We start from the raw sequence: 72089 nt of genomic DNA, 5'->3' as shown, positions 1-72089 counted from the left end.
GTGATCAGGGAATCCACCTCTGGTTGCCCCCAGGTAACCTAGGGTGACCAACCCCAAGTTCCTTCAAAGAATTCAACAAAGGTAGCAGACACCCCTCTCTCGGAAGAACAAGGCATGATAACCTGTTCAGTGGTTGTTAACCACATTGAGAGTTCACAGCCATCTGCTTTTTGCTCACTGTACCTTTCACAGATGGGAAATGTCCATTTGCATATGAGTCTTTGTCCCGCCCACATGAGCAGTCCAGCACGGAAATGCTATGACAATTCCTCTCTGAACAAGAGTATCAACAGCAACCCCATACACGTGTTTCAGCCTTGTTGGGCATCATCAGTGAGGTGAAGCTGAGTCTCTCTAAGCACAGTGAGCAGGGTGTCCACGTCTGGAGCGAGGCAGTTGAAGAGAGGGTGCCTGGAATGCCCCTTTTCACCCCCAGTAACATGACATCCCGAAAAGTTAAAAACACATGAAGCAACTCACTATTCGGAAGCCCCTAGGAGGGCCATCGGTATCTACATATGTGGATAGATACCGTCTCAGACAACCATTCAAAACTTAACCAGCAAATTTGTTTTTGGACACAGGTGCGTCAACACTGGCCATGGACTAAATGCCACGATAGATGATGCTGACTAATGCCAAGAAACCATTGTGCTGATGTCATTAGTGACACCAAAACACAGCCGCATTATTCACGAAGTACATTCGCAGCAATGCTTGAAGTTACACAAACATACATGTGCACACACAAAGAACATGCTTACACAGTTCTGTAGATAGAGCACAGATACATATACATACTGTCAAAAGCTTTTATTGTTTTTCTCATTAGCCAAGTTCAGAAATGCTGAACACAAGGCAAATGAAGAGATGCAGAGCAAGCTTGCAGCCGCTGATCGCAAATAACCTACAGGATCATGTAGGAAGCCTGGAAGAACCAGACATGACTAATCTATGGGAAACAGCAAAGTATAGAGATGTAGAAATCATTGGGCCTCATTACTTGTGAATTTTACCGGTGCCTGGCTTCATGGAAACACTGGGGATGATGACCCCGGTGTTTCTGGAAGTCAGGTGCTGGAAAATCATGAATCGCCATTCCCATTTGAGTCCCATCGGACTCAATGGGAATGGGGATGACAGAAGCACCGGCATCCTTAATAATGGTAACAGTGCTTCAGTGAAAGTCTTCGGCGGCTGCTTATCCAACTGTCAGGTCAGACATTGCAGGCAGGACGGCAGCCACCCAGAGATTCGGAGTGTGCTGATCCGGTAACAACGGTGTCGCTAGGCTTACCAGCACCATTGTTACTGGACTGGCACACTCCTAATGAGGCCCATAGCATAATTATAATGAGGATTATTTGAGGCCACAAGCTGCAGGATGAAAGACAAGGGAAAGCAGAACCATGCTGCACAGATCAGCAGCCCAGGGCTCACAGCCAAGGCCAGAGACAAGCAACACATTCCAGACCTAAAACGACAAGGGGTAATCTGCCGTAAAACTGAATAAATCCTCACAATTTTCAGAACAGAAGAGCTCAATTTTGTGGTCCTCAACCACGTGATGCAGCCGAGCTAGACAATGGACATTCACCCACGGTGGGAAGACGAATGGTTCTCAGCAACACAGACATGAAGTGAAACATGGAATCGTTAACGTTGCAATGATGATGCCACTCTCACTGGCAAAAGTGTTACCACTAGCAGTTACATTGGGAACAATTAGTCATTCTCATCACCTTGAGAAGGTGCACAGATCACTGAGAACTGAGCTGGGTCCCAGGCCTTGGGCATCAGCTCCAGCCAATCAGGGAGCAAAAATGCAAGGGTGAATGGCAGAGGGCAATGTCCAATGTTAATCCTGTGACACTGCAGCAATGTAATAGATAGTTTCTTGGGGAAGGGGCATCCAAGACACCTGGCAATGCGAGGACCAATAACACACTATCCATAGGTGCCATCCATAAGGGATACCACTCCAATCACCCAACCAGATGGACTATTAGATTTTTTGGGGAAGGCCCATATTGTGACATTGAAGTGTAACACACATTTTTGAATGTCCAGTCTGATCCCTGTCTGTTTGTGTAATAAACAACAGTTCTAATTTTCCCTTGGCTGAGTCCTCCATTTGTATACTGAGGGAGGTTTGTTGGGCCCTGGGAGCTGAGACGGTGAGCTCGTAGTAACCCCCATACCTCTGGCATACATTAAGGCAACACAGTGTTTGACATGTGGGCAGACAGGCCATTTTACCAGGAAGTGCAAAAGACAGTTAGCTGCGTATCCAAAACAGCAGCTGTACCCATACCCCAGGGAGGCCTGGCCTCATGCCCTCAGCCTTATGTGCAAGCACCCCCAGCAGTTGCATATGGTGCTCCATTGCGCACAGCTCTACCTGCTCCCCAACCATCATTTCTGCATCTACTGCCTCAGGTCTTGGAGGTGCATCGACATATGCGATACACCCGGTGCAACAGCAGGGCCCCCATGTGTAGAAAAATAACTCAGTAACCAATGGAACAGTGACAGATTATCAAGGGACCACTGTTGTCAGAGGGAACCCATTCATTTTCCTGGGAACAAAAACGTATCCTGAATAGGACAGCCCACATAGAGATTTATCATACTAAATGATTTTGGTCACTGCCAACCTAGAAGTGGAAGCATTGATATGCATGGAGAAAGGCAATAGACCATTGATCTTCATGGAGGATACAGGTGCAACAGAATCATGTATAAGTGAGTGAGGACTCCCTTTTTCAGGCAAGGTAATGGACCTGCACGGCTTCTATGGGGCAGCACAATCGGTTCCGTTTATAAATAAGTTACCCATCAAAGTAGCAGGCAAAGAGATACAGGCCCAATAGTTGTTTTCTACCGTGACCCCCATCAATCTATCTGGTAAAAACATCCTAAGTAAGCGCTACATGACCATGTTGTTCACTGAGAGGGATTGTGGTATGTTTGACCCACAGTCTTTGGTAAGTGAGGGTCCTGTTGATCATATATGCTTTGGGAAGTGAAGCATCCACCAAATGCCTGGACCCAAGGTTCCCGTCCGAGCCTGTCTGAGCCAGGGGAGTAGGTGCCTGCTACCCTACCTCCAAACATCTCCTCTGTGGCGCAGAACTCCACCTAACCTCTCCCGTCACTATTGACAGTAAATCCATAATTCCTGCCCATACTGCAGTTATATCTTACAAGAACCACTATGTGTACAGCGACCCAATGCGTCTAGTTGACTCTCAACGGCCAGTGTTCTTCTCAGCCCACTGAAAATCTGCATACAGGCTTGTGCGTGCCTACTGACCCACCCTCCCTGGAGATTTAGTCAGGTACACAAAACCTGTGATTGTAACCTACCTCACCTGAAATGTGCGCTCACACCCATTGTTATATGCACTGTACTTGTATGTTAAGATAATATGCCTGCTAAAGCAAACTGCTTTACCAGGAACTATAATAGGCTTCAGAGGCTCATATCGGTCTTAATTGCAAACTAAACGTTAAATATGTATGCACCCTATACTGGTTAACATCCTCATATGCTAGACCTATTTCTCATTTAATTGCAGTATCTGTATATGTACCTTCCTAGGCTTGAGACCGTATGCTTAGTATCCTCCTATATTAGACGCATACTGGAACTCACTGCATTCTAACTTTTTCTCATTTAATTTCAGTAGTTGTATATGTACTTTTCCTAGACTTGAGACTGTATGCCTAGTATCCTCCTACAGTAGGTCTGTACTGTAATGCACGGCATGCTGCTAAGAGCCTTTGTGCATTGCCTACATGTTAACACTGCCTACATGTTAACTCACTCTTTACCAGGCCCACATGTCATGATCTCTGCTTCCAAAAGATCAGGACTTGCCCGACTCCCTTGGAAGCAGACCCCTAACCCCGGTTCCGAGTGCCAGCCAGTCCCAATTGGGACCTTTTGGACCCTGTCCTGGCGCCAGCGGCACCAGGCTCATTGAGATGCCCAGTCCCAGCGCTGGAAGCGCCGGGCTCATAATGCTTGGGTGGACTTACCTGCAGCAGACCATGCTGCTTACTTACCTGCCAGTTGATCCCCTGATCCTCTTCTGTTTGGGACTACTTTTCCTGTTGGGTGGGACAAGAGCCACTCCCTAGGTTCAGAACACTGGAACTCTTCTGGAAAGCAGGAACTCTTTTCTTAATTAGGCGAGGCTGTGAAAGGAGACACCTAAGCACTACAGGAGGCTATTTAAACCACACCCGATGGATGAATCTTGCTTTGCGTTATTCTGCATTCTCTGCAGCAGAACGCTCATCGTGTCTTCTGCTTCTGATCCTGGGCCTAAGGGAACAAAGGCTTACCATCCTGGAATCCAGTCTTCAGCAGCACCTGTAAAGACAAAGAAAGAACAGGTTAGCACTACGGTCTTCAGTGGCAGCGCATCTCTTACCTGGTCCATCGGCTGTCACCAACGCCTCGCGCTGCATTCCGGCATCTGAAAGACAAAGGCTTACCTACTCTTTGCATGCTCCGGAGGTCTTCGCACTGCATTCCGGCATCTGAAAGACAAAAGCTTACCAGCTCTTTGCACGCTCCGGAGGCCTTCGGCGCTGCATCCCGCATCTGAAAGACAAAAGAAGGTGCATTTAAAGACATTGGGCAACTTTATTACTCACGTGCCATTACTCCTTCCCACGCCGAACCCAGTGGGTATTCCAGCACCCTTCAGCTTCTCTAAAGCTCCGAACTTGTACCTGCAAGATAAAAGGGACAGTTAGTGCGCATCGTGAAGCAGGCTACAAGCGCTTACTTACGTGCTTCCAGGCGCTTCTATTCCTCACGCGGGTTCGTTCCTCAACTCTCATCAGCTCGCCATCCGCCATCGCCGGAACCCTGCAAAACAAGAGATATCATTACAAAAGACTTTTAAGACATTTGAAGTGCCCAGAACTTACCGTTCGTGCAGTTAACGACGGACAGCAGTCCTCTGAGGTCAAGAGGCCTGTACCCTTATCCAGTGAAGAAACTGGTTACGGCACCCTGCCCGAGGCAGATGGAGAGCTCGGCGTTCACTTACCTAAGGTGAGGGCGTTAACCTTTGGGGTTCTACAGGAGAAAAGAAAGGGAAGAGGAGAGAGGCACCCAATAACCCCAGTTCATTAATCCCATATTTTCTATCTGCAGACATCTTACTCTTCGAGTCAGACATACAGTGCACAGAGGTCCAGCCCAAAGAGCCAACCGTGTGTTACACATCACCTTTGAAGATACGGCATTCACCCAGTCAAGACCGGCGCCTCTGCAGGAATCAGGTGAGCGTTACAGAACGCAAAGCCTACCGCAAAACTCCCACCCAGCCGCTATGGAAACCTCGGATACCGACCAGCTAGCCCAGTTACTTGGGGAACTAAGAGCAGAAGTGCATGCAGACCGTCAGGAAACGAATGCTCTAAGAAGGGAACTGATTATTTCCAAGGAGCGAACAGACGATCTCGCTAGACAATTGCTACAGTCACAAGCCGGACAAACTCCGTTACCCGCATCAGGGGCAAATCTTCCTTCAACATCCTCTACGAACCCAGTGCAGATCAACCTACCTGGGAATGTACCTCTGGCTCCGCCCGAACGATTTTCTGGTGACCTAAAGAGGTTTGCAGTATTTATTAATCAGTGCCGGTTGCACTTCTTATGCCGGCCGGCAGCCTTTCCAAATGATCAAGTTAAGGTAGCTTTCGTGCTTTCGTACCTTAGTGGCAATGCGGCATACTGGTCGATCCCTCTAGTTAATCAGGATGATCCGGTTCTCCATGATTTTCAAGCTTTTCAGCTCAGTATGGAAAAACTATTTGCAAGACATTCACAGGGGCAGGCCTTGGACAATGAGCTCCTTTCATTGCGACAGGGTAATCAAGACCTTTTGGCTTATATTGCGTCTTTCAACAGACTGATAGTGGAAACTCGATGGCCTGAGGACAAAAGGATTACGCTGTTTTATAGAGGTCTGCGTGGAGAGCTCAAAGATGTGTTAGCCCAAGTAGTGAATCCCCCGCAAGACTGTTCGGACTATATTGACTTAGTCGTTCAAATTGACCACAGACTGCAGAACAGGAAGGCCGATCGTTCCAAGTTTGATGCTCGAGTATTTTCCAAACCACCAACTCCTACCAAAGGAGTAGACTCCGGGGAACCCATGCAAATAGGGGGCCTGAAAGGACCACTAACACAAAAGGAGCGGGAAAGGAGAAAACAGCTGCAATTATGCCTCTATTGCGGAAACTCGGGGCACTTTCTTCGAGACTGTCCGGTGAAACCAGCCAAGAAGGCAGTAGGAGCGGCAGTTACCAGGGTCACAAACTCTGAGCAGAGAAACGATCTCGCCCGACAAGAATAGAGGTCCTCTTGCCGAGCGTTAAAACCAGTTCCGTGACCTCGCATTTCGTGATACCTATGGTTCTCATTAGCCCTGAACATCTGGATCGATTACATGCGATTGAAGCTTACGTCGACAGCGGTGCCATCGGCAATTATGTGGATCATGAAATGGTTTTGAGGATGAATCTGACTCTTTGTCCAAAGGCTGTAAAGGACGTCATTACTACGGTGGATGGTACGGAGATAGCCTCTGGACCAGTAACGCATACCACCCAAGAAGTGACGCTAGTAAGTCAAGATGGACACCATGAGAAGATCGTGTTCGATGTGATCAAGGCCCCTCAGTTCCAGATTATTCTAGGAATTCCTTGGTTAGAGAAGCACCATCCTCAGATCGATTGGCGAGCAAGAACGGTTCAGTTTCCAGAATGTGTCTCTACTTGTCACCCTCGACCTGGTGTTGCACTGGCAGCAATTTCCTCGTAGGCTCCCCAGTTACCTCCTGAATACCTAGAATTCCAAGATGTTTTCCGGAAGGATCAGGCTAACTCTCTACCTCCTCATAGGTCTTATGACTGCCAGATAGAGCTGATACCTGGATCTACTCCTCCTTGTAGTAGAATTTATGCCCTCACCGAGCCTGAGAATCTTCACCTCCGACAATACCTGGATCAATACCTAGCGAATGGGTTTATTCGTCCTTCCAAGTCCCCTGCTTCCTCAGCTTTGTTCTTCGTTCCAAAAAAAGAAGGGGACCTTAGAACTTGTATAGATTATCGCGCCCTGAACCAGATCACCGTTAAGAATAGATATCCGTTACCTTTGATCCCTGAACTCCTGGACCAAGTCAGAAAAGCATGCATATATACAAAGCTGGATCTTAGAGGAGCCTACCACTTGGTACGAGTAAAAGAGGGCGATGAATGGAAGACGGCCTTCCGCACCAAGTATGGGCTATTTGAATATCAGGTCATGCCCTTCGGACTTTGCAATGCCCCGGCCGCCTTTCAATATTTTATGAACGATGTCCTCAGAGAGCTCATAGATGTGTGTGTTGTTGTTTACATTGACGACATCCTCGTTTATTCTTCATCGGAAACTGAACATCGGAAACACGTGAAAATGGTCCTCGAGAGATTGCGTCAACAAAAACTTTTCGCTAAATTGGAAAAATGTGTTTTCAACGTGACTGAAGTTGAATTCTTGGGATTCATATTATCACCTAGCGGAGTGCGTATGGATTCAAAGAAGGTCGATGCAATTCTCAAATGGCCATCGCCATCCTCCGTAAAAGGTGTTCAAAGCATGTTAGGCTTCGCTAACTTTTACCGCAGGTTTATCTCCGAATTCTCTCGAATAGTCCAGCCCATCACCGCCTTGTTAAAGAAAAACAAACGTTTTGAATGGTCTACCGAGGCGGAACAAGCTTTCCAGAATTTGAAGACTAGATTTATCTCTGCACCGATCTTAAAACATCCTCGTCCAGAACTCCCCTACATCGTTGAAACTGATGCTTCGAGCCTTGCCATGGGGGCAGTTCTATCATAAAAGTACCCAGTAACCAATCAGTTGCATCCCTTGGCATTTTGGTCCCGCAAATTCTCGCCTCCTGAAATCAATTACACTATTACTGATAAGGAACTTCTAGCTATCAAGTCCGCCTTTAAGGCTTGGCGGCATTATCTTCTGGGGGCCCGACACACCGTTACTGTGATTACAGATCACCGAAACCTGCAATATTTGAAAACCGCAAAAGCGCAATCCTCTAGGCAACTCCGTTGGGCACTATTCTTTGCCGAGTTTGACTTCATAATTACCTATCGACCTGGTACAAAAAACGGTAAAGCTGATGCCCTTTCTCGGATGGGAGTGGAAGAACATTTGATCAATCCTAAACCTGTACCTATCATTCCCGAACAAAGAATTCTAGGTGTAATCGCCACATATTCCATAGAGGAAGTTAAGGATAAAGCCAGGCTACTGGTAACTCCAGCAGACATACAGAATTGGCATCTGCAGGGAAAGGACTTTACGGTGAAGGACAACCTATTATATTTCCAAGAACGGTTATACCTGCCCAGCACAGATTTACAGAAAAAGGTAATCTCTTGTTATCATGATTCTTTAATGGAAGGACATCCCGGTATGACCAAGACCTCGGAAAAGATCAAGCGCTACTTCTGGTGGCCGTCTTGGAAAAAAGATATCAGAGACTTTATAATGTCCTGTGGAGTATGCGCCCAAAACAAGAGTCAAAAGGAAAAACCAGCCGGCCTCTTACGCCCTATTGACATCCCACCTCGCCCTTGGCATACGCTTTCTATGGACTTCATCACCGATCTACCTCTAAAAGGACCACGCACATTCAACCCAAGATACCTTGGTCCCTATTCCATCACTACCATAGTAAATCCAGTAGCGGTCAAGTTGGACTTGCCCCCTCACATGAAGATATATCCGGTCTTCCACGTCTCTCTATTAAAACCCGTGCAACCTCAAACCCGACTAACTAAATCTCCAAAACCTATTCTAGTTGATGGAGAACTCGAGTTTGAAGTCAAAAGCATCCTGGATTCCAAGATCTCCAAATCTAAACTATTTTACCTGATTGACTGGAAAGGCTACGGTCCCCAAGAAAGATCCTGGGAACCTGCAGAATATGTCCACGCCCCTCGTCTAATCAAAAGATTTCATCAAACATTTCCTAACAAGCCCAAACTCCCGGAGAAGCCCGGTTTGGGAGGGGCCTTGAGGGGGGGTGCTGTCATGATCTCTGCTTCCAAAAGATCAGGACTTGCCCGACTCCCTTGGAAGCAGACCCATAACCCCGGTTCTGAGTGCCAGCCAGTCCCAATTGGGACCTTTTGGACCCTGTCCTGGCGCCAGTGGCACCAGGCTCATAAAGATGCCCAGTCCCAGCGCTGGAAGCCCGGGCTCATAATGCTTGGGTGGACCTACCTGCAGCAGACCATGCTGCTTACTTACCTGCCAGTTGAGCCCCTGATCCTCTTCTGTTTGGGACTACTTTTCCTGTTGGGTGGGGCAGGAGCCACTCCCTAGGTTCAGAACACTGGAACTCTTCTGGAAAGCAGGAACTCTTTTCTTACCTAGGCGAGGCTGTGGAAGGAGACACCTAAGCACTACAGGAGGCTATTTAAACCACACCCGATGGATGAATCTTGCTTTGCGTTATTCTGCATTCTCTGCAGCAGAACGCTCATCGTGTCTTCTGCTTCTGATCCTGGGCCTAAGGGAACAAAGGCTTACAATCCTGGAATACAGTCTTCAGCAGCACCTGTAAAGACAAAGAAAGAACAGGTTAGCACTACGGTCTTCAGTGGCAGCGCATCTCTTACCTGGTCCATCGGCTGTCACCAACGCCTCGTGCTGGATTCCGGCATCTGAAAGACAAAGGCTTACCTACTCTTCGCATGCTCCGGAGGTCTTCGCACTGCATTCCGGCATCTGAAAGACAAAAGCTTACCAGCTCTTCGCACGCTCCGGAGGCCTTCGGCGCTGCATCCCGCATCTGAAAGACAAAAGAAGGTGCGTTTAAAGACATTGGGCAACTTTATTACTCACGTGCCATTACTCCTTCCCACGCCGAACCCAGTGGGTATTCCAGCACCCTTCAGCTTCTCTAAAGCTCCGAACTTGTACCTGCAAGATAAAAGGGACAGTTAGTGCGCATCGTGAAGCAGGCAACAAGCGCTTACTCACGTGCTTCCAGGCGCTTCTATTCCTCACGCGGGTTCGTTCCTCAACTCTCATCAGCTCGCCATGCGCCATCGCCAGAACCCTGCAAAACAAGAGATATCATTACAAAAGACTTTTAAGACATTTGAAGTGCCCAGAACTTACCGTTCGTGCAGTTAACGACGGACAGCAGTCCTCTGAGGTCAAGAGGCCTGCACCCTTATCCAGTGAAGAAACTGGTTACGGCACCCTGCCCCGAGGCAGATGGAGAGCTCGGTGTTCACTTACCTAAGGTGAGGGCGTTAACCTTTGGGGTTCTACAGGAGAAGAGAAAGGGAAGAGGAGAGAGGCACCCAATAACTCCAGTTCATTAATCCCATATTTTCTATCTGCAGACATCTTACTCTTCGAGTCAGACATACAGTGCACAGAGGTCCAGCCCAAAGAGCCAACCGTGTGTAACACATCACCTTTGAAGATACGGCATTCACCCAGTCAAGACCGGCGCCTCTGCGGGAATCAGGTGAGCGTTACACCACATCATACCTGGCTGCTCACCAAGCAGGAGGATGCTCCCAGATTAGGACCTCCCTGCTTCTGACTGCATGTTCTAAACATTCTAACACTTGCAAGATGTTATAGCTCCCACATTGGGGCCCTAGATTACTAAAGACAATCTAGGCCACACTTGATAGATTTACCAGCTCCCAGACCTACGAGCGCCTAGTACACAGCACACGTCTGGCGGTATCCCCCAATCAGTCGATAACCATGACTATCCAGTCGCCCACAGAACTAAATTAGTAGTACTCCAGACATGCCTACCTCCCCAGTGCTCACAGCCAAATATCTCCAGGAACCTAGCCCTAACACTACTCAGTCCTTGATGAGATTCTTCTTTATGCTTGAAATGTCCAACAACTTCCTAGACAGTACCATCGCAACTACCTGATCAGTACCTACCCCTCTACACTGAACAGGCCAACCAGAACTGCACTCCCAATCAAACTAGGACTATAACTACTATTCCCAAACCTACTGGACCTTATTGTCCTTGCCCACTACCACTCAGCAACCCAAGCCACACCAACAAAACTTGGCAGAATAGCAACTGCATGGTCACTTTCGCCCTCACCCTACTAACAAGGAACATCTTCCTTGCCTACAGAACAGACATCCTCCACACCATGGTGACCAAACGCCATTTATACCACGTGCCAAGCATGCAACACCCAACCATAAACTAGAGAAAATCCCAGCCTAAATCTAACCCACCTACCCAACTAACACGACTTAACAAAACCCAGTTGAATGGCTCACTAAATAGTACAAGCAAAAACAACCACTTTATACAAGGTGCCCTAATCAACGCCAAATCCTTACCAGCTCATGCTCTAGAAATTGCTGACATCACTGTCACTCTGAACCTTGACTTTATTGCTATCACATAATCTTGCCTCGATGCAGCTGAGGGCCCAGCACTTGCCTTAGCCATATCTAACAACTATTCCATGTCCAGAATGGATAGACCCAATGCTAAAAGAGGCGAAGTAGCCATTATTGCAAAAATACCCTCAACATCAGACCAGTCCCAACCACCCCTATACCCTTTGGGGAAATGCTGTCAGTGAAATTGACTATCAGCAACAGCCACTCTGAACATCCACCTACTCTACAAGTCACCAAGCCAGATCCTCTCCATGGAAAATGATCTAGCCCAAATCCTCTCTAATAATACTAAACCTGCCAGTCAGACAATTATTATGGATGACTACTTAGGTTTCAATGACCCGGCTGATAAGAATACCCACTCACTAGCCAATTTGATCTCAACCTCTGGCTTTTCACACCAAAGACTGCAGACTCACAGGGCTTGCAGATCACAACTGCAACACAGACATCACCTCACACACCTACTGCCTTTGGTCGGACAACCACCTCATCACCTTCACAGTTAACACAAAACCTACTCCCACTAGCATTTGCCAATTGGTACCCACGGCCCCTTTGAGAAACAAACAAAATATCACAGCTAACAACTTACTTCTATTATTACACCCTATCCTGGCACCCTCCAACAGTGACACAAAAGACGCAACCACTATGGTTGAACTGTACAACAAAACTGTACTTGCAGCTATAGACATGGTAGCACTGATTTCCATGCGAAAAGCCAAGCCAGCAGCACACTTTAATGGATGGTTCACACCAGCCCTAAAAACCATGTGCAATATCAAAAGACAAGCAGATTCCAACTGGCTAAAACAGCCAAGCGATCTCAACAAATCTAAATATAAGACAGCTGCGATTAACTACAAGCAAGTGGTCCACAATGCCAAAAGTACTTTCTAAAGTGACAGAATCACAAATGCAAAATCTAAAACAAAATAACTTTTTGCCATCCTCAGAGAGCTGGAGACCCCAATACCACAAGCAGATGTCTGCAACAAAGATGAGGTGCTCCAACATCCAGAAGGCTCTATTCAACAAAATAACTGTACTGCAAAAGAGAATTAAAGCCAAAATAATGGCTATCCGATCATCAAAACGAGACCCCCCACCCAATACCACTGTCATCACAGCTCCAAACCATAATTTGAATTCAAGCCCGAACCAACAAAGAAGTCCTTAAAATTATCAACAGCCTTAAACCGACTAGGTGCCAAAGTGACACTTTCCCAGCCACTGTCATTAAGGAATGCTCTACTGAACTTACCACGTTTATCATGAACCTAATTAATATCTCATTCGCTAACAACACAATCCCATTGGACCTAAAAAATGCCTGGGTACTACATCTCCTCAAAAAACCTTCACTAGACCCTAATATACCTAAAAACTACTGCCCTATTACCACAGTACCCTTCCTTCTGAAAATATTAGACTGAGCAGCATACCTACAAATACAAAATTACCTAGAGCTTCACAATCTCCTTGGCTTGCGACAATCTGGATTCTGACACAGGACGGATACCACCCTAGTAGACTTTAAAAATCCAAATGGACAATATAAAAGATAAAGGGAAACTAGCCTTACTTCTTCTACTAGACCTCTCCACAACATTCGATTGTGTGGACCACAAGACCCTATGTAATCACCTAGCCTCAGCTGCCCAATTCTCTCCAACCGCCATCCAATGGATCCCATCATTCCTATCGGACAGACCTACGAGAGTTTTCTCCACCACCGCACAAGCTCCTTCTTGGCTGGTCATGTGTGGGGTCACATAATGCTCATGTGTCTCCCCAACACTTTATAATGTATTTACCAAACCCCTTTTCGACTGACTCGACCTGCGTGTCAACTACACTAACTATGCAGATGACACCCAGATCCTCAACCCTATCATGGGTGGCCACAGCACTAACTCAACTACCATCAATGCCATATACCTAACCATTCAAGCATGGATGGCACACCAGGCATGGCCTGTGACTTAATGACAATAAGACAGAGCTGCTCCTTTTAGGATCACAACTCTGCATTGCCAAACTAATCGATGCCTTCAAAGCTTTCCCTATTGATGGCAACCTTATCCAAGTAGCCAAAGAAGTAAAAACCCTGGGTTTCTACCTTGACTCGTCACTCACCCTAATCAAACAAGTAAATGCTAAAGCATCTGCAACAGTATATACTTGTAAGCTCATCAATGCCTGCAAACCATTCATGTCCATGGACAGTTGAATCACACTGGCCTGAACAATGATACTGTCCAGACTAGATCACTGTAACACCCTATTTGCTGGCACAAATACTCAAAACATCAAATAACTCCAAGTTCTTCAAACCAACACCCTCTGAGAAGCTCTCAGTATCCCAAGAACCACCCATATCTCAAAGCTTAGACACGAGGCACACTGTCTACCTATCCAGGAACGTGTCAAATTTAAAACCTTTACCCTCACTCATAAATGTCTAAGCAAAGTAGAACTTACCTACATCACCAACAAAATAGTTAGATCCCAGACCAACAGGCACACCCGCTCAGCCAAACAGAATGTACTAGCTACACCCAGATTCTACCTTCACAAAGCAGGAGGCAGTAGCTTCCCCACACTAGCTGCGAAACAGTGGAACACCTTACCCACTAATCTTAGAGCTGAAAAGTCCTTATGGAAATTCTGCAAACAACTGAAAACACACCTCTTCACACACAGCTTTGACACCAATCCATGCAACTATGTTATGGAACCTAAATAACACATCCTTAATCTGTAACACACCTGTATACCTTTAACTGTACAAAAATGAAAAGTCAATGCTCACAACCGATAACAGTACAAAAATGTATCTAAACAAAAATATAACAATGCTCATTTATGTGCAACACTATGTATGACTATGCAAGATAAGCGCCTAGATGCCTCCGGGTTGGGTGCGCTTTATAAATGTAAAAATAAATGAATAAATAAACACGCAATGGTGAGAAGAATACCGGTGGCCCCTGTTTGTTTATGTTTGAAAGCACGATACTTCTCAGATCAGTGCTGCAGGTGGCCAACGTGGTGGGTACCCTCTGAATTTTTGTTCAGACCAGCTCAGCCCCAAGAACTCATTGCAGGGACTAGTATCATGCATGACATAGAAGGAGTATTGGTGTTGAAAGAGTGGATTGTGCTAATAACAGTTGATTCTGATAGAGGAGATTTGCACACAATTCTGTGTATTGACCGCACCCAGCCCCTGAGAGACATAATGGATGAAGATCTCTTTGAGAATAAAGACAATGAAGGGGAGATAATAGTGTAAATAGGTGTCTTCTGTGAGATAATGACACATTATCAGCACATTCTATGCCCCATTATGTTGGTAGGGAATGCCCCTTATTTTACTCCAGATGACTTATCCCACGTACCTGACATATTGTGGATGAGTAACCCACATGATGTAGGGCTCTTGCAGAGCATTGCACCAATAAGTATTACACTGAAACCAGGCAAAGTGTTACCCAGAATTAAACAATATCCCTTATATAAGGCAGCTGAGGAGGGAATGTATGATGCCATTATATCCCTCTCACACCAAAACCTTATAGTTCCATTAAACTATCCATGCAAAATGGCTATTTATCCTGTGAAGAAAGTGAAAGGGGCAAGTTAGAGGATGAATCAGTATTTTACCCCTTTTTGATGTGATACAGCAGAGTTCCCTGTTGTCCCTATGCCTGCTACGTTATTGTGCAACATACCCACTCTGGCCACACACTTTACTGTGTTGGATCTGAATAATACTGTATTTTCTGTCCCTGTTCAATCATATTCTTAGTACCTCACTGCGTTTATGTTTTCTGGGAGGCCGTTCCAACATACTAGGCTTCCTCAGGTGTACTGTGAGTCCCCCAGTTTTTTCAACAGCGTCCTGCATCAAGATTTCGGGAACATTCCAGTTCCAAGTATTATCATTCAGTATGTAGATAATTGATTGACATGTTATTTATAATGTGCCTATACACAAGTGTTCCAAGGTGCAACCAGGCATGGGGAGGGGGGTTGTAGACCTACTGACCAACAATGCAGGCAGGATTTCATCACATTATTACAGTTGTTGGCTGACATGGTGTTCAAGGAGAACAGAGAGAAGTTGCAGTACTGCCAGTAGGAGGTGTTGTATTTAGGCCTATTGATTTAAGCGAATGGTAAGAGAGTGACTCAAGAATGTACAGAAGCATTGTGCATCACACCCCAGCCAGTAATTTTTAAGGCCATGCAACAATTCCTCAGCCTATGTAACTACTGTGGGCATGGATCTTGGACTATTCATTAGACACTCAACCACTGCTGCAGGCCCTTAACTAAGCCCAATGGATGAAAAATAACATTATCTGGACTGACAAAATGCTTACCAGTTTTCAGGAGTTTTAAATGTCATCTCTACTGCCCCTGTTTTAGCAAACACTAATTATACTAAAGAATTGTACCTCATTTAGACTCTGCCATGCAAGGACAGTGTCCCTGCGAGCAGGTGTTTGCCACAGCTGCTCTTGCTATTGAGAAGTCAGTCTCAATTGTCATGGGGTGCTCAGTGACTCTATACATTGAACATGCAGCATTTGCAATACTCGGGTGTTCCAAGTTCACATTAACCACACAAAGGGCCTCGGCATACAAAGTTATTCTTTCCAGCACATTCGTTCACATTGTTTGCTGAAACCAGTAAATCCTGCTACCTTTTTGACAGAGCACAATGCTGAAAATGATGATGTCCATGACTGTGTCACCTACGAAGGCCCAGAAGATGACATACATAAAGCATGTGATTATGCCTTAGATGACTATGAGGTATTCTTTGTTGACGGGTCATCAACTATTTACCAGGAGACAGGCCACCAACATACTGAAGCAGCAGTGGTCCAGTTGGTGATTCAACGAAGATTACCAGAGCATTATTCTGTCCAGGTGGTAGAATTCATTGCTCTTATTGAGGCGCTAGTTACAGCACAGGGATGTTGAGTAACAATATCTTCTGACTTGGCATATGTGATGACAACAGTGCATTCAGGGTTCTCAAGGTGGATGAGAAGAGGGTTTTTTCAGAGGAGATGGGTCTCCAGTGCAACATGCAGCCCTTTTAGACGGGTTGTTTTAAGTACAATCTGGCTTGCCAAAAGACAACTCTATGATTTAGGTTTTATCATTGAAATAAACTCATCAATCATACCCCTACCAGAAGTTGTAACACAATCAGCTTCAGCTGAGAATAAGTGTGGCACATCAAAAAATTCTGAATCAAATATAAAGGATTCAACCAAACCGAACTGTACATGTAATAGAGAGTCTCATATGCACTAACTATGCCATTCCAAATCAAAAAAATTATTGGTCACCTTAGCCAGTTGGAACACGAGAGGACATCGCCATCTCATTAACAATCTCAATTTGGGTATTGCGAATGCCGACATAATTATGATGCAGGAAACATGGCTTGTTGATCTCCCAATTTGGGATAACTACGATCTATATCTTAATCCCGCTCTTAAGAAAAAATTGGGAAGAACAACCTCAGGCCTGCTTATCGCCATTAAACAACTTCCCACTTTTTCATCTGAACACTGGTTCTCTCCCAGCTCTTTTCTACAAGCCGTGAAACTCAAAGCTGGTGGTTCCAGCTACGTTCTAATTAACATGTATTGGTACCCGGTAGGAATATCCGATCATGCCTTTATGAAAGACCTAAATCATTTATTGGATTTAATCTGTGTTGATAAACCGGTGCCACATGTTATCCTGGCTGGTGACCTTAATTTACATTGTTTAGAACCTTTCTATGACAAATCTAGATTGAATCTATGGTTGCATTTTGTTGATTCTCGAAGTCTGCAAATGTTAAATGGTACTTTTGTTGATGACATTCCCGCTCACCCCACATGGCATAGAGGTACATCCACGGCAGTAATTGATTATATATATGTCAACAAGAACCTAATTAATAATGTGACCAAATTTAAAGTTATAGACACTAGCTTTAGCGATCACAATATTCTACTTGCCAATTGGACTATATCAGACATCTTGGAGAGTCCATATTCGCAATGCGCAGCTGGCCTTCTTTCCATCAATCCAGGCTGCAATAGATTAAGATGGTCTGCAACGTCCTTACAACGCTTTAATCAATTTTATGCTATGGAACTACACGAATCCAGTGGGGTGAAAACAAAACATGTTGATTATCACAACTTGATGCAGTTGTTTCAACGCAAAGTATCACATGAGGCAAAGCCAAAATCAGTACATTTGCATGTGTTCAGCAAAGAAATTCAATCTGCACAAAAGTTATATAGATCTTGCAAAAGGCAAATTCTTAAAACAGCATCAGAACAAAAGAATGGCCTATTGCTAAAATTAAAAACTAAACATAAGAATTGCATGCGAAGCATAAAAGCCACTCTATATCAAAATGATAGTGCTTGTATGCTTAGGAATCTTGCTGGGAAAAACAATGCCCAAATATGGGCGATTATTAATCAGATTTCAACAGGACACCAAATTGCATTACAATGTAATAATGTCCCACAACAAGCTTGGGTTACACATTTTACGCAATTGTACGAGCTCCCGCAAATTTCACCTAGTGAATTAGCATCTGTGGAAACAAATAAATTAGTTTTGAAGTTTGATAAAGAGGACATCTCATACTTCATAAAGAAAGCTACCACCTCTAGGGCTCCAGGACCCGATGGCTTGTCCAACTTTGCAATGAAACAACACCCAGATATTTGGACTGACATTTTGTGGAACATGTTCAACAATATTATTCAGACTCAAACAATGCCAGAAACCTGGACCCACTCCATAATTTTACCAGTTTTCAAGAAAGGTGACAGAACTCACCCCGCCAGTTACAGGCCCATAGCACTGCTGGATGCGCCCAGTAAAATCTTCAACCGCATCGTACTTAGAGACCTTAATGCCTGGGCCACCAATCACCAAAGAAGGGATCCTTTCCTGGCAGGTTTTGTTTCTGGTTTGGGTTCTACCCCAAACATAGTCGCCTTGAACATGATAAGATCGCACTGGTTTACACAAAATCAACCCTTATATCTGGCATTCATAGACTTTCGGGTTGCATTCGACTCTATTGACCGCAATCTTTTGTATAAAAAACTACTGCGATATGAATGTCCACCCTCACTTCTTGCAATAATCAAACTTCTTCATACTAACACCACCCTAAAAGTTAGATTGACAACAGAAGGGTTGCTATCTGTGCCTATTCATACAGCTCGAGGCCTTAAACAGGGTTGCATCCTGGCCTCGTTTCTTTTCAATCAGTTCATTTTAGATCTTGGCGAGTCCTTTTCTGTCATACTAACTGATGCACCAAAACTGGGTCAACAACTCATCCCATGGATGCTATATGCAGATGATTTAGTTCTTTTATCAACAACTCCACGAGGCTTGCAACATCTAATTGATACTCTATCCACCTATTCTTTAAATAACAATCTTATTATCAATCTGGAAAAAACACAAGTAGTGACCTGTTTGACAAATGCAAAAGCAGTTTGCAAAACGTTGAATTGAAGAATGTTTCTGAATATAAGTATTTGGGCATTTCAATCTACAATAAAATCTCAGAAAAATCATATATAGATTCTTTGTCATACAAGCTTCAGACATTGAAATCACAGGCAACTATTCTAACGTCCAAATTCGGTAAATTCTCAATTCACCATGTTATCTCATTCTACCAAGCAAAAGTGGTTCCTATAATATTGTATGGTGCTGAAACTAAACTAATACATAGTTCATCAGTGTGGGACATACTTGAATCTAAATTTTGGAAAGCACTGCTAAAACTTCCTAACTGCACCCCATTGCCACTCATAAGGTATGAACTTGGTTTGATTTCACTTTATGTACAATTAATATGGAAAATGTGTTAATTCCTACGCAAATGTCTTTTAGGTCTTGAACATCGTAATATCTTGAGTCCTGTTGCATACTACCTTGTGAACTCTAACCATCTTTTTCCACGCACTTGGAGAAACTGCGTTTTGAATGCTCTATCCGATGCTTCTATACCTTTACTTGTCCTTTTGACAAATCCAAATCGAGTCAAGCTAAAATTGTATCAAAAAGATTGGATATGCACCAGGGATAAATGTTGCACTTACAAGGACTTTGACACTCAGTTATTTGGTCACAAAAGATTCCGGGTAATGTCTGATTACTTACTAAAATTTCCATCACCTTATATAAGGCAACAATATCTGCGCTTCAGGTTTAACCTATATCCGACAATGGAAATCATGGCCAGGAGGGGCTTGATCACTGATGATTTAAATCATTGTCGCTTCTGCCATGACAAAATGTGCCATGAGACATTGAAACATTTAATAGTGGTTTGCCCAGCTTTAGATGTGACAAGAAAGAAACTTTTCAGTAAGCAACTGCGAACATTTGTACCTTTGACTGTTGATGTAATCTGGCTCAGAATCTTTTCAAGCAACAAGCTGGGTCTTAGAATTGCAATTGTACAATTTTTGGATACTGTGTTGTCGGAGGACACTGAAATTTATTATAAACCTACTTAAATGAGGTTTGAATACAGAACTCCGAGAATTGTTACGAATAATGAAATATGCAATAAGCAAAAATATGCAAATATGCAAAAAGAAGCTTTTTTTTTTTTAAATGTCTCATTTGCAATTTTAATTGTACTATGTATATTGTGCATTCCAAATTGTTCTCAATTTTTCTTAAATAATTGTTACATTGCTATATTTGAAAGGTTGATTTATAAACTAACCAAATAAAGAAAAGAAAAAAAAAATACTGTGTGTTCATCCTGTCCCCTCTAAAACAATTGTCTCATCTATAGCTTGCCAAACAAATGAGGGTCGCTCTCACCAGTCCTTTCTGTGTCCTCCCCAAGCGAGTTCCAATAGTGCATTGGTGGGTACCCTCCCCTGTTTTAAAGAGATCATCTATGTTAACCCAACTTATTCTCCTGCATTGTCGGCTCCTCCACTCATTGCCCCCTCCTTACAGGAGCCCATGTTGGATGTGATGCCTGTTCAGTCCAAAGATTCAATCTTCATTCAATCTAAAGTTGTGCCTAAAGCCTTGGATGTTCCGCCGCCCCCTGGTAATCCTCGAGGTGAACTGCATTTAGGCTTGCATAAAGCTCTTAAACTACCAAAAAATTAACCTGCTCCCAAGATTGCGGGGAAGGCGGTGGCAAAACAATTTTTCAAAGCGATTTCAATGCCAAGCAAAACCAAAATGTCAGTATCTAAATCCATCAAGAAAAAGTATATGCTATTGAACCAGGCCACATTAAAAAGCAATTTCACTGGGTTTACTGCAGTGCAGGCTTTATCTTATCTGCCTTTAGATGATTTAGTGAGAGAGATCTCACTCCCGGTGCCTGCGGAATCTGCTTCTTTGACCTGTGTCCAGACCAGTAAAAAAAAGATAAAAAAAGGCCCTGTGTCCAATATGGGCCTAAAAGAGGACTCAATGAGTGAAGTGGCGAGACACAGAGCTGAAATATGAAGGGCTGTTGATGCTTGGTCACTCTTCTCCTCATATAGAAATATGTGCTAAACCTACCCCTCCAATGTCTGATCAAATCTCAGCTAACAAGTCCCTTGGTGTAAGTTTGCCTGATCACAGGGAATTAGTTATTTGTCCCACCACTGCGTCTGGCTCCTTGCTTTCCTCAGATCCTCGATCTATCGCAAGCAGCATCTCTAAATCCATTACTCCCTCTTTGATTCCCATTGAGCTTTCCAAAGCTATTGTAACTCTCATAGAAAACGCTCTGCACCCCAAGAAATCTGCTGAACCTCCTAAAGAAATGGCAGTTGAAGTGGTTAACCAAAAAACAAACTGAGGCGAAGGGGGTCAGCTTGAATGCATGAAAGAGGCCCGCTTTATGTTCTCTCATTTTAAAGTGTAGGTCCACTCCATGCACACAATATGATTTGAATCGTATAGCTGTAATGGCAATATTTTCGGACTTAAAATCTGTAGAGGACTTAGTGTCCTCTGACTTAACATTGGTAGAGTTTGTTGACAAGAGAAATCTTAATGCTGTTAGATTGCGGATGCAATCATCGAGGGTGGTTCAAAATGTGATATGGCAAGCAAAGGGTTCGTTATACGATTTAGGCTTTATACTAAGTACTGATGACAATGGAATCACTGTATCATCTAGTCTGCAGACCCAAGTGGAAATTGTAAAAAACAGATCTCAAGATGTCAGTGGCTCTAAAGGAGCTCAATCATCGGTGAAAACATGTGTTTGTGAGTGCACCTCAAAATCGAATTAACTAGAATCCCCTCCCTTGGAGCATCTAATATCACTCTTGAGCTGGAATACAAGAGGCAATAAACATCTCTTGAATAATGAACTGAATAATTTGAACCAATATGACATGGTCCTCTTTCAAGAGACTTGGTTGACACTCGCCCCTTTTTGGGTTGGTCATGAGGTCCATTTAAATCCTGCCTCGAAAGCCTCTTTGGGAAGACTTACCTCTGGTCTCTTAATAGCTGTTAAGATCCAAAATGGGATGTCTTCTAGTTTTTGGGCATCTCCGAATAAGTTCATGTTGTTGATTAAAGTGAGACATCTAAGGGTCTATTATGCTGTTCTTAATATGTATTGGAACACACCTGGAATCACTGATGAGTGCTTTTTCAGGGAATTAAACAGCTTATTAGACCTGATATCACAAGATCAGAGTGTTACATATGTCATCTTGGCCGGTGATCTAAATTTAAATTACTTTTTAAAAAAGGGTAAGCAACCCAGTGAAAGATGAATGCGCTGGAATTGTCTTGTCAAACATAGGAGTCTATATGTGTTGAATGGGGCCTTTTCATCTGACATTCCACTTGCCCCCACATGGCATAATGGCAAGTCTTCCTCGAGAATTGATTATGTTTATGTAAACATGGCGTTATGGTCCAAAATGCAAACTTTTTACATTAGCAGCGATGACGAGAGTGATCACAACATACTCTGTGTCAAATGGTTTGTTAAAGGGGTAAATTATCCTGTTCAGCATACGCATGTACAGGGTTGTTTGGTAGTGAATTCGGTTGGGAATCGGCTCTGATGGACGGAGGACGCCTTGATCCACTTTAATCAGCTATTATCACAATCAAATGTGAATGACATTAACAAAGATCTTGGGTTCGGGCTGTTATACAGTGATGCAATACAATCCTTTAGCCATCATAAAACGACTGCTGGCAATCATGTGAGTCATCTTCACACTTTTGATAAGTCAGTTTATCTAAGGAAAAAGTTATATCGTGCAGAGCTTAGAAAGCTCGCAAGGCTTCCTTCTTCCCTTCGTGCGACTCTCACTCAAAAAATCCGAACTGCTCATAAGAAATGGGTAAAGGGGCATAGGGCCCTGCTTTACCAGAGTGATGGAGCTAACATGTTGAAGATCTTAGCAGAGAAAAATATTGCCAAAATGTGGACCGTATTGAACAAAGCTCTTGATGTACACCAACTAGATTTACAGATCATCCAGGTTGATACCCAACCGTGGGTTTCATACTTTGAATCCTTGTATTAGCCCACTCTTGGCTCTAGACACTACGAACCTTCAATATCCACAATCAAGTTCCATCTGGAGGTCGATCAGAGCACAATCTTGAGGTTAATTAAATCATCGAGTAATTCGCGGGTGGTAGGTATGGATGGCATTTCAAATTACGCCATGAAGTCTCATCCGGAGATCTGGACATCCATCCTTGTCAATACATTTTTGGCTGTTAATCTGAAACAGGAACTGCCGAAAACATGGACCCAATCAATCACAGTCCCAATTTATAAAAAAGGTGACCGCAAACAACCCATAAGTTACCGGCCTATTTCATTGCTCGATGCCCCTGGAAAAATGTTTGCAAGGTTAATTAATTCTGAATGAACTCAACATATGGGCAGACACAACACATCTAAAAGATCCTCTTCAATTAGGCTTTGTAAAGGGTTTGAGCACGATACCAAATATTTTCACACTCCAGATGATAGAAGTGCACCAAGCAGCATGCGGGCAATCTATATACTTAGCCTTCATTGATTTCAAGGCTGCTTTCGATTTGATTGATAGGTCCCTATTGTTTGTGAAACTGCGTAAACATCATTGCCCTCCCTCCTTGTTATCTTTGATAATATTGCTCCACACCGATACAACCATGCGGGTAAAAACTGATTTCAATGGAACATTGTCCCCAATAATATCGACCCAAAGAGGTTTGGAGCAAGGTTGTGCCTTAGCCTCTTTTCTATTTAATTTCTTCATCTTTGACATAGGGAACTCGATTAGAAACTGCGTAGGTGATCCTCCCCGAATGGGAGGTCTGAGAATTCCGTACCTACTCTATGCAGACAATTTGATGTTGTTCTCCCAAACTCCTAACGGGCTTCAAAATATGCTTGAACATGTGGGTTGCTATGCATTGGACAACAATTTAATTATTAACACACAGAAAACACAAATTATGCTTTGTGAAAGTAATTGGGTTAGGAAAAATAGAGTCAAATGGCAATTACAACAATGTGATCTCCTAAGTGTGGAGCAATACAAGTACTTGGGCGTGACCATTCAGTGTAAAAAAAACAATGCGACAACTTACTTGTGAAATTCAAAATACAATACGATCTCTTATATCTCAATCAAAAATATTGCAAGCAAAATTTGGGAAGTTCTCGCTAAAACACACCCTTAGCTTTTATAAAATGAAAGTCACACCAATCATCCTTTATGGTGTGGAAGCTTCTCTCCCTCATGGTCAACTGTTTTGGGATCGTATTGAGTCCAAGTATTGGAAATCAATTCTACAACTGCCCCGCGGTACACCAACAGCGATATTACATTACGAACTGGGTGTATCATCATTATATTCGCAGGTGACTTGGAAGCAATGTGCCTTCCTTCGTAAAATGTTAGAGTTTTTAAGGAAAACAACAATCCTGGAAATATTAGCTCATAACCTAATGACTTCCCAGAAAACATTTGCAATGAGGTGGCGGAGTCATGTCTTGAATGAAGCAGCTGATGCTGTGGTAACGGTAGACCTTCTAATCACCAACCCTGATCGGGCGAAGGTTAATATTCTCCGACATGATTGGTCTGAAAACCTCGTGAAATGCTCCAACCATAGAGATTTTACCATACATTTGTTTGCCACCAAAAATGATGGTACCATGGTGGACTATCTTCTAAAATGCCCCTCTCAGTACTTTTGGCATAACTTCTTGAGGTTCAGACTGAATCAGTGGAACACTAGAGATATTCTGTGCAGAAGAAAGCGTGTCACCCAAAATCAAAATTTTTGTCACAACTGCTTAAATAGTAGGTAAAAATGAAACTCTACATCATCTCATAGCTGATTGCATCGCCCTGAACAATGTAAGACACACATGTTTTCAAAGTAAAGTCATTGTACAGCAGTATTTAGATAAAGACCAACTTTGGTACCTATTATTTTCAAATCCAACAACCACGGTACAAATTGCAATAGTTAAATTTTTAGATATCGTGCTACCAGCTATAGAATATCTGAATATCTAAGAAATGTTTCACTAATTTAGAGAAGACTGGATATTTTATTAACCTTAACACTTTTATGAATTAATATAGCTTGTGATGTTACTAATAAGTTGATTTTAATGAATTGATTCCATTTTTTTTATTCCTTATATATGTACCCCCTTGTATAGAGATTGATGATTTGGCATTTCTTTTCCTTTCTTTTTTTCATATGCATTCTGTTGTTTTGTACTGTGTTGTGAGGCTGTGTCTCTTTGCTAATTAGTGTATTTTGCTTTTTCTTCGTTTTGTGTCCTGTATGTATTTATTTTGTATAAAGAAAAATGTATTTAAAAAGTTGTATATTAAACTAAACAGATTAATAAAAAAAGTAACACTCAAAACTATAAACTGCAATTCAAACCAACCCTGTACAACATGAATGAAAGCATGCTTGTATTTCATTGTTTTGTTTTGTTATGAATTCATTAATTAATTCGTAATAAAAACCTTACATAATAATGAATGTGTTCATTCTCACATTATTGTGCATGGCGGTGTCCCTTTAACAATGTAATGTGCTATCTAATGGAAGGACATTTTGGATCCAAATTCAAAATGACCTTCAGTATTCTCTCCAACCTGTTCATCAGCCCAACGTTTCCTTATACATTCCCTTCCTTTCACTGGTATCTTCGTAGGATTGTTATACTTTAGAAAAAGCTATACTGAATATGCACAGAAGACAAGGGCAATATTGTACATGCACTTAGAACACTGCTTGCCAAAATACATGTTTTATTCTTGCATTGATCTTTTTCCCAAAAGCCTCTGAAATGAAAACTGGTTGCCGGTTCATGTCGCAGAGACCTTTCCCTTGACACGAGCAAGCTCCTATCTCAGCTTAAAGTCAGTGGTCGAAGTGTACAAAAAGAAGTAATGGAACCATGTTACCTGCTACGCTGCACCCACTCCCCACAAACCCCATCACCACGCCCCCTCCCACACACAATACAAACCGCAAACAGATGCACCTGCTGTTTAAGAGAACGTTCAGTGCAGTGCACTGAAAGTGCAAGTTTCAACTTCTCCCTACACTGTTTTTTTAAAAGAAAACCGTTCCGAAAGTTTTTTTTTTTTTTTTAAATGTATACCGCCAGTAAAACTTAATTTTAAAAAGTAGAGGAGCACTGCTCCCAACCGATCCCGCTCACTTCGACCACTACTTAAAGTGCTCTATAAACAGCAGGCTACTTGCTCACAATCCACATCTAGGAAACTGTTTTACAGCTCCTGCCCGAAAGCAAGGCAACTATTTGAATATTCTTAAACTTGGTGGAGGAGACATAAAGCCAATTGGTTAAGACATATAGTCCTGGATACATATGTTTCAGACCCTTTCCCACCATTTGGTAAACCACAAATATGGGGGTGCTTTCTGTTCTGTGTGAAGTTCTGTTTCCAACATTTCCTACAGCAAGGCTGCAACCCAAGCACGAAATATCCTTCAGGTCACAGATTTCGTCTCCATTTCTTGCAGTATCAGGGGCTCCTCATATTTCCTCAAGGGCAAGCAATATCTCATATGCATGTTTTCTTTGGTACATGTGTGCAACATGTTAAGCTCCTGACAGATCATGTACAACTTGGGGTCTGGTAGAGTTATGCATGGACACGTAGGATCACTTGTTAACCTTTAGTTGGAAACTGCTACAGGTGCCTGGGTAATATCTGAAGAAAATAACCTTACGGGATCAATGTGTATGGTGGTTCTGATGAGTAACTAGTTGCTGTGCAATCTCTTTGGACATTGGTGAATGTGACCTATGGCAGCAAGCATGAGATGCACAGAAGTCATTAGCTCACAAGCAACTTTAGGACAAATCGATTACTGCTTTGAACAAAGTTGCCCAGCCACTGATAAATCTCACTCGGGAGGGTCTGGACAGGGCCGTCATGAGGGGGTGGGGAGTGGAGGAGGGGTAAACTGCCCCGGGCCTCGGCCTCGCGGCCCCCTCTCCTAAGTAGCAGGCAGCACAGTAAAACCGTGTCCTTTATTCACACGGGGACTGTGCTGTCTACTCTCTGCCCTGCAATCATTTTGCTGTTTGTTGCGAAGCCGTTTGGCTCCGCAACAAACAACAAAATAATGGGCGCTAGCAGGACTCAGAAGTGAGCTCTGCTGCCTCCCATTATTCAGCTGACAACGTGGACATGCTGAATGACAAGATAGGACTCCTCTCCTGTCAGTCAGTGTGTTCACGTTGCTCAGCGTGAACATGCTGACTGATAGGAGAGGAGTTCTCTCCTGTCAAGGAACATACAGGTATGCGGATGTGTGCCTCAAATATCCAGATGGTGTAAACGGAAGTTGCTGAATCCTTAACTCAAGACAGGACGTGGTTGTTAGCTTGTGCCCTTGGGCTGTGGCTACATATTGTTTTCTTTTACTTTCCCACTCCTTAACTGACAATTCTTCTGCACCAAGGTCTCTTCTCTTTGCTGAAGTTGAAGACTGCACGTTGTATCTCTCCGACTCTACCACCCAGATTCCTTCCGTCAGAGTAATCAGGAGCATGTTCGCTAACTCAAAGTTACAGATCTACCTGGTGAATTAATCTCTGAATAACATTGACATTGGTATAATTCCCTGAATCTTATCTGATCGCCTAACAACAGCTGTTTAGCAAGGTTACTCTGACATGACCCTATGTAGTAGTCAGTGTGAACGATCCTTCTTCAGGTCTCAAGTTTCCTTAGCAGAACCAGAGTGGGCGATTTCTGTGACTGTCACCTACCACACTGGTGCATCATGAGAGTGCCTGTTACCACACATTCTAGCTCCATCACCACACCAGCACCAGAGAACATTAGCTACTGCAGCACTGCGTGGCTGTCAGAACCGTAAGTTCCAAGTTGCTGAAATACGCTATTACCACATACAATTGGAAATAACAGAGTAGAAAGCCCAAAGCTCACATGGCAATGGCTATCTTGGTTGGGCACATGCATGCCCAAACCACCGCTCGAGATTTCGCTACTGAGTGAAGCAGCATGCATTTTGAAATTACTGTTCAGACGAAGAAAAAAAGGTTGAGCATATAGAGAAATGTGTACGAGAATCTATTATATATGGTTACATTTGACATATGAACAATGCATGTCCATATAATGCCTTTGGCATCTATATATGGCTATAGCGGGCCATATGGTCCTCAGCCTGTGAATATATTTACTGAATATTTGCATATTTGATTAACTGTCATATGATGACAGTACCTGGTCAGTTATGGTTACAGCTGCCATGTGATGACTATAGCTGGTCGTATGAGCCTGCATCGAGCATAGGATGTATGAACTGGCCATGAACATCTGACGCTAGGTATCCGATGGCTGTGCCTAAGCACGCGAGGCTGCAAGGGGCAATACGAAGACCAGATCTGTTGGCATTGTCATCGCCGTTTGATCGTCTGTGCTATTTGGATAAATTTCTGCAGTGTTTCACTTCTGTTTTATTCTTGTTTTAGCCTGCCAGGAACAACATCATTTAGCATGACTTACACTTTGCGTTGTTAAAAATACAAGAACGCGTCCAGACTCATATTGGCGCTTGAATATCCATGCAGGTGAAGCCACATCTTCCTCTCTCTGTCTGTCTCTCTCTCGCTCTCTCTCCCTCCCTCTCTTTCGCACTGCCTATCTCTCAGTCGCTCCCGCTCTCTTTCTCTCTCTCTCGCTCTCTCTCACACACGCACACACATGTACAAACTCACACACACTCTTCCTCTCTCCAAGGAATAATGTAAAGCCGAACGAACTCATTAAAAAATCCAAGGGTACAGACGTTCTGTACTCCCTCAATATGCAGGAAACTGACATCAAACAGGTGGGTTTTGCAGAACCTGCCAAACATGGGGGGAATATAGGGAGGGGGGGGGTAAGTGTGATCACAGAATCCTAATGCGCCGGTAGCACTTTCCTAGAATAAAAGGAAGCAATGTAGCACTCCTACTGTGGACATACATACAGCCTAAGGGCTTCTGATCATGCCCATGTTCCATCCATTCTTACCAGATGCATGGGGTGGGCGTGTGAGTGTGCATGTGCATGCGGGCGGGTGGTATATTTTAATGTGGTAAAGTATATATAAACCCTCCATAATTAATATTTAAAATAATTTAGCATGGGAGGTTATCAATGGTGCTAACATTTGCAGAGTCGAGTATGAGTAATATCCAAGGGTTCACACATTCGGAGTAAAATCCTGAAATTGTCTATCACAAATGTGGCCAAAAAACGTGCCACACTTCTTCTCTGACTAAAGTAATGTGTAATGTTCCAAAAGTGCCTTTTGAAAAGCCATGCTGTTTTTATGGCAAACATAATTGGTTTCTCAAAAGAGACTCGCCATGTTCACATAGCACATGAATGATGCCGAGGGGACATGTATTCAGGAGAAAGCATTCCAACAATTCCTCATTTTGGAATTTGAATTCGTGTCGTTTTGTGGGGGCTTCTGGATCAACAAATACGCTGCATTTATATATCTATAATGGGGATGGGATTGACATTTGAGGAGTTTCTAGGAAATAGTCCACCACTCCACAGGCGACTCGTGCCTCACAGAGATATCTGTCTGCAAATGTAGCACATTCTGCAAGATTTATGCATTTCCTTAAGCTGTCCGTTGCGACAGCCCTAACACGTTGGCCCCTTTCACCGATCTTGAACAGACCAAACTTATTAAACCGTACTCTATAGCGAGTTCTGTACATATTGGACTGGAGACAGACAACGCATGAACCATCTCAAATGGACTGTAATATTACAACACTGGTAGAACATGTCGACTTTCCAATATGTAACTCCTACTATGATTTGGAAAAGCTGTCTATGTGTGACTCACATGTCCCCGAATGACTGACCCGGGAATCTCACCCACTGAGCACTGCTTCCCTTCCGAGCCTGCCAAAGCCTAACTCACGGACTCAACCTCATCTCCGCACCCCCTCCCCCCGCCCCCACTGCCCATCCCATATTTCTGTAATGGACTTATCCAAGCCCCTTTCCCTGTGATATTTCAAACACCATCCCCCACCCTGTGATTGCACTTCCTGCCTGGCACCCTCCCCACCACCACGCTCCCCTCGCCTGTGTGGCATCAATGGGGCAATGGGCTCTGGCATCCCCATTCCCTCTAACTCCATCCCAACCCCATGTGTTCCTTGCATCTTCCTCGGCTGTCCAAACCCCTTCCTGTTTCGTGAGGGTGTGGGGTGGGGGATCTGGGGGTGGGGGGGGGGGGTTTACAAAGCAGACCATGATTTCCATTAGTGTTTGGCACTCAGACGCTTTGGTGGGTCTTTTGTTCCGGTTACCCATATTCACTGAGGATGGCGTCCCTTCAACACAGAGTACAGGTAAACCTGGAAGCAGTGCTATTACTGTCAACATAGCAACTCACACGTGTATTTTATATTGGAGCAGACAATGGACTCTCTTATTTCTGTGGGAGAGGGCACGCAGTGGAGTGGGGGCATCTCCAATATATGGCTGCACCCAGGCATGCGATAGCCAGTTTTATGGGAAATTCGGTCAGGCTGCCAATGCTATCCTAAAGAAAAGTGTTCAACAACTGCCAAAATTCCAAATCTATGGGTCACAGACATCGAAATTCACTGCAGAATTCGTGCATTAATAATAGATAATACTAACACATCTGGAATTGAGTAATTTCTCGTTGTTTTAAAAGAAACTTGCTTTCAAACGTTTCCGATTTTGAGATTGGCAAAAACACCTATTAAAGTATTACATGCAGCATACGGTACATGCAACATCTGCAGTCCCTCTTATTTAGCCATGTCAAATATTGTACGTTTTATTTCACTATGGTATTGAATAGAGTGCGTTTATCCCAGAGGTGCCAACGTTGTATGTGATGTGGTTCCCCCTCACAGGCCCCACAGGAGGGTGACGGTGTGTATCTCACTCCAGCAACGGACCTGTGAGCTGGAACACTTCCCCTCAATAGGGAACGGTAGGATAAACACATTCCTTATTCGGGATAAACGTATTTAGGCAGTTTTAAAAAGTAAACAAACAAAAAAAATGTCAATAGGAGAGAAAATGTAGATTTCTTGAAAATGCATGCTAATGTAAATGTGCGTTTCGTCGTATCTAAAAAATTCTGCCTTTTCAGGTTGTTCGAATTGAACAGCCATCTTCCATAGTCGTCCCTGGCGGCACTGCAAGACTTCCGAATACTTCCTTCATTCTCCCACAGCAGGAGACTGGTTTCTATTAATGCTATTCCGTTTCTCGTTTCAAAGGCATATCCAATCACACGTTTGCGCCCAACATGCCATCCCCTGAGGCGGTTTCTCGTGCTAGAGGAAACAGTCGCCACTGAACTCTGGCTTTCGGCCGAAAGGGGAGCTCACGGACGTACTCCCAAATTAGACAATAAACCAAGGTTGCATTGATTTCTACAACCCGTCGCCATTTGTCGGTCGTGCTATGACTGCAGGTAAGGGCGGATGACGGAACATGGTAGTGAATTCAGTGCCACCAGTTAATGAAATGCACTGATATCCTGAAGTGAGGCGAGCCCACTACCTATTCATTTTTCCATCACAAACATACTGGTTTCATTTTATAGCATGATAATGCTTCAGATGCCTGTAATGGACGCGATGCACTATGCTTGCCGGAGATTGGTAGAGGACGTTATGCGTCCGACGATACAGTTGCCACTGAGAAAAGCTGCTGACCCAGGCCCGGGGCCACATGAAATGCGGAACGATAGAGGGAGTTTAGGCGCGGGGTGGGGGAAAACGGCGCGAAAGCGTAGGGAGGGGCGTCCGAATGGCGCCACAAGAAACAAAGGCCCAGGAAGGGCAGGAAGCAGCACCTGGGTAGGTGCGAAATATAACAACAGGAGGTCAGGGGGTAACCCGGCCGCCCCCAGGAAGGAACAAAGGCTGGGGGGGTATAAGTAAGCCTGGAAAAGGAGAGGCGGCACAAACCAGGTAAGAGCTCACCTCTCTCGGGTAGGCTCTTGGTACCTGGAGAAGGGAAAGGAAAAACGTTGGCTCTTGCGGGCTCACGCGCTTTCGACCCTTCAATAAGCAGAGTTCTTGCGGGTTCACGCAGTTTATACAGCGTTCGTCGCTTGAGACTAACGCGGCAACCAAGACGACACCGGAGCGAGCGAGAGGGCGAGTCGTTGCAGTTGCCAAACGGAAGCAGGACCGGCAGAATTCAGACGAGAAAGATGGCGGATGGGAGAGCGAAGAGGGCCCGAGAATTCTCAGAATGGGCAAGAAAAGCGGAGAAGGAGTATGGAGCCCAATGGATGCTGGAAGTAATGCAGAAAGAAGAAAGGGCGAAGGCAACATCACCCCTACTGTTCATCGAACACAGCAGCAGCGAAGGCGAGGAAGAAGTGCCACAAAGACAGAAGAGGGGGAGAGCAGAGTCAGGAAGAACAGAGGAGGAGACGGAGACGATGGTCAAGAAAAAGAGGAAAGATAAAAGAAAGGTACTGTGAATAATAATGTTGGGAATAAAATAGTAAAGATGTTAAAAAATTGCATCACGTTTCGGGTAAGGCGCCCAGAACCAACGACAAGAAGAGCAGACGGGGGAAGAAAAGCAGGGAAGAATGGTTGGGAAATTTGTCAGAGGAAACCAGCAGTGAGGATGAAGAGAGGGATCATCTAAAAGCTTGGGTAAAGTGGAAAGGAGTGGTGAGCAAGGAAAAGCGGAGTGGGGTAGGGGGGGCAGGGATAGAACCCAAAGAGGCCCCGGTCCCTACCCCACAGGGGGCACCAGTTGAGCCCAAGGAAGTTCCGGTCGCAACACCGCAAGGGACACCAGTAGTCCCAGTGCCCCAAGGAGCGCCAATTGTAGCAACGCTGCAAAGCGCGACGGTAGGCCCAAACATAGGGGCAGGGGCAGCAACAACGGCGACAAAGGTAGAGAACGAGGCACCACTCATGACGAAGTATGGCAGGCCAACCATGGGTAAAGACGCACAGGGCAGGTCAATGAAGGCGATGGCCTAGTACATAAATGACAAAGTAAAGGAAAACATTTGGAGAAAAGAGTTGATCGATATATTTACATTATTAGATTGTCAAAAAAGAGGGATGAATGTAGCAGTCGAAGACATGAAGGAAGACGAAAAGAGTTTACTCAAAAAGGGGCCAGTAGTTAGGAACTTCGATAATTGGATGTCGGCCTTTACCATAATGTCGACAATCATATTACAGAAATTCCCAGAGGATGGGGTAGCATTAGTTGCTTATCAACAGAGGGTGCTGAAGGTCCACGCAGCGTTTGGTGGGGACGCATGGCTAGAGTACGACCATGAGTTCAGAAAGGAAATGGACTGCTTCCCGGACATGGGCTGGGACGAGGAAAATTTCAACCTCTACATCTTTAATGTGCTGAAAGAAAAATGGGATTCCAAGGAGCGGAATACAGGTGGACAGCAGAGAAGGCAGTACTGGCAGAGTGATTACAAGACAGATTACAGATCCAGTAACAGAAGATATGACTCCAGTTACGACAGATACAGGGAACGGAGTTTTCGGAGCGGAAATTTCGGGACACAGAGAGGATGGCAGAGCAGCATGCCCCCAACAACACAAGGTGGGGGCGGTGGGAGCCCGGGTACGGCTCGAACAGAACCAGGGCAATGCAGGAGCTTTGAAAAAGGGGTACCATGCAGCTGGGGTTGGAAGTGCAAATTCAGCCACAAATGCGAGAGATGCAAAGGAGACCACAGCAGTTCCAAGTGCACAAGGGCCGCAGCTCCGAGCGGCAGAAGAGACGAGACACGTAAATAAGAACTGGACCAGGAAAGGGGCCACGCCGGTAAAGATCGAGAGAATGGAAAAGTGGCTCCGAGATTACCCCGATCAAGAAGCGGCAGAGCAGATTAGGCGAGGCTTTAGGGAGGGTTTCAACATCCCGTTCACCGGCCAAGGAGCGCAAGACATTCCCAGGAATCTGAAATCAGCAATTGAAAACAGAGAAATAGTGACCAAGAAGATCAGGAAGGAAGTGGAACTAGGGAGGGTGGAGGGCCCATTCATGGCCCTACCGTTTGAAGAATTCTTGTGCTCTCCGCTAGGGCTGGTGCAGAAGAAAGAGGAAGGGGAATACAGGTTGATACACCACCTATCCTACCCCCCCGGGGGCCTCGGTGAACGACGGCATCGCTCAGAGTGAAGCAACAGTAACATATTCAGATTTCGAAGACGCAGTGGAATTGGTCAGAAAAGCGGGGGAAGGGGCATGGATGGCGAAAGCAGACATTAAATCGGCATTTCGCCTGTTGCCAGTCAACAGCGGATCACAAAAATGGCTATGTATGCATTGGGAGGGGGAATACTTCATCGACAAGTGCCTCTCAATGGGTTGTGCCATCTCGTGCGCATATTTCGAGAGGGTGAGTTCATTTTTACAATGGACCGTGGCACAGGAGATGAGGGAGTCCATGATGGTGCATTACCTAGATGATTTTTTATTTGTCGGCCCCAAAGGGGCAGACATGTGCAAGGCAACATGGACAAATTTGTAGAAATAACGAGTGAGTGGGGCATTCCTCTGGCAGACGAGAAAACGACGGGACCAACACAGGTGATCCAGTTTCTAGGTATAGCGATCGACTCGAACAAGGGGAGGTGTCGGATCCCAGAGGACAAAGCGACGATGCTACTCAAAACAATACAGGAGCTACGAGGAAGAAACAAGGCAACCGTGAAGGAATTACAAGCACTGGCAGGGAAACTGAATTTTGCAGGAAGAGTCATACCGCAGGGAAAAGTGTTCCAGAGAAGGATCGAGCTGAAGACAAGAGGTGCTACCAAAGGGCACCACAGGGTCAGGCTAGGAGGAGGAATCAAGAGAGACTTAGAAGTCTGGTCTGAATTTTTGGCGAACTTCAGGGGTACAGTGATATGGCGCTCGCCAGTGAACGAGGAAGGTAGAAGAGTGTTATTCACTGACGCAGCCGGTGGTTTTGGTTTTGGAGCAATACTGGGGAGGAAATGGTATGCAGATAAGTGGCCTGAATCATGGCAGGTGGCGGAATGGACAAAGAACATAACGCTACTAGAGCTCTTCCCGATATGGGTCGCGTTATGCGCATGGGGGAAGGAGCTAGGCAATAAGGAGTTGGCGGTATGGTCGGACAACATGGCAGTAGTGCATGTGTTAAACAAGGGAAGTGCATCATGCAGTGTAGTGTTGGAGTTGATGAGGGCAATCACACTGGAAAGCCTGAAATTAAATACATGCATAAAGGCGAGGCATATCGCAGGGGAGAAAAATGTGGTGGCTGATACAATCTCTCGTTTTCAGTGGGAGAGATTCAGGGAGCAGAGACCGGACGCCGACAAAGAAAAGACGCCACGCCACGAAAGGCATGGGTCCCGTTGAAGGCACTAGAAAGGAAAGCACGGTTGGCCTCAAGGTCGACTCAAAAGTGGTGGAAAAAGAGTGGAAAAAAGAAAGGGACATCGACAAGCTGACCAGGAATGCCCTGACATACAAGACGGGTAAGCAGTACACAAAGAGTGTAAAAGATGTGTTGTTGGAAACAGGTGTAAAAGTGGTGGAAGAAATAACAACGGAAAAAAGCTGTGAATTCCTGGAAGAGGCATTTGCCAAAGGTAAAAAGAAAAGCTGGGCAGCAGCGCATCTAGCGGCGGTGGCATATACCACAAAAGTGGCGGGTGTACCGGACCCGACTGACAGCGATAAGATAAAATATGCGATGAGGGGATGGGCGAAGCTAGAGGGGAAGAAGCCAGATAGCAGAAGGCCGGTCAATTTTGGGAAGTTGATAATTTTACTGAAAGTGCTACCAAATACATGCAGTAGCACATACGAAACTGCACTGTTCAGGGCAGCATTTGCGCTAGCGTACTACGGGGCTTTCAGAATAGGGGGACTGGTGGCCAGGAATACGATGGCAGGAGACGGCCTGGCAAGGAAAGATATCAGTATGGGCAACAAGGGGATGTCAATAATGCTAAGGAAATCTAAGACAGACCAAACAGGGAGGGGGAGAGCGATAGATCTCAATTGCATCAGAGAGAAGGACCACTGTCCCAGATGCATCACCAGGGAATTCTTAGATCTGAGACCAGAAATTGACGGGCAGCTATTGATACATAGGGACGGCCGCGCGCTCAGCAGGTATCACTTTCAGGCGGTATTGAAGCAGGCAGTGGCAAAGGCGGGATGGGATCCAGCCGAGTTTGGGACACACTCTTTCAGGATAGGGGCAGCAACCTCTGCGTGGGCAGGGGGCCTGGGGACGAAGGGGATGAAACGAATTGGGGGATGGAAATCACAATGTTTTAAGAGATACATAAGGGAGGTACTGATATGATATTTATCTCCCCCGTTTCCACAGAGGTCGGACCCTACAAATCGGCTTGGATAGTGGGGCACTCTTTTGTGACCCGGGCAGGCAGGTGGCTGGAAGAGGTGAATCAAGGATTACATTTCAGGAACACAATTACGTCATGGTGGGGCCTCCCGGGGATGCACTGGGTGGACATCCACGACAGGCTATCAGACTTAATAGGTTTCAGGGAACCCCCCGAGTACCTGGTTATACATTTAGGAGGGAACGATCTGGTGAGCATGAACAGGGGCAAATTGCAAAGAGAGATCTGTGAGTCACTGCATAGCTTGGCTCGTAGCTGGTGGAAAACAGAGATTTTTATGTCAGAAATAATACCTAGAACGATCTGGCATGGGGCACAAAAGAGACATGCGATTGAGATAGCGAGGAAGAAGTTAAATAAATCAGTAGAGAAGTACTGATTGAGTACAGGTCTACATTTCATAAGACATGGTTTACACCGGAGCAACCCGGACATGTTCCACCAAGATGGAGTGCACCTATCAAAGGTTGGGATGGGGTTTTTTTCCGACAACATTTTTAGGGCACTTCAGGCAAGAGGCTGTAGGTAGGGGGATTTTGGGGGGGACCTGAGTGGGTGTAAAGGACACCCACGCAGGTGTGGCGGCATGTGCCCAGGAACGAAGGCTCAGGGATAACAAAGACTCAGAAGGAGCCTTGAGCGGCTTCGGAACTGGAAACAATGTGCCCAAAAGCATATGTATATGTAATGTTTGGTTATAATGGATTTTCTGTAAGAAAATAAAATGCCTACGGCCTACAAATTTTCCATACACACAAAGTTGTCTGTAATTTATTATTAGGTTGGGATCTGGTAAGAGCAGCAAGGTGAACCCACACTACTCAGCCTATGACCCAGGCCCCTGGCCGCATGAAATGCGGAACGATAGAGGGTCTGGGAGTTTAGGCGCGGGGTGGGGGGAAAACAGCGCGAAAGTGTAGGGAGGGGCGTCCGAATGGCGCCACAAGAAACAAAGGCCCAGGAAGGACCGGAAGCAGCACCTGGGTAGGTGCGAAATATAACAACAGGAGGTCAGGGGGTAACCCGGCCGCCCCCAGGAAGGAACAAAGGCCGGGGGGTATAAGTAAGCCTGGAAAAGGAGAGGCGGCACAAACTAGGTAAGAGCTCACCTCTCTCGGGTAGGCTCTTGGTACCTGGAGAAGGGAAAGGAAAAACGTTGCCACCCAACCCACCCTATAAAAGAAATGGAAGAGGTGGGGGTGTGCAGGCAGGAGCCAGGACGCCGAGTACTCTTTCGGTACACGGTCCAAGGAAAGAAGGAATAAGCAGGAGAAAAGAACGCCGAGTACTCTTTCGGTACACGGTCCAAGAAACGTCGTAGGCGGCATGTGCCCAGGAACGAAGGCTCAGGGATAACAAAGACTCAGAAGGAGCCTTGAGTGGCTTTGGAACTGAACACAATGTGCCCAAAAGCATATGTATATGTAATGTTTGGTTATAATGGATTTTCTGTAAGAAAATAAAATGCCTACGGCCTACAAATTTTCCATACACACAAAGTTGTCTGTAATTTATTATTAGGTAGGGATCTGATAAGAGCAGCAAGGTGAACCCACACTACTCAGCCTATGACTTCTGCTAAGAACAACGCTGGGAATTCAGGTACGTTTAATGGATTAGTTACTTAAGTGAATATACAAGAATGTTTAGGACACAGGACACTAATTGCCGAACACCGTTGCCAAAGGTAGCTGACCCCTCACTCCAAACACAACATTCTATTGGCTTCCCTTTGATGTCACATCATTTCATCTCAACTCAGCAACATTACTCCCACAATGGGAAAAGAAAGCAGGACACATTACAGCACCATCCTTTGTGGAAGCAATTTCTCCCAGTGTGATTGTCATGTGTGGACGGTACCTTAGCACTTACAGTCAGCGGGAGGCCTCCAGTTTCACGCATGAGAGTTCACTCTGCGCTCGGGAAGGCCCTGCCGCTCACTCTGATTCCGTTTTAGAGTACAGTTCTCTTAGCTTAAAAAGAGATACGCATTATCGCACATTCTCACGTCATCCCAGTAATTCTTACTGAAGAAAGTCCTTACCCAGAGACCTCATTTTACCAAAATGACAGGGGGAGCGGAAGTGACATCACACGTCCTTTGACCGCTGACAGAAAGTGATGTCATTTGCGACCCCAAAGTGACATCACGGGAAGCGAAGGAACACATCCTTTTGCCCCTTGATAAAACAGGAAGGGGCATCACATAGCATTGTTTCTACGTACACAACGAAAAATATGGTTAAGATATCACTATAATGTGATATACATTTCATACAAGAATGGCTAACCATAGGTATGGTTAATATCAGTGTGTATAGGCCCATATTACCAAATTACTGTGAATGAAAGAAGACATCTAAGGTCAAATGATAATGATGTGTTATTATCAAGCACTTACGCTTAAGCACTTTATACTGAACAACCACACATACAACATCACCCAACCAGTGTTGGTACTAATTATCAACCTCAGAAGGATGAAAGGCTGTGTTGAGGTATTTAAGAACAGACTAAATAAGTGACTCACCCCTGAAGTGTGCCTGAAATAAACCTTTAATGAGTCTAGCAATTATTGTATAGAATTCCAGAAAGAGGGATTATTTGTTATTCCTATTCATTCTTATTTAGGGTCACTGCTCAAAGTGTTACAGAAGTGCAAACCCCATATTTTTTAAATGGCCTGATCAAGAAAAACAGCCACTCCAGAAACAAAGAGCCCCATGACACTGGCCACATCCAGCACAGGAGCTTACATTTAAAAACAAAAAAAAGCAAAAACATATTTTTTTTAGGGGTAGGAAGGGAGACCACAGGGGTAGCAAGGGGGACCACAGGGGTCGCAGTGGCGACCCCTATCAACCCCAAATGACATCCCTCGCCTTACCTGTTGGCAGTCCTTACTAAATGAAGAACCCCTGTTTTCCCGGCATTAAATACCAGGTGTCCCCAAATAATTACAAGATTCAGAAGAATGTCACATTGCTCTATGAGCAGCTCCCTGGAAACACCTCCTCTCCGTTGCTGTCTCGTCTAGAGATACAGACCTCATATACAGGCCACCCAAAAAGTAGGCAACACTGTTCTTTCTCTCTCCCCACCCCGAGCCCTCCACCACTGCCAGGAAGATGCACTGCTGTGGGGCACAGTGACACGTGTCCATTATAAACAGATCACAGCACAACATTTCCACGGTAGGCTGTGGTGCTCTTTAGCAATGGCTGCCATGTTCCAGGTCGATCTTGTGGGCAATTCGCATTTCAGCAAGTGGATCAAGAAATGGAAGGTAGTACACGCGGGCACTCATTTAGATTAGTGATGTACCTGCTACAGAGTTTGACCAAGGTGTTGCAAGACAGGGGCAGACTGGAAATATACCGGCCGTGACCGTCCAGGCAGCAAGAAACCCCTGCAGCCCTATTTGAACACTTTAAACACAATATTCCCTCGATACAGTCCAATGTGAACGCCGCTGCCCTCAGAAGCAATGCCTCAAAAAAAGGGTCCTTCAGCAATCGCTAGATACCATGATTGTGTTACCGGTAAGCTGATTAATGTTCTCCTCCAAAAACATTACAGGAGTGTGTACGGCGCATGGTAAAAGTGAACATAACTTATAATAGGTTGCTTGAAATAGTGCTTCTTACCAGCCTGACAGCCCTGTTGTCAATATTAGCCATTAAATTGGTAGATATTTTCCTCAACCTTGGAAAGAAAAACTGATTTAGCCCTATCTGGTCTGCAATATCCAATCTGCAGTGTCAGCAAAGATCTGCGGGCCAACCACCTAACAGTGAAATATATGCCCTGCATCAGCTCTGAGTTTATAGATGCTGCTGACTATTGTTTACACAGGTGACTGTGGGAAGGTGGTGCTGCAGAATAGCTCACAGCGCTTTTAGTTAACGTCTGATTTGAATTATTCTGTTGAGGCAGGCATTGCCTTGATCAGCCAAGCAGCCCTTAATCAGTAGGAGAGCAAGACCTGGTGTCAATGATGGTGGTGATTCCCCGGGTAATCCCAGGTGTTTTAATGGGCAGTTCACCCCAAGTGCAAAGAAATTCTTCATTGCAATGATTTACTTCAGCAGTATTGCTTGTCGTCTTTTCCAGCCCCCGTATTATGGAGGTAAGGCATAGTCAGCACAAACCACAGACGTAGATGCTTTGTTAGGAGGCTTTTCTGGGAAAGCAAACAATTTCCCAAAAAAGGCAATCCATGTTAACTCTGTTAGCTCCTTAAAAGTGCTCTTAAAAGGAGGACACATTGTGCTATCAAAATGATTTTCTGGACAGGATGCAACTTAGATCATGGTGGATTATAGGGCCTTCTATGCAGCCTACTACCAGGGAACAGAAGAGTTTAAGCCTTTCAGGAAATATGGTTATCCAGGGTAATTTACTTTCAGAAATTGATTAAAGTATTGTGATGTGAATATTGTAAAACAGCTGTTAGACACCAGGTACAGGTCCAACATTGGAAGGCAGATGATGAGGCCTCGTTTAGCTAAAGTTCCATTTCAGGCCCTTTACATTTGCTCATCATTTGGATTCCTTGCTCATGAATTCCTTTAATGATTAGAAACATGACTTGTCTGATTGGGGCAGAGGACATTCCGTGATGTCATGTGTCCGCTTCAGCAGCTTCTCTTTACCAACTCCTTGCTCAGTTGCTAGAAGTTTCTTTTAAGTACATCTAGCCAGAGGACACTTATCTAAGGCCCAGCCTCCTCCCTTCTCTCCACCAAGACATGAATTTCTACAGATGACGATTCAGGAGCATCTGCCCATAGACGTTTGCATCTAACATCAACAAGAAAATGCTGAATATATCAAACTCGGGATGTGGGTATTGTTTGTATAATGTGCAGGATAGGAAATACAAATTGCATGAGTTGTTCCGGAAAAGGTATTCTTCCAGTTCAAGGCCATTCAGAAGGAGAGATATTTGTGTGATAGTGGATTCAAATCCAGGGGCTGTGTTAGATTGCACCATATGCAGTTCCACGGGCTGTTCTTCACATAAGACCCTATGTCCTACATCATTGTTATCTACACTGGAAGAAATCCTAGTAACTGATCCCAATATTCAAACAGGTGAAACATGATTTGGCCTGGTGGATGAACTATGGTAACCTGAGGAAAGAGTTTTACCTGGACTGAAATACCTGTATATCACCAACATAAAATGCCAGACTAAAGTGATGTGCAGCTACTCTGAAAAACAATGTCATTCCCCTAATGTGGAATTTTACCTAGCAGTTTTTAAACACATCCACAACCAAAGAGTGAAGCCAAGAGTGTCTTCATTGGAAATGCCAAACCTGTGAAGAAAGCTGGTTTAATAAGGAGACACAGCACCATTTTTTATCTGCTGCCAGTATCAACGTTCAATTTAGGCATCTTGGTATACAGACTATCATACACTTCCCTTGTTGACAGTTGAATTCTGAAGCCGCAAAATAAGCAGAGGGACTGCTTAATTCAGTTAATTTAAGTGACAGCGGAATTGCACCCCACTCCTCCTGTTGGCTCCCATCTTCCATGATGTTCAGTTTGGATCGTAATTGCTCTGTAAATCCGGTGGCTAATGGGGCTCACATAATTCCTATTTGACCTTCTATCTGCTAGAAGTGACAGAGTGTTGTGAGCAACATGCTCTCAAGTGCCTCATTATGAATGCGGATGCCTTAGGTCCTCTGTTGCGGGATAAGGCTCTAGACGAGTCTCTCTGTTGCCCTCCTTTCCCACCTCAAGTTAAATGTGCATCCTTTCAATGTGCAACATACCTTCATCTGCAGTTCATGGGTTGGAGACTGAACAAATGGGCTGATACTTCCTGGGAATGTCAAGACAAGGCGCCAACTGAGTCAGTCCATGACACAGGAACTGTGCTTGGTTACTATGTGCAGTATTATTATTTTTCTCTTCGCAATGTGCTTTTAAAAATCCTAAACTGCAGTCAAGTGAAACTTTGAAAATACTAGATTTCATTAGGGATGTCCTCAATATGCGGTTGGCAGAATGTACTCTTCAATCACAAGGTGTTTCAATCTGAGCCTTCCAAAATGCAGGATAACTGTTATCTTCCATCTCAGGATCCCTTTGAACCTCCAAAAGAAGTCGTCGTTTAATTCTTGTCTTTGAAGGCGGCATTCATGAATCCAATTATTTCTTCTAGACGGTTAAATGAATTACGAGAGTTGCTGATAACAACTGTTATTTGAAAAGCCTTTAGGAATGACCATCCATAGCCAAGTCCTATTTTTACCCAGGTGGTTTTTGGGGACTTCCACCTAAACCAAGAATGTGCCCTGATAGTATTGTGCCTGGTTTATAAATCTTAAAAAATCAGATGATTTCCCATTACTTGGATCCACAAATAGAACAGCATTTCTAAGGAAAGTGGGTGTTTTTTTCATGGCGTTTGATGATTTTGCAAAAGTTAAAATGCTATCCTCATGAACCATTAGCTAATGAATCAGGTGTTAAATATTTTGTAGCAGCTTATGAAAAACCATCAGTCATTTTTCTGGGACCAATCCACGGAACTTTCACCAGTGGGTGTGGGTCCTCAGATGAAGACTAAATGAAGGAAACATTCTGACCACACAGTAATGCTACATACTGTGTTACCAATTGGCCTTTAAATAGTAGCTTCTAAGAACAAGAATGTATGTCCCTACTGTCAAATCAAATCTCACTGGACAGATACCTCTGTCGGAAAACTAAAATGGATCCTGCCTCACGAATAGAGGCACAAGGAGCCCGAATGATTGACTTTTGTAAAGCAGCTTGACGGACCTGATCCCATAAATATATCTACCACAGCTAGCTCTGCATAGGCGGCTAAATGTCAGTGGAAATTCGGTCTTGAGTCCTTAATACAGTCACTGTAAAATGTATGACCAGAGGACATCAGCAATGTGAGAAAGGATGGGATGTAGGCAGAAATAAATCCACATCGCGAGGTGCAGTGGTCAGAAGATAAAGGTTTAGAAGCATTGGCGAATCACATGCCAGATGATATCAGAGGCATGGGGTAAAGGCCTGAAGAGTCAAAGTGTGAGGGGAATGGCCAAGGGGCAACAAGAACAAGCAACTAAATAGAATGAGAACACGTGGAACTGTGCAGGGGGTTAGAGAACAAAAGAAAAGCAATGGATTATCATTACAGCTCATTGGGACTGTGATGGGAAATGAAAGAGAGGATATTGACACTGAAATAAGGAAGTCAGGCTACATGGAAATAGACAGAGCACATCTGTAGCAGCTATTATGCGAGACGATCTTTAGTCTATGAAAAATATGGGGTTGCAGGGCTAATTACAGGATGTGTTAAACAACCATTCCAGCCTGACAATTCTGAAAGACTTAGGATCCTGTTCTGAGTCATGTTTTACTGATTCAGAGTTTCTAAAATAAGAAAACAAGATGTAAAATCGGTCTGCACATTAAGTTCTAGCACAAGGAAGGATACATCATATAAGCGCCATGCCTTTGAAAACAAACAATATTTACATAACGCAGCATTTTCAAAATCAACCAGAGTATAATCACAGATTTTAGCAGTGTATTTTCACTAAATATGAACTCACTTAATGGGGTTCATTTTCTTCCAAATGGTCGCTGCTTGCAGGCATCTGAACTAAGTTTTTTTACCCGTTCATTTTCTGCACTGCTCTCTACAAAATGTGACCCAGTATCTTTGCAATCTGCAGATAACCGTAGGGAGCTCATTTTTGAGTTCCCTGTAAATAGGTGGCAGAGATCGGTTATATTTACACTTGTGAGTAATTAGGTCTCTGCCACATAATTGTTCTCATTTGCACGGCCAGTGCAAAAGGGGAGTGTACAATCGTGTTGTACTGACTGGTATGCCACCATTTCGTAGTACTACGTGCCAGCTGGGTAAACGCTGCCTGCCATGTATGCATGGCAGGCACCGTTTAAAATGTTTTCCTATGCAATCCGCCTGTTTTTTTTCTAGAGTTGGAATCGTAACTCATGATCTGTGTATCCTCTCTGCTATACACATGGTTGAAAATGAGCCATACAGTGCATCTAATGTGTACAAGTCTTATGCAAGACATTTATGCATTGGATTTACTTTACAGCTCGACAAACATTAGGAAAGGAAGAAAGAGAGAGAAAGAAAGAAAGAAAGAAAGAAAGAAAGAAAGAAAGAAAGAAAGAAAGAAAGAAAGAAAGAAAGAAAGAAAGAAAGAAAGAAAGAAAGAAGGGTTTCCATGAAAAGAATGAGGAAAGAAGAGAGGAAAGGCTAAGAGTGAACCAAAATAAATAAATGCTCCGTCAGATTGAAATCATAAAAACAATCAGTTTAAAAATGTCCAATTTTGATGCATGCTGGATTGTTTCTTGCCCAGAGGATGGGTTATTGATCTCAAGCAGGCCATTGCGCTTCTCAATCCTAAGATTATTGTACAAAGCCTGCTGCGCAATTATTTTTCTTTTTTATTTCTCAATCTCATCTTTAATCTGATGCTTAGCTCCCAAAGAAGGCATAACTAATCTTTGTAGCTGTGAGCAGAGTGATCGTGCACAGTGGTGGCATCAGCGTTATGCACAGCAGCTTTGGTAAACATCCTTTTCATGTGTGTGGGGAGGGGGTAGGTTTGATATGCAGAAAAGCTTTGCTTTGACAATAGGTATTAAGACACTTTTTTTGTGTGTTATTTTGATATTTTGGTAAATCAAAGATGGTCATTTTCGACATTAAATGGAAGTGTAAAACCAAATTGTAATGCTTTAATGACACCATTCAGCCATGGTGACATTTTCCAGCTCATCTAAGGTGTAGGAGAGCAGCACAGTAGGGTTAGCATCTCTGCTTTACTTTCCTCCTGTTTGAATGAGATTTTCACGCTGATGTAAAACCAAAGGATGTCAAATAACCAAGTATTTTCCAAGACTACGGTGGAAAACAGTGGAAATGCAAACTCTGCTTTCCTGCCATCTAAATGGTCTATTTTATTCCATATAGTAACTGACCCACTGACTGTTTTTTGACAGTCAAAAAGTATAACAAGCCATGTGACAAAAAAGTGATTTTAGCATATGCAGAAAGGGGTCCTTGTATAACACATGGTAGCTGCACGCAGTGGATCGCCAACGTGTACACTTATGCAGCAGACACCTTGACTCTTAAATTTGACTCTCTGTGAAAAATTAAACACTGCCTGCAAATACGTTTTGCATGCAACGTTTAATAATGGATTTCAGTAAAATCTGCCTGATCGTTAGCAGGTACTAATGTCAGGCATGTTCCTTCCATTGGAATCTTCTTGTTTAACATCGGCATGATAATCTTATGCAGGCATAAACAGAGTAGGTAGCTCACGTTCAATGAGGTAAGCCTTGCATTAATGTGGCAATAAGACCCGAGGCGGCGGGCCAATACCACCCCAGGTAATGCCCGGGGTCGTAGTTATAGGCCGGAGCGTAGCGAGGGCCTTAACGAAGCCCCGAGCATTACCGTGGGCGGTATTGGTGCACCGCCGAGGGTCTTATTGCCATTAGAACCCCGGCCCGTTAGACCGGGGTACTAATTGCTTCTTTTTTTTCTGTTCCGAAAAGTTTCAGAACAGAAAAAAAAAACGACCAAGAAAATGGCCGCCGCCATGGAAAGGGAAAACGGAGTCCGTTTTCCCTTTCCGTGGTGGCCATCGGGAGAGGCCGCGCTGGGAACACAAGTGTTCCCAGCGCGTCCGCTCCCGAAAAAGGATTAAAAAAATGGTAAGTGGGGTTGGGAGGGCGGGAGAGGGGAAAAAACAAAAACATACCTGCGTCCCCGGCGCGGGACGAGGGAAGCCCCCAGCCGTGTAGAGGCGCAGAGCGGCGATGGCCCTGCTCCGAGTCACCACACGGCTGGAGGCTTCCCTCGTTCCCTGTTGGGGACGCAGGAACAAGAAGGTAAGTTGAGGGGGTGGTGGGAGGGAAGGGAATAAAAAAAAAAGACTTACCCAAGTCCCCGGCAGGGGACGAGGGCATCCTCTCAGCCGCGGGGAGGCTCAGAGCGGGGATGGCCCCGTTTCGAGCATCCTCATTGGCTGAGAGGCTGCCACGCCCCTCGCCGGGAACAGAGTAGCCGGCACGCACGGCGTAACTGGAAATACCGTGTGGTATGGCTCGCAAATGAGCCAATCACCACACATTATTCCCTTTGCGCCGCGCGTGCCGGGTACTAATGCATGTTATGGCTCATTTTCAGGAGGGGCTGAATGCAACGTGCATTTCTGCTGCCTTCCTTCCTCTCCACCATCCAAATGGTCCAGCATTTGCGCCAGCATACATTTTCATGCTGACACAAATGCTGGAGATCCCTATGGAGTCCACCGGATTTATGCACCAGGGATGCAGTGTAAATGCTGCAGCCTTCGATGATGGCAGGCAGCATTTACAATTACAATTCAACCGTGCCCGGTTTACTAATAATTGTGAACTCTGCTTACCATGGTCGCATGGAAAGGAGTAGTGTTCACAAATTAAATCTAGCCCTGGTCTATATGAGCGTATGTTGGGCAAGAGTTTAATTGTAATTGTGAACACCACTTGCCAAGTGAGCATGGCAAGCAGAGCTCACAATTAAAAGTAAACTCTGCCTGTAACAGAAATGTTCAACTCTCATTTTATTCTCCACTCACTACGATATTAACCCCCTAGCATTTTTATGAGTAAAATCCTTCTCTGGTATTAATTTAGCAGGAGGGCAAGACTGTCATTTCATTTTGCCTGCAATGTTAATTGTTTAACTTAATTAGGGAAAACAGATAAGATGTTGATCTTCGTCTACGCATGCTGACATATAAATAGTAAAAATACTGCCTTGCCATTGCAGTGAAAAACGCCAGAAGAGGTTGAGCCGTTGATTTATTTAAAATTATGGGGACACCAGCGTCAGATTTACCATGGTCCCTTCATTGATACGCTCAACCATAAATAGGAAGTCGACTTAGACCAAGTCATTACTGACAGAATGGACAACAACATTCAAACGCTATAAGTAGCACCTCAGATAGGAAAGACTGAAATTGTGTCAATTACAAATATTGGATTGTAAATATTCCCTGGAGCTGCCAAAAATATTGACATATTGCATACACACTTTCTTCGTGATAGGGGATAGAGGCACGTGGGCAAGCAGAGCATGTTAAAACAATATAAAATCAATAATCGTACATGATGCATATGGCTTGTGGTTGAAAGAGGCACATGAGCAAGCAGAGCCCAAACATGCGAAACAGAAAGGAAGCTAGCCAAGCTGCGGAACATGATGAGTGGTCTCATAATCCGCAGCCATATCTGCAGATAGACCCACTCTGCAGATATGGCTAGAGCACATGTCTAAACAAATTCTATGAACATGCAATTTATTGGATTCTTAATGTTGGGCTTCTCTCACTGAAAGATGGGACAGACATATATACCTTAAAAGGAATGCAAGATCTGAATGACAGTACATAAAGTCACAGGGGGGTAATTATCAACAATAGTGATGCACAGCCACATTCTGGGGTCTCATTACTCCTCATATTGACACAATCTTCCTTGTTGCATTACTGTACGCATCCTTACCCCTGTCCATCGTTACTCTGCGCATCCTTGTCCAGGCCCATCATCAGTAAGCAAAGCTTCATCCCGGTGCCTCATTACCTTTCATTCTCATCTCGGTCCTTCATTACCATGTGCATCTTGATCCCGGTACCTAGTTAATGTGAGCAGATTAAGGAATGAATCCTCATGATGTATTTCAATACTGTGCATATCCTTGTTGGGCTCCCTCACTACCACATTCATCCTTATCCTGGACACTCTTTAGAACCCAGATTCTTGCTCCAGTAACACAATACATGGTATCCTTCTAGTGGTCCCTGATTATCATAAACATCCTCACCCCGCACACCCCCTCCAACACTATATGAAAAAATCATCAGGCATAGTACGATTGTCGCTTGTTTTGTTCCTTCACTCCCTTTCTGCACCCCTGTCCCTCATCTTTTGTTTTCTCCTGCTCTACCAGAAATATCATCGGGCCTAGTATGGTAGTCGCCTGTCGGTTTCCATTTCCTTCCCACTCTCCCCCTCCCTTCTTTATCTATGTCTTAGCTCTTGCACTGAAATGTCGTCAGGCCTAGTACGATAGTTAATTTCACATCCTTACTGTTCACGGTCTGTAAAAATGTCATGGTATTTTCCCTTGTTCCCTCCTTGCCTTGAAGCGCTTTGAAACACATTGTGTATAGGCGCTATATAAATAAACTACGATATCATATCATATATCCTATTCCATTCTTTCTGTTCACATTTGTTATCTCAGTCTCTCATTATTTTCTGGCATCCTCTTCCCAATTCCACATGTTCATGTGCATTACTGTTCCAGTTCCTCATTACTGCAAAGTCCTCTGTTGGATACTTCAAGCGCCTTGAAGCGCTTTGAAACACATTGTGTATAGGCGCTATATAAATAAACTACGATATCATATCATATATCCTATTCCATTCTTTCTGTTCACATTTGTTATCTCAGTCTCTCATTATTTTCTGGCATCCTCTTCCCAATTCCACATGTTCATGTGCATTACTGTTCCAGTTCCTCATTACTGCAAAGTCCTCTGTTGGATACTTCAGATGCGTTCACATGCGTTGTACCCCTGTCACTTCTTACATTATACACCTTCAACCCAGTCCCTCATTACGATGAACATCATCAGGTTGAGCCCTCATTACATTATTAGGTGTATTCTTGTCCTGATCCATCATTACTGTGTGCATCCGCGTTTAATAACTCATTAACACACACACATCCTCGTCCAAGTTTCCTAGTGTGTATTTTCAGCCAGCCCCTCTTAACCATGGCATCCTTGGCCCTATCATTCATTTCTTCAGGCATCCTCATATTCGGGACCTCATTGCTGCTGCATCCTTGACCTGGTCGCTCATGTTTACATGCACCTTGGACCCAGTCTCTCCTTACTGACCATGTCATATTACCATGAATATCCTCATCCCACTACCACAAACATCCTCATCTCAGTGTCCATAGTCACAGGCATTATTGTCCTGGAAGCTAATTGCCGTGCACAACCACATCCCGGGGTCCCTAATTACTGTACACATCCTCAACCTTGTCCCACATTACCACAGCGCTAGGCAGAATCATATGCAGCCCCATTTGGCAACACTACACACAATTAAGACTACAAGTGTAAGTACAATTTCATCTTTGGTACAAGCCTGTACTACACAGTAATGTGGTAGCAGTGGCGGAGCTGCCAGACTTAACTCAAGAGTAAAGTGAGCAGTACAAGAGGTTACACAAAGGGACAGCAATCACAGTGGTTCAAACACTTACTCAAGGTTTCTTGGTAAAAGAATATACATTTATTTACACAGTCAGTTGGGAAACATTCCACTAGTAAGAACAGTTCAATATCACAAACTAATATTCTACAATACAACACCAATCAGTTTCTGAACAAGTCCAGCTCCCCTGAAGTGGGAGCAAAACTTCAGTTACTTTAAAATGGGGTAAAAAGACAAGGTTAAGAAGAATTAAAGCACAAATAGTTTCAAAGGTAGGGCAAATAGTTTCAGTTCACTACAACCAGAAATTCAATGTATAGGCCTGGGCCAAAGTCAATAATTCAGAGTCTTGGATAAGATAGCACAGTTCTGGTAGTAAACGGTTAAGTCTCTGCCACGTTATTTAGAAGTAGTTGGTCTGACGAAAAGTTAAATGTCGGTTTAGGGAAGGACAAGCCTTCAAAATTGGGAAAGTTTCACAAACTTTCCCCTTGGCAGAAAGGATTTCTTGACCACACTTGCACAGTACCTTTTAAATGAAGAAGAGCCGTAGCTCCCTCACATCCTGTCCACCCCACACACTCAGGCGCCAGAGGAGGGCTTCAGCACTGAAGCCCGCCAAAGGCCACCGAAAAAAGGGTCCAAACCTGGTTTGGCACGCAGAGTTAAACACTAGAAGGACCTTTCCAAAAAGAAACGGCGAAAAAAGTTGACCAGAGTCTGGTTTTACAAATAGGTCTTGGCCGCCATATTAAAAAACATGGCTGCCCTGATTTTTAGCTACTTGTGTTCGTGGTCTGGAAAAATCATGGTAGTTTGTTCTAATCCACTGCTACCAGCCATTTCAAGAGGGAAAGGGTAACATTTGACTGTTGTATGCATGATTATTTATTTATTTATTTATTTATTTATTTATTTATTTATTTATTTATTTATTTATATAGCGCTAAAGCCCGCAGGCATCAAAGCCCATTTCAAAAAGACATGACGTATAGATGCAGAGACGGGACAATAGAATGGGCAGAGTAGGTCATTTCAAAGTGCTTGGATTGTCATAATTCAAAGACTTATTTGAATAACAGTGTTTTCCATTTCTTTCTGAAATGAATGTAGTTGGTTTCAAGTTTCAGTGCTATTGGTAGTTTGTTCCATTTTTGGATGCTTCTAGTCGGGAAGGCCTTGCCAAGACCATTTGGCTTTTTCGTTGAGATAGTTTGGAGCAGGCCTTTATTAAATGATCTTAGGCATCTAAATGGCATGTGCCACTTAAACTGTTTCTTTAGGTAAGCAGGGGCATTGCCATATAGACATCAATGGACCATGGTGAGGGACTTGAAGATAATTCTCTTCCATGGCCAACCAGTGTAGATCTTTTCTGTTGCCTGTGATGTGTTTCCTTCTTGACCTGCCTGTGATTGTCCTGATGGCATTGTTTTGGATTACCTGGCATTGTTTCAAGCATTTATTATTAGCTCCTAGGAGCAGAGAGTTTCCGTAATCTAGTCTAGATAGTATTGTTGCTCTGGCAATGATGGTGCTATTCTTTTGATCGAGCAAAGGCCTAATTTTTTCAATAATTTTTGATGATACTGGCAATTTCTAATTTTTTCAATAATTTTTGATGATACTGGCAATTTCTTTTTAAGTAGGCTGTGTGTGCCTCTGCTCCTAGGGAGGCTTGTAGGAAGCCTCCCAGGGTTTTCACTTTCTCAGATATTAGGATTTGAGAGTTTTTGATATTGAATGAAGAGTATGCTGAATTCAGTTTTTTCTGGCATGTGGGGATCCGAAGATCATTAGCTCTGTCTTGGTGCTGTTAAGACACATCCAGTTGTCCTTCATCCAACTTTCGATGATGTTATATATGGTTGTAAGTATGTGACTGTCTTGTATCTAATCTCCACTAATCTCCACTAAGCTCGAAGACCAATTGGGTATCATCGGCGAAAATTGGTAGAAAATATTCCCATTTGGGACAGCATAGTACAAAGGCAATGCATATACAAGTTGAATAGTTATGGGGAGAAGCTAGCTCCCTGTGGGACTCCGCAGTCCACAGGTTTGGTATTAGATGCCTTATTTCCCCAGACAATCCTGGATTGTCTGTCGTGTAGGAATGAGGCTATCCACTCAGTTGCGCCTGGTGAACAATTTCCTGAGATTTCTAGGGCTTCTCGAAGTCTTGTATGATCAAGCAGATCAAATGCTGCCGAGAGATCCAATAAAATCAATAAGCCTGATTTGCTCTTATCTAAGATGGTTAACATTTTGGTCTGAAGGAAGCCGGACTGTTGGGGATGTAGTAAATTGTTGTCGTCCACATAGTCCTGAAGCTGTTCGATGGCTACTTTGTCTAATATTTTTAACAGAAAGTTACAATTTGTTATAGGTATTAAGTTAGCAGGGTCTTGCTGGTCCAGTTCCGGTTTCTTAGATAGAGGAGTGACCGTGACTGTTTTAATTGTAGTGGGTACCGTTTGGTCCATAAAGGATGTGTTGACCATTCTTCTAAGGAAAGGAGCGAAGATGTCAGGGTTTTCTAGAATAGGTTTTGGTGATAATACATTTTCCGAGCATGAAGTGCATCTCATATTTGAGAGTGTTTTCTTCATTTCTTCTAGTGTCATGGGCTTGAATTGACATTTAGAATTTTCTAAGTCAGTCTTTTTGTCTGTTGCTTTATTCTTAGTCAGTGTGCTGGTGGTCTGACAATTAAGAATGGTCTCTCTAGCTCAAATGATTTTGTTATGGAAGGCCATTTGGACTTTCTCACAGTCTATTTTGTGGGCTGGAAAGGTGGGGTAAGTGCCTTAGGTTTGTCTATAGATTTAAGAATGTGAAAGAGCTTTCCAGTGGAGTTAGCCGCAATGCTAATAAGCTTGTTGTAATGTTTTTTCTTAAGGTCGATGAGTTTGGATTTGTACCTGCGGTCGACATTCTTCCAATTCAATTTATTTCTGTGGGTTCTTTTAACCATTTCCTTTCTAGATTTCGTTTTTCGTTTTTGAGGTCGATAGCTTCAGCATTGAACCACTTTTGGTGATTAGTATTGGGCCTAACTTTATTTTTTTAATGGTGCTTGGAGATCGAGTAGTTTTTTCATGCCTTGATTGTACATCAATATGATGTGTTCGCATGAATCATCATCTTTACTGTTGCTCATGATTTTGTTCATTCCTTCTGAAAGCATAGTGCTGGTTCCTATCAAGTACAGTTTTGGGTAAGTTTTTTGTTTTTTTTATTAGACTGTGGGGATGCTAGGCAACCCCTCCAGCACTCTATAGGAAGATAGTGTATGCTGGGTATGTAAATTTAAAAAGACTAGTAAAGTCAATTTAATTGTACATGCTCTGGGAGACAGTAGTCAGTCCCAGAGAAGGAATTTCAACCTTGGGAAGTCTGAAAGACATCCCTGTGCCACTGCACTGAAGGTGTTGTGTGACACACAAGAAAAAGATGATGCCTATGGAATTGTTTTAAACCTCCATATCCAAAGAACACAAAAGTAAAACACACATCAAAATACATAAAAGAGTGGGAAAAAAGGCTCACACTCTTTCCAGGTAAAAAATAAAATCCTAGAAAGCCAGCATGGCTTCTGGTGGTCTCAAAAGGTAACGGAAATTAGCACATTCTTGAGAATTCTCCCTAACACATATACATGTGTATACAAGCCCTTGATTACCATTTGTACATCTTTGCAGTTCCTCATTATCATGCATATCCTTGTCCTGGTCCCACATTACTATGAGTATTCTCACACTTTCCCTCATTACTGTGTGTATACTGCTCCCGGTTCCTCATTGCAAAGCACATGTTCACTCTGGTCCACCTTTACTGTGCATCCATGTGATGGTCACTCCTTATCATGAAAATACTCGTCCTAGTCTCTATTACAGTGTGAATCATTGTCCTGGTCCCTCATTACTGTATTCACCATCATCATCCTTGTCCATCATTACCACATGCAACGTTTTACCGGTCCCTCTTTACCATGCACACCTCAGCCTCTTTCACTCGTTACCAAACAAACATTTGCCCATGGCACTCCTTACCAGGTGCATCCTCATCCTGAGATTTCAATTGCAACACACATCCTCATCCCACTCCCTCATTAAAATGAGCACCATTGGTGCTGGGATAGTCTTACTGCTCCCTCATCATTGCATGCACTCTCATGCTTGTCCCTCTTTAACTTGAACACTATCAGCAACATCACTCATTACCACACTCACCTTTGTTGCTATACTTTATTGCTCGCTTCAAGGGAGTCCCTGGGTCAGTCCCTCATTAGTGTGCGCTTCCGCCACCCCATCCCTCAATATTGCACACCCCCTTGTCCTGTCAATCATTATCACAGTTGTAATTGTCATAGTACCTATTGACAGTGTGCATCCTTGTCCCAGTCTTTCCTTATCGTGTTCATCTTCACCCCAATCCCACATGAAGGCATGCCTCTTCATCCTATTTCCTATTTACCAGATACCTCCCTATCCTGGTCACAATTTACCACATGCATCCTTGTCCCTGTGCCTCATTACCATACTCATCCTTGTTCCAGTCCCACAATATGATGCTCATTCTCATCCCGGCCCCTCAGCATCCTTTTCCGGTTCACTATTAGCATGTGCCTTCTTGGCCCAATTCCTCATTACGGGATGCCTCTCCTCCATTGTTTCTGTTTATTGAGCACATGCTCTCCTTGTCCAGCACTACTTGTTCCTCCTCACTTCATTCCCTTAACACTGTGAAAATCCTTTACACATTCATCATTACTCCAGGCATCCTCACCCCAGTCTGTCATCATTGAGCGCATGCTTGTCATGGTCTGTAAATAACATGTGCATCTTCGTCCTAGTCTCCTAGTCCCACATTACTGCAACCATTCTTATGCCATTCCTCCCCATTACTGAGCTCAGCTTGATTCAGCCCCTTATGATCACAGGCACCCACTCCACTTCTCGCATTGCTGCTTGCATCTTCATCCTGCACCCTCATTATTGCATGTATCCCCATTCTAGTCACTCATTAACACGCACCATATCCCTGTGCCTCAATACTGAACACGGCCTTGTCTTTGTTGACAATATTTACCACATATCCTTATCCCAAGCCCCCAAATGCTCTGTGAATAATGACCCCAGCGCCTCATTACCATGAATATCATGTATCATGTTAATGGGACCTCAACGTTTTGTACATCCACTCCCTGGTCACTCATTATTGTGTACGTATTTGTCCCACTTCCCTACACACTCTCAGAACCATTGTTCATTAAGATGTGCACCCTGTTCTCAAACCCTTATTGCCACGTCCACACGCGCCCTTATCCCTGGCCCTTATCGATATGTTAACGCTTGTCCCGGTCACTCATTTCCATGTGCGCGCTGGCCCTGGTCCCCCATTACAACATGCACCGGTATCATAGTAATGGACACATTCTGATTCTGCCCATCTTTATCGTGAGCTTCCTTCTTCTGGTCCCTCATTTTCCATATTCGTTCTCATCCCAGCCTTAGATGTTCAAGCAAACCCACATCCCGGTCTCTCATTACTGTCCACATCTTTGTCCCGGTCCCTATTCATTATCTGCATAGTTTTCCCAATCGTCATTATCACATGCATCATTGCCCTGGTTCCTTATTACAATGTGGCATCTGCAACCAGGTCTATCATTGCCATGCCTCTCATTGTCCCAGACACTCATAATGGCATGCATCGTGTTCCCAATCTCTGTTTCCCATGCTCATCCTCATCTAAGTCTCTGATTGACATGTACTTCACTGAGCCAGTCCTTCATTTCCATGCTCATTCCTGTCCTATTGCCGCATAATGCTGTGCATCCTCTTCCTGGTACCTCATTATTGGGTGCATACTCGTCCCATTACTCTTTTTACCATACACATCCTCATCCCAGTCCCTCATAACCACATTCATCTTCTTCCTTCTCTCTCATTAATGTGAGCATCCTCCTCCCAGTCCAGCATTCTAAATTTCATATTCACTTTGGACACGTAGCATTGTACAAATGCACGTCCCATCGCTCATTACCCCATGCATCATCGCCCCAGTCTCTCATCATTAAACGCACCCTTGCCCAGGTGCCTCATTACCATGTGAATGATCATCCAGGTCGCCCTTTACCATGCATAGTCTGTCCTGGGCCCTATTATCACATGTATCCTTGTGCCAGTCGCTTATTATGGTATAGATTCTGGGCACAGTCCCTTATTACTTGTGCACCCGCAGACTGACCCCACCATTACCATGCACATCTTTGCCCCAGTGCCTCATTACCATGTGTAACCTCATCCCAGTCCATTGTTACCACAAGCAACCTCGTTTTGGTCTCTCATTAATGAGTGCTTCTTTGCCCCGTTTCACATTATTGTGTGCATCCTCAATCCAATTGCTCATTATTAAGTGCATCCCCGTCCATGTCCCCAATTACCACTACTACTTCGGACCAGCAGTACCGCTTTCATTTTCACTGTGGTCCCTTTACACCAAGCAAATCCACTTCCCTTCCTTCATTCATTTCTGTGTGCATCCTTGTCCCAGTCTCTAAACATTGAGCACATCCCCTTCCTAAATCCTCCTTTAAGTGTGGACACTTCACAATACAGGGCACATGTTTGTCTCAGTACGACATGTATGCTTGTGCCAGTCCCTCATTGTCACATTACTATGTGCATTATTGTCCAGGTTCTTCATTACATGTGCATCCTCATCCTGGCCCTTCATTGCCACACACATCCTCGTACAAGTCCTTTATAATGGTGCACATTATGTGTACGGTAATTCATTAGGACATTCCGCAGGATACACTTAACTTGGATTGGCTCATTTCCGAGCCATACCACAGTGTAATCCCGTGGACGCACTTACGTGCATCGCGCTCTGGGTACACTCTTTTTTTCTTCTTTTTCTGGTGACCATGGAAAGGGAGAAGGGACAACAAGTAGTTCCTCCTCCCTTTTCCAAGGTGGCCATTTTCCGCCCATTCATTAGTACAGAGCACGATGGCCTCAAATGGCACCCTGTTGCTCTGTATTAATGAAGCAGTACGCGTGTTTCAGTGTTCCTAGAACTAATGCGTCCTGCGGAAACACCTTTTCAAACAGCAAAACACATGCCACTTGAAAAGGTTTCGTCAGCGCATTAGTATTCTGGGACTGCAGAAAACTAGTATTCCGAGACTGCAGACCCCAGAATTCTAATGTCAATAACCGCCTCGCCAGTGGGCCATTACCGCCTTAAGGTAATGGCCCCAGGACCACCATTAATTCCCTTGCTACACTCGGGCCTCTAACGTCAGGTGCTAGGGGCATTACCTTAGGCGGTAATGGCCTGCCGGCTTTGCGGTTATTGCCATATTACTGCATGATATGATAACGCTAAATACCCAGGGGTTTCTAAGCGCGGACCTAGGGATCGAACCTTTGATGCTCTGTGTCATCTTGCTTCCAAGGCAAGCATGTTGCCCCTGAGCTATCCTCCCAAGACATGCATGCATCCTCCGACCAGACTCTCATTACAAAACATCATTGTCCCAGTACCTCAAGTCCTTGTGCATACTCGTTTCCATCGCTCATTATCTCAATCTACTTCATCCCTGTACATCTTTAATGGGTGCATTCTTGCTACAGTTCCCATTACAGTGTGCATCCTCATTCCATCCCTCATTACCACAAACAACATTGTCTCAGTCCTGCATTACCCGGTACATCCACATCCAATCTCCTAATGACCATGTGCATCCTCATTCCAGTCCCACATTAGCATGCACATACTCATACAAATCCATCATTAAAGCACATCCTCATCCTGTTCTCCTCCTATTGCAAGCAAGTTCATCTTGATCTCTCATTAACAAACGCATCTTTGCCACAGTTCTTATTACTGCGTGCATCCTCATCCTGCTCCCTCATTACCACAGGCATCGTTATCACTATCCCTAAAACCACATGCTCACTCTTCACGGTCGCTCATCACCATGGGCATCTTCTTCCCCATCCCTCATTATGTCAATACGCCCCTCTCATACCATCAATACTGTGTGCATTCCCAACACAGTTACTCATTACTGCCTGCTTCATCTTCCTTGTCCCTCATTACTGCATGCATCCTCATCCATGTCCCTTATTGCATCATGCATCCCCATAATGGCTCCTTATTATCATGCACACCATTTTTCTGATCCATCATTGTCACGTTCATGCTCCTCTCATTACTTCATGTATCCAAAGCTCATTACAGCAGAGTCTTTTCCCATGTTCTCATTCGCATGCACCTTCACACACTTGATCCTCACTATCCTGCACATCCTGGACTCATTCACTCATTACTGTAGTAATTTTTCTTCTGGTCACTCATTATCAAACACACCCTCAGACCGGTCCTTTAATGCCATGTGGATCTCGGTCCAGTACCTCATTACCACAATCTTCCTTATCATGGACCCTCATTACAGCACATATCTTCCTCATACTTCTGCATATGTCACATACAAGCTCATCCTGGCAGCTTATAACCATGCACATCCTGGCTCTAGGCCCTCAATATTGTGCAGATTCTCATCCCATTCCCACATTACCACATACATCTTCTATTCAGTCCCACATTATGGTGCTTATGCTCATCACATTCCCTCATTACCACAAGCTTCCTCATCATGGTAGTTCAAATAACACATGCAGTCTTCTCATGTTTATTGCTTGGTACAAATTAGTGCAGTCCAACTGGCATATTTCTACACAAGACTTATCTCTTAGTATTAGGTAACCCACCTTTTAATATAGACCCGCACTACACAATTTGGTAGTGTGACTGAGCAGCCATGCTTATCTAGGGGTAAGTTTTGCTGCAGAGCTGTACAATTGAAATCAGTAAGTACAAGTTTCCAAGTAACACTTACACACTTATATACATATTTATTTATAATATACACAAGGTTTAAATAAACATTCTTTAAAAAGCGTTAACTGCTAGTAACATTCAATCAAAGTTAGGATTCAGTTTTCAAAAGACCATACAAGTTGGTAAAGACTTTCCTTATGCTTACACATGTCCAGCACATGTAGTGACTTCAGTAAACGTCAGTATTGCACTTATACACTAAGAAAAGAGATCACATATCACAACATAGAAGAGAAGCACACAGGCTTCCCATCGAAGCAAGAATAATTCACAAAACTCTCACTCTTACCCACAAATGTATCGCAGGCACTGCACCCATTTACCTCAACGAAAGCTTAAGCCAGCAAATCTCCACCAGAACACTTAGATCAAATGCCCACCGACATCTGTTCATCCCACGATTCAAGAATTATAGATCAGGCAGACTCAGTTTCCCCATAGCAGCCCCTAAACTATGGAGCCAACATTACTAATGAACCCTCACTGAATAAATAAAAAAAAAACTCACCAAAACCTGGCTCTTCAACAAATACTAACCTGATGCCTGACCCTGTCATCTCTAATAATTACAACTGCTAATGGACCCACTGCTACATACCGCTTTTCACCTGACGGTATAAGATAGCTACTTTATCATTCTGCTAATGTGCTATGCCCACCTCTGTGATTGTCATAAGTGTAACGCAAAACCATACTTCAAGCCTTACTGCTCTATGGATGTAAATGTAACGACCAAGACTATGGGCCTCATTACGGGGAGCGCAGTAAAAATGGGGTCATTACCAGCATGGAGGTACTAGCGGGTCTGTGCTCGTATGACTCCGCTAATAGCGGGTGATTACGAGTGCGCGAGCACGCGTGAACCCCCATGCCGGTAATGGCCATACCAGCATGCCGCTAAAGGCCCTCCAACATCCCGATAGCGCCATCACGGGACCCACAGATACCGCCTCCGCCTAGGAGGAACCCCTTAATACCGACCCGGTAATAACAACATGCTAATACCGGGCTCGTAATACCGGACCCGGAAGTGACGTCATCGCGTCGGAATGGGAAATGCTGCGGCGGCTATCTTTAAAAACACAATCCATTGCCAGCCTCCCAAACCACCAGTTGCATTCAGGAGAGACCAGTTCCAATCCCTTCACCATGTCAAAGGCTACCTGTTAAGCAACCTCCCGCCTGCGCAAAAAGTGTTTCTCAGATGCAGAACTCAACATGCTGGCAGACACCCTTGCAGCACATGCAGACGGAATCAACCTGCAGAACATGAAGAGGGAGGTGCATCAGCGCAAAAAAGAAATCTGTGAGGATGTAGCCCAAGGTGTCAGATGTTGGCACCACCCCACGGACAATGAAGGACTGCAAAAAGAGGTGGTATTACCTCCGCCTGAGGGTTCGGAATATCCTGGCCAGCAACAGGAGGGAGGCCATGGCCACAGGCGGGGTCCCCACTCACCTGCCAAACTGACAACCTGGGAGGAGACTGCAAGCACATTCATTCAGACTGAGTCCATTGAGGGATTTGGGGCGATGGAGACGGGTGCCGCAACATCTGCAGATGGAGGTGAGGGACCCTGCAGATCCCTGTAGGGGAAACCATGACGTAGCACAAGTGATGTGGAAGAGAGCCTAGGCAAGGCAATGCATGTCCCAACACACCCATCAACATATCCTTGTGCAGATAGAGGGCCAAATCCTGCTACACTGAAATGCATGCTGAGTGCCAATCCCATTACCAACACACAGTCAACACACATGGGCCGTGCCCATGTAATACATCACACAAACCCCAACACAACGGCATGTGACCTGCCATGCATCAAACACCAAAATGCCCCCTTCATACCACCCTGTGTGACACACCTGTAAGATATGAATGCATGATATATGTAATACTCCACAGCACCATATAATGAATCCAGCATGTAACACAATCACTGATGCCCTGCATCTCTTCTACCCCCCCAGGCACCGATGGAGAAGATGCCAGCGAGGATCCTACCACAAGGGCATCCACGTCCTGGCCAAAGACAACGGCCACCGACAACACCATCTCCAGGGCAGCCTCGCAGCCCACACCAACACCCAGGGTGCCTGACACCGTGGACACTGAGCCGGCTACATCAGTGGAAGGCGAGGCTGTTGATCCACTGAGCAACACTGCTACCCCAGTGGAGGAGGATGCGGACCGGGATGTACTGACCCATATGCCATGTACACGCTCCCAAAGTGCCGTGTCCACCCCCCACCCCACATTCAGCCCTCACCCACCTGCAGCAGTGCGGATCCCCTGCTGCATGACTCTGACCTCAGCAGCCTCCACGAGGACAGCACTGCCATTGCAGGCCCTGTCACAACACCCTCGACCACTGCTGCTCCCACCAACAACCTCGAGGCAGAGCTAGCGAGGGTGGAGGCCAGACATGACTCCATGTTGGACCTGCTCAGACAATATGTGGCCGATGGGGAGGACACAAGGTGTGGGATAGCCCAGGCCATAGCAGCAACCACAGCCGCCATAGAGGAAAACACTGCTGCGATCAATGCCTCAGCATCGTTGATGAGAGACAGTCTGGGGGCCATCACGCAGGTCCTCACTTCCATCCTGCTGCACATGTAGCAGGCACAACCTGCACCAGCCGTGGAAATCCCCACGGCTTCCACCCCATCCACCAAACCTGCTTCCTCTGCCCCCACTTCCTCAGCACCCTCCAGCCCTGTGCGTCTAACAAGATATAGTGCGAGGCACTCTGAAATGCTGCCCCTGGACAGCAAGAAGTCCAGGAAATAGGGCCTCATTACGAGGGGCGCATAGTGTCGGGGAACTATGGGAGTGGCTCAGATGGTGGTGGTCTTGAACGAGTGAATTAGGGGGAGTTTACTGGGGGGTTTTGGGAGTTCACTGGGGGTCTTGGGAGTTCACTGGGGGGTTTTGGGAGTTCACTGGGGGGTCTTGGGAGTTTACTGGGGGTTTTGGGAGTTCACTGGGAGGTGCGGGGGTTGCACTTTCTCCACTTGTTATCAATACATCTGTTGTGTTAAAAAAACATTCAATGGCTGGACATTGTTCATTTCGTGTGTATCCATTTAATTAATGACGGTGTACAGTGCCCAACTCCACACATTCCCTGTTTTAATGTCCACATGGACACAGTGTACAAAGTGTCACTGACACATATCTATCAACGTCCCTGTGGGTCAGAAGTATTCGTCAATCAGTAATTGGCGTACTGCACGGCCATCCTGTGCATCACGTAGTGGCAGGGGTGCTGCTTCCCCTCCATCTTCATCCTCATTATCCTCACTAGGTGCATGCATGTCAATGTCAGGTGGCAGTGGTACATTTCTCCAAACGCACATGTTATGCAGCATGACACAGGCCATGGTGATCTTTGCCACCTTCTCAGGCGCATAGAGGAGTGCTCCACCAGACCTGCTTAGGCAGCGGAACCGGGTCTTCAACAGGCCAAAGGTCTTCTCAATCACTACACGGGTAGGGGTATGTACCCGATTGTACTTCTCCTCATGGCTGTTCCGCAGGTTCCGCACAGGGGTAAGTAGTCACCGCTTCAAGGGATATCCTCAATCACCTGCAAGCAAATACAGATAGGTCTAGGTGAGTAACTCTGAGCTGCCACCTTCAGGATACACAGTCATGGCCGCAGCTATTTGTTGTCGACCTGCACATGTCCCTGTAGGTATGCACGAATATAGTTTAGATGCATTCTATACTGCAATATGGTGTGGTAGTGTGGATGTCGTTTGTACAGATGATGCAAGGTGAAATCATGCATGCTGATGTGGATGTACTGTGGTTGTAGGACTATGTTTTGCCTCGCATTTCTGCTGTGTATACTACACTGTGCATGGTCACACTAGCCACATTGGCACAGTTGCAATCCTGTTCAGTCATGCATTGCTTGACATACCCATGGTGGCCAGGTTGTGCGTCTTAAATGTTGTCATTTATATAGATAATTGGTCAAATGTGTGCCAGTGATGTGTCATGTTGGGGTTGGGAGGTTCAGGTCAGGTATGTTTAGCTCTGCGTGCATTCTCCACTCACAGTTAAGTCCCACCCAGGTGGAGTATGCACCCCCCCTTTCCCACCCAGGTGGAGTATGCATCCCCCCCTTTCCCTCCCAGGTGGAGTATACGCCCCCCCTTCCTACCCAGGTGGAGTATGCATCCCAACACATCACTACCCCAAAGCACTGCCATGGACCAGTTAGGCAACTCACCAAGCAGCCAGGCACGTGGTCCTGTATGTCGCTCCATGTGAAGGGGTAGCGTGGAGTTGCGCAGCACCGTTGCATCATTTGTTGATCCGGGAAATCGGTTGCAGCAATGTGTGATGATCTTGCTGGTGTCACATACAAGCTGCACATTGATGGAGTAGTATTGCTTGCGATTGCGGTACACCACCTCTACGGCATGGGGGATTACCAATTGTCATGACCACTGCTTCCAAAGAGTCAGGACCTACCCAAAATCCTTGGAAGCAGGCTCATAACATATACTATCGGCACCAGCCAGTCCCAATAGGGACCTTTTGGACCTTGTCCTGGCACCGGTGGTGCCAGGCTCTTAGCATGGACCCGTCCCGGCACAGGAAGCGCCGGGCTCATAACAAGTGTGAGAGTGCTTGGGTGGACCTACCTGCAGCAGACCATGCTGCTTACTTACCAGCAAGATGATGTTTCACTCTCTTCTGGCAGGGACTACTTTTCCTTCTGGGTGGGGCAGGCACCACTCCCTGGATCATTGATGCTGGACCCCTTCTGGAAGCAGGAACTCTTTTGTCTGGGCGAGGCTGTGGAAGAAGACACCTAAGCACTCCTATGGACTATTTAAACCACACCCGATTGATGCAAGGTGCTTCGCGTTATTCTGCATCTGCAGCAGGACGCTCACCGTGTCAGCTCCAGTGAATCTTCAGTTCCGGATCCTGTGAATACGAAAATTACCTGCTGGGAACCAATCCTCAGTCTTCAGCACCTCCTGCAAAACAAAAGGCACAGGTTAGGCAAAGGCAAAGTTAGCGGTTCAACTTACCCGATCCATCTGCAGCATTCAAGGCGTTTTTTCTGCACATCTCGTACGGCATCGGGCCTGCAAAGACAAAGAACATTGGTTATTAAACGCTTAGTTACAAAACTGCTTACCTGTGTTACGCTCGCTTCAACTCTGCTCGCGCTGCATTCCGGCACCTGTAAAGACAAAAGAGACATTAAGGTGCATTCTACAGCCCTAGAGCAGCCTTTCTACTTACGTGCCTTCGTATGCACCATCTTCTTGTTACGCTCTCTGCCACGAACCTGGGGGGAGCATCTTCTTCGGCACCGACAGCATCTGAAAGGGAAAAGACAGACATTAAGGAGATAAGACATTTGAAGGGAGCAATCTAAAGGGAACTTTTATACTTACAAGTCACGCTCGTGCAGCACACGGCGGCATCGCTCTCAACTTACCCTCTGCAATTAAGAGGCTGAACTCACATCCAGTGAAGTAACTGGACCCAGCGCCCCTGCATGAGACGCAGGATGGAGAGCCCAGCATTCACCTATTTAAGGTGAGCACAACCATCGACCGAGTACCACTGGGAGAGAGGGAGAGAGAGGCTTGGAACTTCTCCCAATCTTCCAGGCACTAATACCTTGATTTTCCACTTGCAGACACCTCACCCTTCAGGTCAAACTTTCGGTGAGAAAGGGGCCAAATCCGGGAGCCCAACGAATCCTACGCCTGACATTGAAGACGGTTTCAACGCCCAGTCAAGACCCGCGCCTCCGAGGGAACCAGGTGAGCGTTACAGAACGCGAAGCCTTACCACATATTTCCCGCCCAGGCGCAATGGAAACTTCAGACACGGACCAATTGGCCCAGTTGCTCGGGGAGTTGAGAGCAGAAGTACACACAGCGCGCCAGGAAACAAATGCCCTAAGGAGGGAGTTAGTGGTTTCTAAGGAACGAACAGATGATTTGGCTAGACAATTGTTGCAAGCCCAAGCGGGACAAACTCCTCTGCCTACCCCTGGGGGGAGCCATGCTCCAACGACTTCCTCTAATCCGGTGCAAATTAATCTACCAGGAAATGTACCTCTGGCCCCGCCCGAACGCTTTTCAGGTGATCCGAAAAGATATGCTGTGTTCATCAATCAGTGTCGTTTGCACTTTTTGTGTAGACCTGCCGCTTTCCCAATGGACCAGGCTAAGGTGGCCTTCGTGCTCTCATATCTTAGTGGCAGTGCCGCAGATTGGTCTATTCCTTTAGTGACTCAGGATAACCCAATTCTTTACAATTTCCAGGACTTCCAAGCTAGTATGGAAAGATTGTTCGCAAGACATTCTCAGGGACAGGCCCTGGACAATGAACTTCTTTCACTATGACAGGGCAATCAAGATCTTCTGGCCTACATTGCATCATTCAACAGACTAGTGGTTGAAACCGGATGGCCTGAGGATAAGAGGATCACCCTTTTCTACAGAGGTCTGCGTGGAGAACTCAAAGACGTTCTGGCTCAGGTGGTGAATCCTCCACAAGACTGTTCCGAATACATCGATCTGGTGGTTCAATTGGATCATAGAATACAAAATTGAAAAGCCGATCGTTCCAGAATTGAGACTCGAACTTTTTCAAGACCACAGAGTTCCGCTAAAGGAAATGATACCGTGGAACCCATGCAGATTGGGGTTGTGAAAGGACCTCTAACTCAAAAGGAAAGGGAAAGGAGAAGACAACTGCAATTGTGCCTCTATTGTGGAAACTCAGGGCATTTCCTTCAAGATTGCCCCGTGAAACCAAGAAAGAAGATAGTAGGAGCTTCCGATAAAGGTGCCAAAGGTTCAGAGTCGGAAAACGACCTCGCCCGACAAGTGTAGAGGTCCGCTTGCCGAGCGTTAAAACCAGTTCTTTGACCTCGCATTTCATCATGCCCATGGTCCTCGTGTGTCCAGAACAACCCAATCGTATGCATGCCATTAAAGCATACATTGATAGTGGCGCAATCGGCAATTATGTGGACTGTGAATTGGCCGCCAGGATGAATCTATCTCTTTGTCCTAAGACGGTGAAAGACGTCATCACCACCGTGGACGGTACGGAAATAGCCTCCGGACCAGTAACTCACACCACCATGGAAGTGACGTTGGTAAGCCAAGATGGACATCAAGAGAAGATCGTGTTTGATGTGATCAAGGCTCCGCAGTTTCAAGTTATCCTGGGAATCCCTTGGTTGGAGAAACACAATCCCCAGATTGATTGGCGAGCAAAGACAATCCGGTTTCCAGAATGCGCTCCTACCTGTTATCCTCAGCCTACCACTAAGCTAGTAGCAACTGCTTCTGAGAGTCATCACCTGCCTCCTGAATACCGGGAATTTCAGGATGTCTTTCGAAAAGATCAAGCTAATTCGCTGCCTCCTCACAGATCATACGACTGCCAGATAGACTTGGTTCCGGGATCCACTCCTCCGTGCAGTCGAATTTATGCCCTCACAGAACCTGAAAATCTTCACCTGAGGCAGTATTTGGACCAGTACCTTGCTAATGGATTTATCCGTCCTTCGAAGTCCCTAGCCTCTTCAGCTTTGTTCTTCGTTCCAAAAAAGGAAGGAGACCTGAGAACATGTATAGATTACCGTGCCCTGAACCAGATTACGATTAAGAACAGATATCCGTTACCATTGATCCCTGAACTTCTTGACCAAGTTAAAAGTGCCTGTATCTACACAAAGCAGGACCTCAGAGGAGCTTACCATTTAGTACGAATAAAAGAGGGCGACGAATGGAAGACGGCCTTTCGTACTAAATATGGACTGTTCGAGTATCAAGTAATGCCCTTTGGGTTATGCAACGCACCGGCTGCTTTTCAGTATTTTATGAATGACGTCCTCAGAGAGCTCATCGACGTATGTGTAGTTGTCTATATAGATGACATTCTGGTCTACTCGTCCTCTGAGGCGGATCATCGAAAACACGTCACAGCAGTACTGGAGAGGCTCCGAAAACACAGACTTTTTGCAAAGCTGGAGAAATGCGTTTTTCATGTCACGGAGGTCGAATTTTTGGGATTTATTTTGTCACCTAATGGAGTCCACATGGACTCAAGAAAAGTGGACGCTATCATTAAGTGGCCCTCACCAATGTCTGTGAAAGGAGTTGAAAGCATGTTGGGCTTCGCCAACTTTTATCGTAGATTTATTCCTGATTTTTCTCAAGTAGTCCAACCCATTACTGCCCTTCTCAGAAAGAATAAACGTTTCGAGTGGTCTACGGAGGCGGAACAAGCTTTTCAGGAACTAAAAACAAAATTCACCTCGGCTCCAGTTTTAAAACATCCTCGCCCGGAACTTCCCTATATCGTGGGGACTGATGCTTCCAGTCTCGCAATGGGAGCAGTGCTCTCGCAAAGAGACCCAGAAACAAACCAGTTACACCCAGTAGCATTCTGGTCCCGCAAATTTTCGGCTCCCGAAATCAACTACACTATTACAGATAAGGAACTTTTGGCTATTAAGTCCGCCTTTAAAGCCTGGCGGCATTATCTCCTGGGAGCCCGACACACAGTCACCGTCATCACGGATCATCGTAATTTACAGTACCTTAAATCAGCCAAAGCTCAATCATCTAGACAACTTCGCTTGGCATTATTTTTTGCCGAGTTCGACTTTGTGATAACTTACCGACCAGGCAACAAGAATGGTAAAGCAGATGCTCTCTCCCGAATTGGAGTAGGTGAACTCACGACCAATCCTGAACCAGTACCCATAATTCCGGAACAGAGAATCCTGGGTTTGATAAGTGCACAAACCATTGAAGACCTTGAAGCTAAAGTTAAAGAACTTCTGACTCCAGCAGAAGTGCAAGACTGGCAACTCAAGGGAAAAGATTTCACAATGGATAAGAACTTACTATACTTTCGAGGAAGATTATATCTACCATGCACCGATTTACAAAGACAGGTGATCTCTTGTTACCATGACTCCTTAATGGAAGGACATCCCGGCATTGCCAAAACGTCGTAAAAGATAAAAAGACATTTCTGGTGGCCATCTTGGAGAAAGGACATTAAAGATTTCATAAATTCCTGTGGTGTGTGCGCTCAAAGCAAAAGCCGGAAGGAGAAGCCAGCAGGTCTCTTACATCCAATAGACATTCCTCCACACCCATGGCATACTCTCTCCATGGACTTCATCACGGATTTACCACCATGCTTTGGATTTAATACAATCTTAGTGATTGTGGACCTATTCTCGAAGATGGCCCATTTTATCCCATTGAAAGGGTTACCTACTGCTTCAATTCTGGCTCGAGAGTTCCTCGAAAACATCGTTCGGTTGCACGGCTTTCCTTCAGTTTTAATCTCAGATAGAGGAAGTCAATTTATTTCCCACTTCTGGCGGAGTTGTTGTCGCCTAGCCGAAATTCACGTAAGGCTTTCAACCAGCCATCATCCCCAGACCGACGGGCAGACCGAGAGAACCAACCAAACTCTGGAACAGTATCTGCGCTGCATGTTACAACAGTCGGAGGACACTTGGAAAGACATTCTCTGGATTGCGGAGTACGCTTATAATAATTCAGTCCATGCCAGAACCGGAAAAACTCCTTTTTTTCTTTTATATGGACTCCACCCTCGCACTTCAAATCTTGATCCACCTCAAAATCTTGGGACACCCGCTGTAGATCATCTGCATTCTACAATCACTCAAGCCTTTAAAGAGGCCACGTCTCACCTTAAGCGGGCCAAGGAACAATACAAGAAGTGTGCGGACATACATCGAAAGGAAGCTCCTCAATATCTTGTGGGAGATCAAGTCTGGCTATCTACCAAACATTTACCGCTAAAAGGACCGCATACTTTCAATCCGCGATACCTGGGACCTTACCCAATCACTGCCATAATTAATCCAGTGGCAGTTAAATTGGGCCTACCTGCCCATATGAAAATACATCCAGTTTTCCACGTTTCTCTACTAAAACCCTTGCAACCTGGAACCCGTTTGACAAAATCTCCAGACCCTATTTTTGTGGACGGAGAACTGGAATTCGAAATACAAGACATCTTAGACTCCAAGATTTCCAAATCAAAATTATACTATCTGATTGACTGGAAAGGTTATGGCCCCCAGGAACGATCTTGGGAACCGTCGGAACATGTTCATGCACCCCGTCTGGTTAAGAAGTTTCATCGAACTTTTCCTGATAAACCGAAACCCCCGGAGAAGACGAATTTGGGAGGGGCTTTGAGGGGGGGTGCTGTCATGACCACTGCTTCCAAAGAGTCAGGACCTACCCAACATCCTTGGAAGCAGGCTCATAACATATACTATCGGCACCAGCAAGTCCCAATAGGGACCTTTTGGACCTTGTCCTGGCACCGGTGGTGCCAGGCTCATTGCATGGACCCGTCCCGGCACAGGAAGCGCCGGGCTCATAACAAGTGTGAGAGTGCTTGGGTGGACCTACCTGCAGCAGACCATGCTGCTTACTTACCAGCAAGATGATGTTTCACTCTCTTCTGGCAGGGACTACTTTTCCTTCTGGGTGGGGCAGGCACCACTCCCTGGATCATTGATGCTGGACCCCTTCTGGAAGCAGGAACTCTTTTGTCTGGGCGAGGCTGTGGAAGAAGACACCTAAGCACTCCTATGGACTATTTAAACCACACCCGATTGATGCAAGGTGCTTCGCGTTATTCTGCATCTGCAGCAGGACGCTCACCGTGTCAGCTCCAGTGAATCTTCAGTTCCGGATCCTGTGAATACGAAAATTACCTGCTGGGAACCAATCCTCAGTCTTCAGCAGCTCCTGCAAAACAAAAGGCACAGGTTAGGCAAAGGCAAAGTTAGCGGTTCAACTTACCCGATCCATCGGCAGCATTCAAGGCGTTTTTCCTGCACATCTCGTACGGCATCGGGCCTGCAAAGACAAAGAACATTGGTTAGTAACGCTTAGTTACAAAACTGCTTACCTGTGTTACGCTCACTTCAACTCTGCTCGCGCTGCATTCCGGCACCTGTAAAGACAAAAGAGACATTAAGGTGCATTCTACAGCCCTAGAGCAGCCTTTCTACTTACGTGCCTTCGTTTCTTGTTACGCTCTCTGCCACGAACCTGGGGGGAGCATCTTCTTCGGCACCGACAGCATCTGAAAGGGAAAAGACAGACATTAAGGAGATAAGACATTTGAAGGGAGCAATCTAAAGGGAACTTTTATACTTACAAGTCACGCTCGTGCAGCACACAGCGGCATCGCTCTCAACTTACCCTCTGCAATTAAGAGGCTGAACTCATATCCAGTGAAGTAACTGGACCCAGCGCCCCTGCATGAGACGCAGGATGGAGAGCCCAGCATTCACCTATTTAAGGTGAGGACAACCATCGACCGAGTACCACTGGGAGAGAGGGAGAGAGAGGCTTGGAACTTCTCCCAATCTTCCAGGCACTAATACCTTGATTTTCCACTTGCAGACACCTCACCCTTCAGGTCAAACTTTCGGTGAGAAAGGGGCCAAATCCGGGAGCCCAACGAATCCTACGCCTGACATTGAAGCCGGTTTCACCGCCCAGTCAAGACCCGCGCCTCCGAGGGAACCATGTGAGCGTTACACCAATTCCACATGGGTGCAGCCCAGGGCACCAACACAATTGGGCATGCCTGCCAGTGCATGGAAGCCTACTTTGGTGTCGGCTATCTCCTGGGCAGTCCGTGGTAGCTATATGTGGGTGCTAGCGTGTTTCAGGAGGGCATCCAGCACTTGGTTCAGCATGCTTGAAAATAGTGGTTGCGAAATGCCATGCAGCTGGCCCACTGTGTGATGGTAGGTGCCTGTGGCCAGGAAGTGGAGCACAGACAACACCTTTAGTAGCGGGGGGATGGCAGTGCGTATTTCTATGAGACTGGCAATGTCATTGCCTATCATGTCCACTATGATGGTGATGGTGTCCCGGTCCAACCGGTACAGGGTATGGATCTGGTCAGGGGTTAGATTGAATGTACTGAGTCTGATGCGAGGGATTGGTGGCTGCCTACGAGGTACTACTGGCTGCACTGGTGGTAATTGCTGGGCCTGTCCGACCCTCCTTCTCCTCCTGCGTCTCTGTTAGGGAGAATTCTCTGTTTAGGCTGAATTTCCTAACCTAGTGAGTCCCCCAGCAGCTTTGCTGGATTTCTGGAGTTTGTTTTTTTCCATCCTGCCAAGAGTGAGACTCTTTTTCTCCTACTCTTGGACATGAATGTGTGTAATTCCTTTGAATGTCAATGTGTTCTATGGGCTATGGGGTCTTTTACTCCATAGGGTCTCATATGTTTTTCTATGTGTGTTACACCGCACCCTACGTGCCGTAACACTAGGGCGTCCTAGCGGACCTCCGTCATAGACTCCATACCTGGGGACTGACTACTGTCTCCCCGGGCATGTAAAGTCACCATTGGCTTTACTAGACCTAAATTTACTAACAGAACTCGTACAAAACATCCTATTGTGGACGTACTGGTAGGGGTAATTCGATTACTCCTGGGTCTGTTATTCGAGGGGGCACTCTCCCGTCCCCCCTCGTCGTGTTTTGGCTGGTGGCAGTGGAAACTACTTGTTATGTTCGACCCCGAATATAACCCTATGGGATTCTTCCCATTGTTAGAGATTGATACTGTTTCTCGTTAATCTCTAACATACCTCCGGTCTACTTATCTTAAATAAGTCTATCGGATGGTATTTTCTGCCAGAACTCGGCTTTTTAAAATGGCGTTTGTGTTCGTCTCTGTGACTCCTAAACCAAAGGTTGAGCCCTTTGTTCCACTTTTGGCGGGCCTCTGTACAGAGACCCTCCAAAGTGGTACCATTCTGTCTGGGTTACCACAGGGGTGTGGGAGGGGGTTTAGGCACCCTGGACCGAGTTGCCTTGCCAACTCCGGTCGCATTCTGGTGTGATTGGCCCAAGTGGTGAGCCTCCCCGCTCACCACTTAGCATGTGTTGATTGACAGCTAGGCTGAATGAATGGGGGTTTTCTGCATAAAAGCAGGGCTTTTGGGACTGGATCTTAAGAAGTCGCCACAGGACCTAAGAATCCGACGAGGGTAAAGCTGAGCCGACCTGCAACGATGACACCTCCGGTGGAGCCCTGCTGAACCGACTCACCACTTCCCGACGACAGAGGAGATCTCCCTGCCGGAGAGTCTCTTCCCCTGACTGGTGGGCACAACCAGTCCCCTTTTTGCTTTTTCTTCGCCTCAGGACGCAGTGGTCGAATTGCCCGTGCAGAGCACCTCGGCAACCGGATAGCCACTACCCCTGTACTGCGACCAAAAG

The sequence above is a fragment of the Ambystoma mexicanum genome, chromosome 3q (assembly GCF_040938575.1).
Source record: "Ambystoma mexicanum isolate Mex_15411 chromosome 3q, UKY_AmexF1_1, whole genome shotgun sequence".
Taxonomy (NCBI): Eukaryota; Metazoa; Chordata; class Amphibia; order Caudata; family Ambystomatidae; genus Ambystoma; species Ambystoma mexicanum.
This window is presented reverse-complemented; position numbering follows the sequence as displayed.